The sequence below is a fragment of the Cervus canadensis genome, chromosome 30, assembly GCF_019320065.1.
Source record: "Cervus canadensis isolate Bull #8, Minnesota chromosome 30, ASM1932006v1, whole genome shotgun sequence".
In the NCBI taxonomy this organism is placed as follows: Eukaryota; Metazoa; Chordata; class Mammalia; order Artiodactyla; family Cervidae; genus Cervus; species Cervus canadensis.
In genome coordinates, this window is record NC_057415.1 from 16,951,648 (window position 1) to 17,023,736 (window position 72,089).

At 38.0% G+C, this 72,089-nt stretch overlaps 2 protein-coding genes and 1 pseudogene across 11 annotated transcripts in view; all 3 read right to left on the minus strand.

Annotated features, from left to right (window-relative positions):
• Positions 1–6,104: 6,104 nt before the first annotated feature.
• On the minus strand, positions 6,105–39,694 carry ZNF484 (zinc finger protein 484). Of its 7 annotated transcripts, none has more exons than XM_043453584.1 (6): positions 39,262–39,589; positions 37,704–37,776; positions 28,060–28,104; positions 15,246–15,372; positions 14,893–14,988; positions 6,105–8,904 (listed from the first exon to the last, which is right to left on the minus strand). In XM_043453584.1, the coding sequence occupies exons 1-6, from the start codon at positions 39,462–39,464 to the stop codon at positions 6,590–6,592; spliced, it is 2,859 nt and encodes a 952-aa protein (XP_043309519.1). In that variant the 5' UTR covers positions 39,465–39,589; the 3' UTR covers positions 6,105–6,589. The 7 variants fall into 7 exon arrangements, with proteins under 7 accessions (XP_043309519.1, XP_043309520.1, XP_043309521.1 ...); XM_043453585.1 differs by lacking the exon at positions 39,262–39,589 and adding an exon at positions 36,188–36,314 and having other exon boundaries at positions 37,699–37,710; XM_043453586.1 differs by lacking the exons at positions 37,704–37,776; positions 39,262–39,589 and adding an exon at positions 39,616–39,694.
• LOC122431609 lies at positions 30,755–36,127 on the minus strand (annotated as a pseudogene). Its single transcript, XR_006266580.1, has 3 exons — positions 36,012–36,127; positions 35,785–35,899; positions 30,755–32,650 (listed from the first exon to the last, which is right to left on the minus strand). The product of XR_006266580.1 is annotated as a eukaryotic translation initiation factor 2 subunit 3-like (transcript).
• A 14,819-nt stretch (positions 39,695–54,513) lies between the features above and the next one.
• IARS1 (isoleucyl-tRNA synthetase 1) overlaps positions 54,514–72,089 on the minus strand; it is an 81,094-nt gene continuing 63,518 nt past the window's right edge. For all 3 annotated transcript variants that reach the window (XM_043453105.1, XM_043453104.1, XM_043453106.1), the window contains 7 exons: positions 67,355–67,450; positions 66,491–66,667; positions 65,648–65,753; positions 63,539–63,664; positions 60,902–61,045; positions 60,051–60,203; positions 54,514–55,093 (listed from right to left, as the gene is read on the minus strand). In XM_043453105.1, the coding sequence (XP_043309040.1) occupies positions 55,011–55,093; positions 60,051–60,203; positions 60,902–61,045; positions 63,539–63,664; positions 65,648–65,753; positions 66,491–66,667; positions 67,355–67,450 (885 nt within the window). In that variant the 3' untranslated portion in view covers positions 54,514–55,010. The remainder of the gene's footprint in view (positions 55,094–60,050; positions 60,204–60,901; positions 61,046–63,538; positions 63,665–65,647; positions 65,754–66,490; positions 66,668–67,354; positions 67,451–72,089) is intronic.

The window sequence follows — 72,089 nt, forward strand, 5'->3', positions numbered from 1 at the left end:
AAATATGGAAAATTTCATATTTCAGGCAGGAAAATCTGCATCCCAAGTTTCCAGGCTGAAATATGGAAAATTTCATATTTCAGGCAGAAAACTCTACACTCCAAGTTTCTGGGCTGAAATATGGAGAAATTCACAATGTACCATTCCATGAGAAGAGAGATCGGGGGAGAGTGTTCTGTGAGTGTTGACTGCCATACCTGTTTTTACCCTGATTAGTGAATCTGTCCTGTCAGATGACTTCCCAGCAAGAGGAGGCAAGCAGTCTGTTTCTTTCATTAAACTCAAAAACTTTTCCAAAGCTGTTTGTGAATGAAGAGAAAAATGAACCAGTGAGGTTTTAAGGCAGGTTGAGGCTGCAATTATAGAGCTTCCACAGGGGGAACATATTGCTTTTACCATAAGGGCACAATTCCCAGGCTCACAAAGGCATGTTTTCTGGCTGTTTCAGAGTTGTGTAAAGACACAGGTAGGACACACTGTACCATTCCAGTTGAGATAAGATGTCACGGGGAGAGTGTTCTGTGAGTGTGGATTGCCAAACCTGTTGTTACCCTGATCAGAGAATCTGTCCTGTCAGAAGACTTCCCAGCAAGAAGTGGCAAGCAGTCTGTTTCTTTCAGAAAACTCAAAAACTAGACCAAAGCTGCTGTTGTAATGAAGAGAGACATGAACCAGTGTGTTTTTCTGGCCAAATCGAGGCTGCAACTATTCAGTTTTCACAAGTAGAAAACACTTTTGCCATCAGGCACCAATTCCCAGGTTCACAAAAACATGTTTCCCTGCGTTTTCAGAGTTCTGTAAAGACATTCCTATGAAACGATGTACCATTCCTTGAGAAAAGATGTCAGGGGATAGTGTTCTATGGGTGTTGACTGCCATACCTGTTGTTACTCTGATTAGGTGAAATTTTACTGTCAGATGACTTCCCAGCAAAAAGTTGGAAGCATGCTTTTTATTTCAGAAAACTCAAAATTGTGAACAAAGCAGTTGAAAAGAAAAATGAAGAAGTGTGTTTTTCTTGCAAGTTTAAGGCTGCAACTATGCAGCTTATACTGGGGGAAATACTTCTTTTGCCATAAGTTCCCAATTCCCAGGTTTGCAAAATCATGCTTTCCTGTAGTTTCAGAACTGGGTAAAGACCTCTTAGGATACAATGTACCATTCCATGAGAAAACAGGTCAGAGGAGAGTGTCCTGTGAATGTTGACTGCCATATCTGCTTTTACCCTGATTAGGTGCTGCTGTTACTCTGAAATAGTGCTGTTATGTGACTTCCCAGCAAGAAGTAACAAACAGCCTGTTGTTTTTGTTTTGTTTTGTTTTGTTTTCAGAAAACTCCAAAATTTGACAAAAGCTGTTGTATTGAAGAGAAAAATGAACCAGTGTGTTTTTCTGGCAGGTTTGAGGCTGGAATTACCCAGCTTCCAGAGGTGAAAAATACAACTTTTACCATAAGGGCCCAGTTCCCAGGTTCACAGAAGCATGTTTCCTGGCTGTTTCAGAGTCGTGTAAAGACACACCTATGACACAGTGGACCATTCCATGAAAAAGGTTGTCAGGGCAGTGTTGTGTGAGTGTTGACTGCCATATCTGTTGTTACCCTGATTAGGTGATTCTGTACAGTCAGACAACCTCCCAATGAGAAGTGGCAAGCAGCATGTTTCTTTTGGAAAACTCAAAAACTTAACCACAACTGTTGTTGTCATGAAGAGAAAAATGAACCAGTGTGTTTTTCTGGCAGGTTTGAGGCTGGAATTATCCAGCTCATAAATGTGGAAAATACATGTTTTACCATAAGGGCCCAATTCCCAGTTTCACAAAAGCATGTTTCCTGGCAGCTTCAGAGTTGTGTAAAGATACACCTAGGACACATTGTACCATTCCATGAGAAAAGATGTCAGGGGAGATTTTTCCCTGAGAGTTGATTTCCATACCTGTTGTTATTAGGTGAAACAATACTGTCTCTGCCTGAAGTTGGAAGGAGCCTGTTGCTTTCATAAAACTCCAAAACTTAACCAAAGCTATTGCTTTAATGAGAAAAATGAAACTGTGTTTTTCTGGCAGCTTTGAGGCTGAAACTATCCAGCTTTCACAGTGGGAAAATACTTCTTTTGCCATCAGGCCCCAATTCCCAGGTTCACAAAATCATGTTTCCCTGCAGTTTCAGAACTGTGTAAAGACACTCCTAGGACACACTGTACCTTTCCATGAGAAAACAGGTCAGAGGAAAGTGTTATTTGAGTGTTGACTGCCATACCTGCTGTGACACTGATTAAGTGAAACAGTACTCATGGGACTTCCTGGCAAGAAGTGGCAAACAGTCCGCTTCTTTCAGAAAAATAAAAAACTCAACCAAAGCTGTTGCATTGAAGGGAAAAATGAACCAGTGGGTTTTTCTGGCAGGATGAGGCCGCATATTTCCAGCTTCCTAAGGTGAAAAATATAGGTTTTGGCATCAGGGCCCAATTCCCAGGTTTATAAAAGCATGATTCCTGGACATATTGTACCATTCCATGAGAAAAGATGTCAGGGGAAAGTGTTCTGTGAACAAAGTGACTTACAAACGCATGCTCAGAATGGAACTCATTCATAAGTACGGGATTTATTGTAATATATAAAGCTTAACTAGGACTAGAAATTCAGAAACTATGAAAGAAGAGACGGGCATATTTAAACATGTAAAAAAAATTACTTGTGAATGAGAACTATCATATACAAAGTCAAGAGACAATAAGTTTTTTTTTTAAGTTACTACATTTAGTATATAAAGAGCTGTAACATACTGACAAGACAATCCAAAAAGCAAAATTTATGAACAGTTTATAAAGACAACCTGCAAATTAGCAAAGTGGTAAAGGAACTTTTAAACAGGTATATCAATATGTCCATTAAAATAAAACGTTATCACTTTGAAATCATAAAATTCCTCAAGGTTAAAGAATAATAGCTACTTTTAATAGAGGGGAAGGGCACATTTTTATACTATTAGAAATATGAAATATTAGTAGTATTCAAGAGAAATCTTGCAACCTCTGTAAAAATAGGAAAACAATTCAATCCATCAATCTCATTTTTACAAGGGAAAAGAAGGCTCTGGTAGGTAAGAGCATGATTATGTTGTCCTCTAACCTGTTTTCTGTGCCACCTCTTGAGAATGGTGGATCAGTTTTCCTCGTGGCAAAACTGTCAATAAACAGTGGCAAGTGGTTGGAAAAAATATGGCATGTCCACACCATGGGCTCTTCAGTTGGTTAAAAGTACTATTGAGTGCAAAAGATGCAAAAATGCATGTATAATTCTATATTAAGATAATGAAAACACACATATGTGTGCACAAATAACATATTAATGTGTCCATATGTGATCATGTGTAAAAAGAAAAATATAAGAAGCTCATCAACATTGCTTATCTGTTGACAGACTGTTGATGGCTGGAGTTACTAAGAATGGAGAAAGTATAAAATTCAAGAGACAAAATATGTCACACTTAATAAAGTTTTGCATGTATGCATATGTGTGTGTTTAATTAAATGAGAGGCAATTTTTGGACTGGCCTATTTATCCCCATTTGTTCTACAGACATGAGCATGAAAACAAAGCAATAAACAAGATGAAAAATTGCTTCTAGAGGAAGACTTCTTCCACTGTATCAAATATATAGTTTCCTCCTAGTATTAATTTTGTGGCATTTTAAGAAAATGATATATTCTTAGAAGATTTACTTTTCTTAGTTATTTATCTATTGTCAGTAAGGTGTAACTCATGGACAAAGACATATACAAATTACAATAATCATAGGGCCTCTCTATTGTGTATGCTTAGTCACTCAGTTATGTCCAACTCTTTGCATCCCCATGGAGAGTAGCCCACCAGGCTCCTCTGTCCAGGGGGATTCTCCAGGCAAGCATACTGGAGTGGGTTGCCATGCTCTCCTCCAGGGGGTCTTCCAAACCCAGGTCTCCTGCACTACAGGTGAATTCTTATCTATCTGAGCCACCAGGGAAGCCTTTTTAAAAATATAATTATAAATTATATAAATTATAAATGAATAATTTCTAATTCTGACTTGTGTGAGAAAACGTTCTCACTTTTAAGAAATAGACAATTTTACTTGTGTATAAATACAGAATACTGAAAACTGATTTATGAAAGAAAATATTCCCATATTTAGTGCATTAATCTTCCTCTAACAGAAATTTTCTGATAACTTCCAACTGTGGACTTTTCTAGTTATTGCTTTTATAGGTTTTTCCCTCCAAAATGAGTTTCTCTAATGAAGTATAATTTGTGAATGCACTTCAACTCAAATTTAATCAGACAAAGTACTCCCCCCTATGAATTATCTGATGCATAAATATTGGTTTGAGTGAAAGCTTTCTCATACTTACTGAATTGACAGAACAAGATTCTTTTTTGAAAAATTAACATAAACTGCACTTTAATTTAAAAATTTATATTTTAAGCTGTCTTAAAATAGTTTTGCTGTAAATACAAATAAACTGTATAACAGTACTATCATAAAAAGATGTGGCTAACTCACACTACTTTCCCTAGTCAAGTCTGTACCCTACATCTCCCTCAATCAGTTTATACTGACCTTGGGATTTACCTACTTAAGATTTAGTTCTCATATTCCACTGATAATTTTCCATCATCCATTCCTCAGTTAATTCCTAAGTATCCTTTGAGATACAGGGAGGCCCACAAAACAGTCTTCCTTTGTCCTAGGAATTAACAGTATGTTTACAAAAGGAAAAGTGTCTCTTTTTTGGGGGGGAGGGTCTTAGTAATAAATAACTGTATTTTTTTAAATGTATCTTGGAATAAAAAGGTTGAAAATCATCTTTCTGGGTTGACCAAAAAGTTCATTTGTGTTTTTCCATACTATCGCATGGAAAAACAAACATTTTGGCCAACTCAATATTTTTAAGTCACTGACTTCGACACCAGTTTTCATTAACTTAATCTTCTATTAATCATCCAAAGAAAATAAAAACATACTCTCAAAAAAGAAATCTAAGAGACTCCTTGCCAATCTCCTCCTTTTGCTAAAGTTTGACAGTCACTATAATAAAATTTTATACCACCAGAAGTAATGTTCTCACATTAGTTTATAAAGTGTTTAACACAAGAGTGAATGAAAATTTCTAGCAACAAAAATTGGGAGTAAAAACTATAGTTTTTCCAGTAGTCATGTACAGATACGAGAGCTGAACTATAAAAAAGACTGAGCACCAAAGAATTGATGCTTTTGAACTATGGTGCTGGAGAAGATTCAATCTTGAGAGTCCGTTGGACAGCAAGGAGATCAAACCAGTCAATCCTAAAGAAAACCAACCCTGAAGATTCATTGGAAGGACTGATCTGAAGTTGAAGTTCTAGTACTTTGGTCACTTGATATGAAGAGCTGACTCACTGGAAAAGACCCTGCTGCTGGAAAGATTGAAGGTAAAAGGAGAATGGGTTGACAGAGATGGTTAGCTAGCATCACTAACTCAATAGATATGAATTTTAGCCAATTCTGGGAGATAATGGGAGAGAGTGGAGCCTGGTGTGCTATAGTCCCTGGAGTTGCAGAGAGTGGGACATGAGTGAACAACAACCACAACAAACTTAGTATGTAATAAATAAGTAGAGAATGCATTAACAAAATTGGAAGGAAAGAATTCTAGGTTTTAAAACTCACTTTCTTAATTTGTCTCTAGAAAAAGAAATCATTTAAAAAGTAGAGGTTTCTGTAAAAGACAGTGAGAATCCAGAGTGCCTAATCTGTAACCTGTGGCTAACTTTCATGATCTCAGAACCAGCTATAGTGTAACAGATAATCTTTGGGGCTGCTGCTTACATTATTGATCACTTTTGGGATATAGTCTGGGAGCACTTTATACCTCTTGGGCATGAGTTACCTACTGCCATGGTAGGGAATTAATAAACAAGGAAACATGTTTGTTATCTAAAGATGCCTGTGAATATTCAGGTAAGTCTGTGGTTTTTGCCAACCTGGAAGTCAAATTATAAATTTTAAACTTATTAATCCAAATTTCCATACACTAATAAACATTGTAAGCTATAAATAATAGTGACATCCCAAAGAAAAGAAAAAAGTAGAGTCCATCTTTGTATCTTTAATGTCAATTTTCACAAAAACTTCTAGATTCTTTTTATTATACATCTGAATTGTCTATACTGTTGCCTTGATTTCAGTGTCCATAGAGTGCTTGGACAATGAAAAATTTTCTTGGAAATCTACTCAAGAAATTCCTTTGGTCAACATTGAATATTTTTGCTATATAGGGCATGAACAACTCAACAGCCCTGATTTATAAAGCTGCTTATCCAAAACGTGAAATAAGAACTATTGCCAAGTCATCTCCTTGCACATGTACTATTATTTGCAGGTGCTTAAAAATCCCAGTATCTGTCAAGTAAACAAGCATGCCATTAATCACTGCTTAAACACTTTCTCCAAAGTGTCTGCCCATACGTATAAAACTGGACATAAGCTATGAGATTCCGATATCCATACTTCTGACTAGATAGAGGAAAATTTACTTTGGTTACCTCTTGCTTTTTAGTCAAGCTATATATCCTCACAACTTTGTATCCCTACCCCATGATTGTGGCACCGGGCATTCTACTCCCTCAGTATTAGATTTCTGATGTACACTGAATTGTGTTTTCCAATTAAAGTCTTTCCTAAAGTCACTAGATTTATAAGGTTTCTGTTTAGTATGAATTTTCTGGTGTTTAATAAGATTTGATCTGATGGAGAAGGCCTTTCCACATTCAGTACACATATAAGGTTTCTCTCCTGTGTGAATTCGGTGATGTTCAAGGAGTTGTGACTTCTTAATAAAGCCCTTCCCACAATCACTGCATTTATAGGGTTTCTCTCCAGTATGAATTCTCCTATGTCGATTTAAATGTGACTTCTGGATGAATGACTTCCCACATTCAGTACAAATATAAGGTTTCTCTCCTGTATGAATTCTCTGATGCATAATGAGTGTTGATTTTCGTGCAAAGGCTTTCCCACATTCACTACACTCATAATGTCTTTCTCCAGTATGAGACTGCTGATGTATATGGAGGCCTGACTTTCGAGTGAAGGCTTTTCCACAGTCATCACATTTATAGGGTTTCTCGCCAGTATGAATTTTCTGGTGTGTAAAGAGATTTGATCTGTCCGTGAAAGCCTTTCCACATTCAGCACATCTGTAGGGTTTCTCTCCTGTGTGAATTTGCTGATGTACATGAAGTTGTGACTTCTTTGTGAAAGATTTCCCACAGTCACTGCATTCGTAAGGTTTCTCTCCAGTATGAATTCTCTCATGTGTAATAAAATGTGACTTGTGGAAGAAGGCCTTCCCACATTCAGTGCAAACATAGGGTTTTTCTCCTTTATGAATTCTCTGGTGCATACTCAGTGTTGACTTCTGAATAAATGCTTTCCCACATTCATTGCATTCATAATGTCGCTCTCCAGTGTGACATTTCTGATGTATCCTGAGCCGTGACTTCCAGGTGAATGATTTCCCACAGTCACTGCATTTATAGGGTTTCTCTCCAGTATGAATTTTTTGATGTTTAATGAGATTTGACCTGTCAGTAAAGGCCTTCCCGCATTCAGTACATATATAGGGTCTCTCACCAGTATGAATTTTCTGGTGTATAATGAGATTTGTCCTGTGAGTGAAGATCTTCCCACATTCTGAACATATGAAGGGATTCTCCCCTGTGTGAATTCGCTGATGCACATGGAGTTGTGACTTCTTTATAAAGGACTTCCCACAGTCATTGCATTCATAAGGTTTCTCTCCAGTATGAATTCTCTCATGTGTAATAAAATGTGACTTTCGGATAAAGGCTTTCCCACATTCAGTACATACATATGGTTTTTCTCCTGTGTGAATTTTCTGATGCATACTTAGTGTTGATTTTCTTGTGAAAGATTTTCCACACTCAATACATTCAAAGTGCTTCTTGCCAGTATGAGCTTTTTTGTGTATACTGAGATTTGAATTGTTAGAGACATTTTTTCCACATTCACTGTAATCATAGGGGTTTTTTCCTCCAGTAGGAATTCTCTGGAGTCTGAACAGATCTAACTTCTTGATAAAGGCTTTTCCATGTGCACTGCATTTATAGTCAGTCTCCTCAGTATGAGGAGTTTTCTCATGGCTTGAGTTGGAAAATTTCTTCCCAGATTCAGTGCCTACGTAGGGTTTTTCTCTTGTATAAACATGAGGCACAGCAAATTGGGACTTCTGAGTGAAGATCATCTCACATTTGGTGCACTCATGATGTTTCTCTTCAGTGTAAATCCTTTGATGTGCAAAAAGGTGTGTCTTATGGGTGGAGAGTTTTACACAATCAGAGAATAAATGGAAGTCCTCCCCAGCATGATGTTTTTGATGCTGAATGAGAGCTTGCTTACTCAGAAGTTTCTTACATTGATTATATTCACAAGCATTCATTTCTGTATGAGAATTCATAAGGGTAAAAGTATTAACATATCCAATAATCTTATCAAAATTTTCTGTTGCACTGTTTCCATTACAATTACATAAGCTTACAATAGGCTTCAAACTCTTTTGAAATGAGTTACAGTAATGGAGTCTTTTTCTTGAAGGAACAAGGTTTGTGTTTACATGAAATTTTTTCCCAATGTCTTTATTATAGTCACAGTTCCCCTTATTAGCTAGTATATCCTTGTTGGTGAAGATGATAGGACTTAAATGTTTGTTCTGGTTTTCCTTTTCTCTTCTTGTCTGTTTATCATCTTGCCAAAATTCTTCTAAAATGGAATATAGGTCATCTCTTGGGAAGACATGTATTCCCTCAAACCAGACTGAAACATCTTCAGATAGTCCCTGTTGTGATGTTCCAAAACCAATACCCTGATCTAAAAAATAAAATACACAAAGAACAGTTAGCAAAACACAGAAGGGATGATAGAGTGGATACAAGGTGAACATAGAGAAATGGGAGAGGTTCTATATAAATGTAATAACAAATATAGATAAATATATAAAATGAGAATAAATATGTATAATAATCTTTTTATATGAAATAATATGCAATAATAAAATAAGGCCTTACATTACATTTACTGTCTGATAAACAATAGAATTTAGGTGTCTCAGGCATTGTTCTAACTCATTTAAACATCAACATAACCTTTTGCTATTAATGTTATTATTGTCCTACTTTACAGATGAGGAAACTGAGCCACAGAAGAGTTAAGTAATGTGCCCAAATCAAATGCTTAGTAATTGGGGAAGACAAGATTCAAACTGAAATATGCTGTTCTGAACATGTAGCAGAACTAATAATAGGTGTTAGAAGAACAAAGTGACAAACCATGTGGCTAAAAAATATTTCTGAGTCTAGATTCTTACTCTCCTTCATCTATAAATCCTAATCTCTCTGCTTTCTCTATTCCCTATTAACCACTGTGCCCCAAATACAAATTTACTTATATACAGAAATCTATCATAGCCTCAGTCATCCTGAATTAGCTTTACCATTACAAACAGTAAATATATATCTATGATTCAATTCTTTATGCCTGGTTTTGGGGTGCAGATACACACATTTAATAAGGAAGAATATAACAGCAAAAAGGGCCAACTCTGAAGCAGAGACAGAAGCTGTTCATTAAAATCTGTCCCCTTCCTTCAGCAGTGTTAAGCTTGTAGCCAAGCATGTGTCTGTCTCAAAACAACAGGCATATACAGCCTCATTTGTAGGTAAATCCAGGTAATTCACTTATCACCATTCAAATGAGAGCAGGAATTATATTTGTTGTAATCAGGTCAATGTTTTAAGGAAGTAAGTGTGTCTTCCATAACTCTCTTCCCACTGGCTATATTACAAACTTGATAGCTCAGTTCTCTGTTGCTGGTGATGCCCGAGACAAAAGATTAGAAAACTACAGCCCTCAGGCTAAATCCAGGGCAGGTTAATGTTTATGTTCTCTAAGTCACTGTTTCTTGGGGTCTATCAATGACAGGAGGTGGGTTTTACTCCAATATGCCATTCTTGCCTACAATAAGAATCACTAATATCCCCAACTGTGGAATAGTGTATAACACATAGCAGAGTCAGTTCTGATGAGGTGGATGAACCTATAATCTATTATACAGAGTGAAGTGAGTCAGAAAGAGAAAGATAAATATCGTATTCTAATGCATATATACAGAATCTAGAAAAATGGTTCTGAAGAATTTATTTACAGGGCAGCAATGGAGAAACAGACATAGAGAATAAACTTATGGACACAGGGAGAGGGGAGGAGAGGGTGAGATGCATGGAAAGAGTAACATGGAAACTTACATTACCATGTGTAAAATAGAGAGCCAATGGGAATTTGCTATATGGCTCAGGAAACTCAAACAGGGGTTCTGTATCAATCTAGAGAGGTGGGATGGGGAGGGAGATGGGAGGGAGTTTCAAAAAGGAGGGGATATATGTATACTTATGGCTGATTCATGTTGAGGCTTGACAGAAAACAACAAAATTCTGTAAAGCAATTATCCTTCAATAAAAAAAATTTTTTTAAGACATAGTAAAAAAAAAAAGTAAAAAAAAATTAATAAAGTAAAAATAAATAAAGACAATAGATTCTCAGTAAATACCTATATAAAAATCAGATTACTCTTTAATATAGACACAGTCTAACCTTGTATCCATTTCATTCTATCTCCAGGACCTTATAATGTTTGTAATATCCCCAAACACATTCTTTTAACTTTTATATTTTTGAGCTTCCCATGTGGCTGGCGCTAGTGGTAAAGAACCCACCTACCAATCCAGGAGATTTAAGAGACGTGGGTTCAATCCTTGGATTGGGAAGAAGCCCTGGAGAAGGAAATGGCAACTCATTGCAGTATTCTTGCCTGGAGAATTCCATGGACAGAGCCTGATGGGCTATACAGTCCATGGGGTTGCATAGACTTGGACATGACTGAAGTGACTTAACACACATTACAGTTTTACTCACACATATTAATGTTTTCATTAAGCCTGAGGACCTCTAATATTAGATTCCTAAACATGGCTTTCATCTTTTGCAACTTTTCACTTTCTTTAGTTTATAAACCCACTGCTATGCCTGACAGCATTTACATTATTATTGATGATGTTCAATGTAAAAAATTTGCTCCTGTGGTAAAAAGTTTAATTATTCATAATTCTTCTGTCACAAACTGAATTACCAATTCAATAAAATACAAAGTCATAATTCAGGCCAAAAAAAATGAATGTATGTAAGCTAACTTTCCACCAGTCACTAAAGTCTATTTTATTACTGAATCTAAACATATATTCTTTTCCTTTTCTCCACTAAGCTTCCTTTTCCTGATCCTTTATTCCTTTCCAAATTCATTTCCTTTATGGATCATTTAGGGTTCTATGCTCTGAAAATGAATTTCAAACCTCAGAAAAACTCTAGGAAGGCTCTCTTTTCTCTTAACTTAAAAATAAACACAGATATTCTGAGCCTTACAAAGTCATATTTGATCGGCATAGATGTGCACAATAATAAATGCTTAATGCTCAAAGGCTTAAATTTTAAACATTTCTTTCAGTTGTCTTCCCTTCCCAATTACAATTATTGGTCCTTCAAATTACTCTTAGCAGAAAAAATTTCAAATCCCTCTGAAATAGAGCAAAATAACTGCTTCTGCCTATCACCTAAAGAATTTAATTTCACTAAATATTCTCTAGAGAAACATTTTTGAAATAGGTAAAACACTCTGTTGTCATTCCAATTAATGTCATTTTCTCTCTGTTTTTGTGGGTCAGAGAGTTAGAAAAGGGAAAAAGCAATGTATGCTGTAATAGGTCCAATAAAAGATGTAAGTGAAACATGAGAGCAAAGTATAAGTATGTAGATTATCTGAATAGGCAGACAGATCAGAAAATAAAGGGTCAGATACAGGGAAATAATTAAAGAAAATGTTAAAATGAAGCAAACATGATTATGGAAACTAAACAAAGATAAATGTGAATTGCAAACATGAGGCATGTTCTTCCTTTAGTTTATTAATCTATTGAGAGAAGAATTTCTCATATGTTAGGCAATATTTTGCATCATATAGCTACGACAAGATAAGCACCATATTTTAACCAGTAGCACCTAGGAAAAAAAATTTTTTAAGAAGAACCAGCACATCAAAACGGGTTAGAATAATTCAAGCATAAGTAAATTTAGACATGGTTTTAGGTTTTACTTTTCACTGGAAAGTAAAAGGAGAAGGGCATCTAAATGATAACTTTCTAAAAGAGAAAAACTAGTAGAAAGAGCATAAAGAATTGTTTGAGAAGATGAATCACAGGGAAAAGCAAAAACATGACAACATTAAAAGAATAAACAACAATAAAATATGACAACATTTAGAAAGGTGTGCCACTTGCTTTAGCATGCTGCATTGTAACTGCTCTTCCTTCACACAAGTAGCTGCCTGATGGGCCCTTATATGCATAAGGTATCAATTGTTCCCCTGAGAGCGTTATACAATGAGAGTCAATCTGATCTGTTTCCTTAATTCTGGTGTCAGTCATGGCTTATGCCAGAACTGAGACAAATGATTCAATTTGAGACACATACATAGGTCTTAAGCCACTTTAAGGAGGGCCTAGTCCTTTACATCTGTCCCAGAATACCAACTATAACTTCCAACTTCAATTGGTTAAATATATGACATAGACTTGTGGGAATCAGCAAATGCAGCATAAAGTAGCACAGCTCAAAGTATGTACTCAGCAGCAGGCAGAAAAACCAGAGAACAAGAGAAGAAAGACCCCCTTGGTGGTGGTCATCATCCAAAGATCCTGCTTACTAAACAAACTGTTAAGTCACCTGCAGAGGAGCAATGGACTCCCACACCAAACTTGGTTCAGATGTCAAGAGTGATGATTTGACACATAACCAATAAGATAAGAAAAAGTTCATTACTCATTTAATGAGGCTTTTGAAGGGAAAGCTCCCAAGCAGGTCTAAAAGTGGCTTATGAGAGTGAGAAAAGGAAACTGGCTTGGGTTTTTTATAGTAGTTTGGGGATGGTGCTAAGCTGACTGATACAGAGCAACTTCCCACTAGCACTAATGGAGAGAGCATCTGGGTTGTCTTGTAGTCTGCCCAGATGTGGGGCAGAAGATGAAGAGAGAGTGGTGAAGTTTGGAAGGTGTCAGTAGTCAAATACCAAAAATGAAATCAGAATCTATTACAAGGTACATGATAAGATGTTCAATACATGTTGTTATTAGAAAAACACAAATTAAAACAAATAGAAATTAAAATCCACTAGATTATGAGAAATTATTAGAAATATGGGCAGGCATGTGGAGAAACTGATGCCTTTGTATGTTTAGAGGATTTTAGACCAATACATCCAATCTAGAAAACAATATAGTTATACTTAGTGAAATAAAGCATTAGTATATTCATTAATAAAACACTCCCACTACTCTTCCTCAAGAAATTCTTGTTTCCTATAAGAATAGTTCTTGAAGAAATTTATTATAGTACTAGCTATAGTAGCTAGAAAGCTGGACAAGTAAATGTGGCATATATATATGTATATACTATGGAATGTATGCATCAATTAGAAGCAATGAGCTAGAAAAACAGTGTAACATGAACCAATTTAGTGCTGAGAGGAAAAAATAAACTAAGTAGGATATATAGCACAGTACCATTTTTTTTTTCATTTTTTTTTTTAATGAACAATAACTGCTTTTATTTAAATATGAACTGGAGATTAATACCACAAAAGACATGTTCACTGGATGAGATTTATGGTGTAGTTATTTCTTGGTGTGTATTCAAAATAGTCTTTTTTTTTTTATTTTATTTTTTTTTCATTTATTTTTATTAGTTGGAGGCTAATTACTTTACATTATTGTAGTGTTTTTTGTCATACATTGACATGAATCAGCCATGGATTTACATGTATTCCCCATCCCGATCCCCCCTCCCACCTCCCTCTCTACCCTATCCCTCTGGGTCCATTTTTAGAAATTAAAATGACCAACAATTTAAATTTTACAAATACCCGACAAATTCAAGAATAAATTGCAAGCAAACATATAAAATACAGTAGAGCAACTGCCTCTGGGAAGAATAAAAATGAGTAGGGAGTGAGGATTAAAAGGGATAAATAAAAAAATAAAATAAAACTTAAAAAAAAAAATTGTAAAATAGGGGATTCCCTGGCTATCCACTGGTTAGGACTCAGTTTCCACTGCAGGGCATGACGGTTCGATCCCTGGCCGGAGGAACTAAGATCCCTCATGCTGCAGGGTGTGGACCAAAAAAAAAATTACAAAAGGATTAAAATAAGAAGCTATCCCCAAATGTAAGTAATGGAAATCTCAAAGCCAACAGTTGAGGGAGAGGCATGGGGGATGACATAATATGGCCATCTCTAGATGACAATTCTGAAGCACCTTAAGGGAAAAGAAAGAAAATGAAGGGAAATAAGCAGGTGAGTGACCCAAAATAATTTTTTTAAGGCAATTTTATGAGTACCTGAATGTGTAAGGAAAGGATTTAAGACATTGACAGATTAAAAAAAAATTTTTTTTAATACTATAAAAAGGGAGAAAAAGCAAAACAAAAGAAAAAGGATCCTACAGCCAATGTACCAGTAACTGTAGCATATCCCTCTTAAAGAGTCAAGCAAAGAAGACACTGATATTGGAAGGGGCCTTAAGTGGGAATGGCATTTAGATGTCTTAACAGACCAATACCAGCTCTATCCATGCAGTTTCAAAAGTTCAGAATGTCAGAGAAATATCATATTAAAAGCACTTCAAAGCTGCCAAACTCTGCCAGTAAAACTGTGATTTGGTTATACAATCTCCTATGATTTTGGTTCCTACTCACCTAGACAGCTCTGGCTTGAGGTTTTGTCATTCCACATAAATGGTTCTTCTCCCCACTCCAAGTTGAAAATGACTTCTGGTTTGGGAACTTGACATCCTGATGATAAGAAACAACAAAGCCCTCCATTTACTTTTCAGAAAAGTTCATGGAGAACAGAAGTATATTCTTAATGTCCAAAAGAGATGGTTAAGAACATAGAACAAAATAAGGGCAAAACTATTACATACTTCAGATGTCCTACAGTCTTTAGAAGTCCCACATACCTTAGAAACACCAGATTTCATAAATCCCACTGAAGAAAAAAAAAAATACACTCAATTAGATACAGCCTTACCCAGCAGAGCTGTGCTTACCCACTGAGATCAAGTTGAAATAGTTCTCCAGCATTACATCCCTGTACAGACTTTTCTGAGCAAGGTCCAATTGTTGCCACTCCTCCCTGCTGAAGTCTACAGATATATCTTTGAAAGACACTGATCCCTGGAAAAACACGTGTTTATTCAATGAAAAGCATCAGGATGGTAGGATAAGAGCAAGATATTTATGAACTTATTTTTAACAATTTTTAACCTGATGCAACATATAAGATTCTCACTAAATACCTAAATTTGACATTATTATTTCAAGGAAAAAATAAATATTAAAAGTATCAGGTCATTCTTTCTGTGGCTCTAGTAATATGGGGTTTTGTTTTTATCTGTGTGCTGGTTACAAAAGAATAAACTGAAAACTCATCAAGCTGCAAACCTGATTTCTGCATTCTTTTCCATGTATGCCATATTTCATTAGCACTTCACTTAGAAAAGCAATGATTTTTCAGATATAAAATCAGAAGCACAAGCAACCAAAGAAAAACTAGATAAATTGGACTTTATCAAAATTTAAAACTTTGTGCTAAAAAGAATACCATTAAGAAAGTGAAAAGATAAGGGAATTTGCTGGCAGTCTGGTGTTAGGTCTCTGCACCACCACTTCAGGGGGCACGGTAGGGGAACTAAGATCCCCATGCTATACCCAATGGCCAAAAATGAAAAATAAACAAACAAAAATAACAACAATTTAAAAAAAAACAGAGCTAACAAAAAGTAAATGTTTACTTAGAAAAGAAAGTAAAAACAACTCAAAGACTAGGGGGAAATGTCTGCAATTATACATCTGATAAAGGACTTGTGTAAAGAATATATAAAGAACTCTTACAACTCAATAAAAAGATAGGTGATGCAATTAAAAATGGACCAAGGGGACTTCCCTGATGATCCAGTGGCTAAAACTCCATGCTCCCAATGCAGGGGGCCTGGGTTCAATCCCCAGTCAGGGAGCTAGATTCCACATGCTGTAACAAAAGATCCTGGATTCTGCTACAAAGTTTGAACATCCCTCGGGCCACAGCTAAGACCTGGCACAGTCAAATAAACAAATAAATGGACCAAGAAGAATATATATATCTCCAAAGGAGATACACAAATGGCCAAAAAGCACAAAAGGTTCTCAATACAGGGATATCAAAATTCAAAGAAATACCCCCTTCAAATTCACTAAGATGATTATAAAATAAAAAATGCTCTGCTTGTGTGTATTGGTATTTTTATTATTTTTGTAGCAAAATAATAAATGAAATTAAATCTTGAATTCTGAAATTTAAAAAATGCTCCAATCATTAGTTATTAGTCATCAGGAAAATGCACCTATTAGGATGGCTATAATAATAAAAAACAAAAGGACACATAATATCAAGTACCAGTGGGGAAGTGGAGAAATTGGAACCCTCATATAGTAAAGGTGGGAATATAAAACAGTCTGGCACTTCCTCAAAAGGAGTAATATGAGCTAACGGTTCCACTTCTTGGTATATACCCAAGAGAAATCAAAACATTCATTCACATAAAACTTACATAGAAATGTTCATAGTAGCATTATTCCTAATAGTCAAAAACAGAAACAACCCAGGGTATCAACTAATGATGAATTTCAAAATGTGGTATATTCAAAGAAGAGATTATTCAGCCATAGAGAGGAATGAAATACTGATTTATGCTACACCGTATATGAATTTTGAAAATATTATGCTAAGTGAAATAAGCCAATCACAAAAGACCACATAGTATATGATTCCATTTACATGAGATGTCCAGGACAGGCAAACCTATTAGGACAGAAAGAAGATTGCTGGTTGCCCAGGAATGGGGTAATGAAAGGATGTGGTGGGGAGGGAGGTAGCAACAGCTAAAAGGTATGACTTTGGATAGGGGAGGAAAGAAAGTATTCTAAAACTGGATAAAGATTGCACAACTCCATGAATATACTAAAAATGACTGAATGTACACTTTAAATGGACAGTACATATGATATGTTTAGGTGACCCTTTTGAGGCACTGTCATAATCCAGATGGCATATAAGAGTTTGTGACAGTCCAGGGTTTCTTCCAGCAATAACTATACATGCCAGATGAAATACTGAAACTATCTATTTGAAAATACTGGAAGCAGTTAGGTGCTAAGACTCTACAGACAACATTTAAGGTAACCACTTTTACACTAGGAGTATTTATCAATTCTGGGTGTGGTAAAAGGTGAAAACCCAGGCTTTGAACCAGTAGAAGGCTAAAGTTGGGTGATAGAGAAACCAGAATTCAAACACATGGACAGTTTTTCCCCTAAGACGTCTGCCAAATTCTAGGGCTGTATGAGCAGAAGACTAAACACTTAAGCAGATAGCCTCTGAAAAGCAAGGCAAAATGTTAGTAGTCTGGTAAGAAAACACTGTCGGCACCTATCAAGAGGAGGGTCCACAGAGGGCAAACTGGGCTCTCAGCTAAAAATCCTGGATGGTCAGAGTGAACCAGAGGTAGACTATTATCAGGGCTTCAACTTGGTCCTGATTCAACACAACACTGTGCCTGACTAGACAAAGGTGTTGCTATCTATCTGCTAAGGGAAACAAGAATCCTCTCCCGAGAAAGTTTGTTATTGTTCAGTCACTAAGTCGTGTCTGACCCTTTGTGACCCCATGGACTGCAGCAAACTAGGCTTCCCTGTCCTTTGCTATCTCCTGGAGTAGTGCTCAAACTCATGTTCATTGAGTCAATGATGCCACCCAACCATCTCATCCTCTGTGGTTCCCTTCTCCTCCTGCCCTCAGTCTTTCCCAATGAATATTCAGGATTGATTTCCTTTAAGATTGACTGGTTTGATCTCCTTGCAGTGCAAGGGACTCTCGAGAGTCTTCTCTACCACCACCACCACTCAAAAGCAACATTCTTTGGTGCTCAGCCTTCTTTATGGTCCAACTTTTACATCCATATGTGACTAATGGAAAAATCACCACTTTGACTATTTGGACCTTTGTTGGCAAAATAATGTCTCTGCTTTTTAACACACTGTCTAGGTCTGTCATAGCTTTCCTCCCAAGGAGCAAGTGGCTTTTAATTTCAAGGTTTCAGTCACCATCTGCAGTGATTTTGGAGCCCAAGAAATAAAATCTGTCACTGTATCCATTTTTTCTCATCTATTTGCCACGAAGTGATAGAACCACATGCCATGATCTTAGTTTTTTGAATGTTGAGTTTTAAGCCAGCTTTTTCACTCTCCTCTTTCACCTTCATCAAGAGGCTCTTTAGTTCCTCTTTGCTTTCTGCCAATAGGGTGGTGTCATCTGCATATCTGAGGTTATTGATATTTCTCCCAGTAATCTTGATTCCAGCTTGAGCTTCATCCAGCCCAGCATTTTGTATGATGTACTCAACATATAAGTTAAATAACTGAGAAAGATACCATAATCTAGATCCTTGACAATGCTTTTTATGTGTTTTGATACCATAAAAGAAATGCCTATCAAAAAACAGAACAAACTATCTAAAACCAAAGGGAAAAAAATTCAATAGAAACAGTCTTACAGGATTTTGGAGTTAGATGAAAAGGTGGAGAATTTCATCAGAGAAATGGAACTTATACTAAAAAAAAAAAAAAATGAAAATTGAAAAATTCAGTATCTAAAATTAAGAACTGAGAGGGGTTTAATAGCAGAATAACAGAATTACTGAAATGGAAGACTAGCAAACAGAAGACATCCAAACTGAACCACAGAGGTTTTTTAAATAAAAATAAGCACAAGAGCACGTGATGTATCACATGTACAACACCTTGGAAAGGAAAAACATATTGTTGTCTGAGACAATAAAGAGGAAGAATATGAGGCAGAAGCAAAATTTGAAAAGGAAAGGTGAATGACATCAACTCAAAGACTCAAAAAGTTTCTCAAATCCCACTTTATGAAACTGTAAATACTGACTATGCAAAAACAGTAATAATAATATCTTGTGAAGTTTAAAACATATGTAGAATTCAGATGCATAATAATGTAAAAATGAGAAGCAGTAAATGGAATTAAGATGTTTTAGCATCTATTAAGAAGGGGGTAAGATAATAATGAGTTAAAGATGAATATTATAATATCTAGGGAAACAAATAAAAGAATGCATCACAAACAAGTTAACAGAATAAAAATTAAAACTTTGACTAATCTAAAAGAAAGTCAAGAAAAGAGTTGGAAAATAGTATTAGACAGTTCAAATATGAAACTAATAAAACTGGATATAAATTCAAATGTTCAGTAATTGCATTAAATGTAAATAAACTAAACAATCAAGTTAACACCAAAGACTGAGACTTCCAGCTAAAAAATTTAGTAAGGTGCATTCTACCCTGTTCATCTTGCTAAACACCTAAAAACCTAGAAAAATATTCATATATAAAGCATCTATCCACACCCTTGACTTTCTCTCAAGAACATACTTTCCTACAGTGAAACTAATTATAGCATCTTTTGTAATCTTGATAGCCCCCAAATATCCCAAATCATCGAGTCTAGTTCCTTTTTGCTTAACAGCTCTTCCTTCAATCTATCACTTAATATTCATATTTTATTGTAAGCAGGAAAAAGAAATCATGTCACATCTTCAATCCTTTGCTTGAAATCACCTCAGAGAAAAACACAAGTCCATCCCTGACAAATCTGCTTTCTATATAACTACAGGACAAAATCCAGCTAAGCTTTCTGCTACTATATACCAGAGATGTTCCCTCCCCTACTTTCCAGTAACATATTTCTCAGTTCCTTCTGAGTCTTCACCAGAAGCACCTTTAACACCCGTATTCATGTCTGTTTAAAATAATGAGATATTCTCTAAAACAATATAGTTTTTTTCCTACTGTGCTCCTCACTTTCTTCTGACTTCTCTAGCAAAGTTAACAACAATATTTCTATTACCAGTCTGTTCAAGGAAATCTAGGCTCTTGCTATTATATGCTTCAAATTTTTTTACAGTTTTTATTCATTACCAAATTCCAAAGTCTTTTGACATTTTGGGGTATTTGTTACAACATCATTCCATGTCCAGGTACCAAAATCTGTAATGGTTTCCTATTGCTGCTGCAACAAATTACTGCAAACTTAAAACAACACAAATTATTATCTGGATCTTTCTATCACATCCAGTAAGAAAAGGTGGGATGATTAAAGTAGAAAGAATGTCTTAAAATTTCTGAGTAAAAATGACTTACAATCTAGAATTAGCTATGAAATTACTGAGGGTCAAATAAAAATACTTTTGGACCTGCAAGGTCTCAAAAAACCTAATTCCCACACAATACTTTCTGGATAATATTCTCTAAAAATGAAAGCGTGAATGAAGAAAGAGCCAGAAAATAAGAGATCCAATGCTTGAGAGACATGAAAGGAATTCCTAGCAGCATGCCAAAGGAAGACCCCCCAGGTTAGTGCATGAGAATAAAATACAGAGCAACTTTGGTCATGTCAAGAACTCCAAGGGAAGTTTCTTTCAACTGCAGAAATAAATAGCCTGTATTCTGGAGCCAAATTGCTTGGGTTTTACTTGTGGTTTCACCACTTACTAGCAGTGCAACCCAGAGCAATTTACTTAACTTCTCTGGGGACCTACTTCCTTCTCTGTAAAATGAGGATAATGATTATAGATACCTCAAAGGGGATGTGATTAAATCATTTGAGAGAGAGATAGTGTCTACAATGCCTAGCATACAGTAAGCACTATCTTAATATTTATGATTGGTGTTAACTGTCATTATCTAGTATATTTTAACATATTGTAAAGATATTTACATACCTGGGAAGACTGTGGAGTTGATTTAGTGATCCAGATATGGAAAGTGAAACAAATGATTAAACCAAACAATAATTAATTCCAGGTAAAATAAAAAACAGTGCATAAAAGATAGAAGAAATGGTTCAACTGTGAATATAATTAAAATAAACATACTAATAATACAGTCTATCGATTTACCCCAAATTATGATATTCCTATATTAGAAGGGGGGGAAGAAGAAATGTGCATATAAGTGTTGAAGCCTTAAGTATCTGAGAGTTAAATCTTTATTTTCCATTGTGCTAAGTCAGCAGATACTACCTAAAACTGAAAACCAAGAGGTACCAATGTAAACATGTGATTTAGACATAGGAATGTAAATACCAAAAGAATTAGTTTGAGTTTAGAGTGATTACCTTTGAGAAGTTGGAATTTGAGGGATAAAGAAAAGTGAAAGGCAAGAAAGAAAGGGAGAAATACACCCAACTGAATGCAGAGTGCTAGAGAATAGGAAGGGGAGAGAAGAAGGCCTTCTTAAATGAACAATGCAAAGAAATAGAGGAAAACAATAGAACGGGAAAGACTAGAGACTTCTTCAAGAAAACTGGGAATAACTATCTATAGCTATCAAGGGAATAACTCATGTTAGGATGGGCACAATAAAGGACAGAAAGGAAAAGGACCTAACAGAAGCAGAAGAGATTAAGAAGAGGTGGCAAGAAAACACAGAAAAGCTATACAAGAAAGGTCTTAATGACCCAGATAACCACAAAGATGTGGTCATTCTCCTAGAGCCTAACATCTGGAGTGTGAAGTCAAGTGGGCCTTAGAAGCATTACTAAGAACAGACCTAGTGGAGGTGATGTAATCCCAACTAAGCTATTTCAAATCCTAAAGGATGATGCTGTACTCAATATGACAGCAAATCTGGAAAACTCAGTGGTGACCACAAGACTGGAAAAGGTCAGTTTTCATTCCAATCACAAAGAAGGGCAATGCCAAACCATGTTCAAACTATCATACTATTGCACTCATTTCACATGCTAGCAAGGTTATGCTCAAAATCCTTCAAGCTAGGTTTCAGCAGTTCATGAACCAAGAACTTCCAGATGTACAAGCTGGGCTTAGAACAGGTAGGGGAACCACAGTCCAGATTGCCAGCATTCACTGGATCATGGAGAAAGCAAGGGAATTCCAAGAAATATCTACTTCTGCTTCATGGTCTACACTAAACTGATTGTGTAGATCACAACAAACTGTGGAAAATTCTTAAAGACATGGGAGTACCAGATCACTTGTCTGTCTCCTGAGAAATCTGTATGTAGATCAGGAAGCAATCATTAGAACCAGACATAGAACAACTGATTGGTTCAAAATTGGGAAAGGAATACAACAAGTTTGTTTACCCTGTGTGTATAACTTATATGCAGAGTACATTATGTGAAATGCTGGGCTGGATGAATCACAAGCTGGAATCAACACTGCTGGGAGAATTATCAACAACCCCAGATATGCAGATGATACCACTCTAATGGCGGAAAGTAAAGAGGACTAAAGAACCCCTTGATGAAGGTGAAAGAGATCGAAAAAGCTGGCTTGAAACTCAACATCAAAAAGCTACAATCATGGCATCTGGTCCCATCACTTCACAGCAAATAGAAGGGGAAAAAGTGGAAACAAGGACAGATTTTATTTTCCTGGGCTCCAAAATCACTTTGGACAATGACTACAGCCATGAAATTACAAGACGCTTGCTCCTTGGAAGGAAAGCTATGACCAACCTAAAGAGCATATTAAAAAGCAGAGACATCTGGAGAGGGAGGCAGGAGGGGGGATTGGGATGGGGAACACATGTAAATCTGTGGCTGATTCATGTCAATGTATGGCAAAAACCACTACAATACTGTAAAGTAATTAGCCTCCAACTAATAAAAATAAATGGGAAAAAAAAATAAAAAGCAGAGACATCACTTTACCAACAAAGGTCCTTTAGTCAAAGCTATGATTTTTCCAGTAGTCATAGACAGGTGGGAGAGTTGAACCGTAAAAAAGAGGGAGTGCCGAAGAACTGATGCTTTCAAATTGTAGAGCTGGAGAGACTCTTGAGAGTCCCTTTGACTGCAAGGAGATCAAACCAGTCAATCCTGAAGGAAATCAACCCTTAATATTCATTGGAAGGACTGATGCTGAAGTTCCAATACTATGGCCACCTGATGCAAAGAGATGACTCACTGGAAAAGACCCTGATGCTGGAAAGACTGAGGTCAGGAGGAGAAGCAGTCGACAGAGGATGAGATGATTAGCTAGCATCACCAACTCAATGGACATGAATTTGAGCCAACTCCAGGAAATAGTGAAGGACAGAGGAGACTGGTGTGCTGCAGTCCATGGGGTTACAGAGAGTCGGATATGACTTACTGACTGAAAAACAATAGCAACAAAACACCTAACCTTCTGAAACTGTTCCACAAAATTACAGATGTAGGAAAACTTCCAAACTCGTTCTCTGATGCCACCATCACGCTGTGATCAATACCAGACAAAGATACCACAAAAAAAGAAAATTACAAGCCAATATCAATGAATGTAGAGGCATAAATCCTCAACATAATACTAACAATCCAAGTCTAACAATACATTAAAAAGATCATTCACTATGATCAAGTGGGATTCATGTACAGATGCAAGGATTTTTCAATATCTGCAAATCAATCAATGTGACACACAAACTGAAGGATAAAAACCATATGATTATCTCAATAGATGCAGAAAGACAAAATTCAGCACCTTTTTATGATAAAAACTCTACAGAAAGTGGGCATGGGGGGAACGTTCCTCAACATAATAAAGGCCATATATGACAAATCTACTGTGTAACATCATACTAATGTTGAAATGCTGAAAGCATTTTCTCTAAGATCAGGAATAAGACAAGGGTGTTCGCTCTCACCCCTATTATTCAGCATAGTTCTGGATGTCCTAGTTACAGCAATCGGAGAAGAAAAAGAAGCAAATAGAATCCAAATTGAAAATGAAGAAGTTAAACTGTCACTATTTGCAAATGAGATGATCCTATTCATAGAAGACCCTAAGGACGCTACTACAAAACTATTAAATCTCACCAGTGAATCTAGTAAAGTTGCAAGTTACACAATGAATACACACACACAAACATGCTGCATTTCTATACAATAACATCAAAAGATCAGAAAGAGAAATTCAAGAAACAATTCCATTTACCATCATATCAAAAGGATAAACTACCTATGAATAAACCTACCTAACGAGACTAAAGACCTATACTCTGAAAATTATAAGCTGTCGATGAAGGAAACTGAAGGAGACACAAACAGATGAAAAGATATATCATGTTTGTGGACTGGAAAAATTAACATTGTCAAAATGAATATACTACCCAAAGCAATCTACAGGTTCAATGCAATCCTGATCCAATGACCAATGGCATTTTTCACAGAACTACGGCTTCCTTGGTGGCTCAGATGGTAAAGAATCCACGTGCAATGTGGGATACCTGGGTTCGATCCCTGGGTTGGGAAGATCCCCAGGTGAAAGAAATGCAACCCTTGCCAGTGTTCTTGCCTGGAGAATCCCCAGGGACAGACGAGCCTGGTGGGTACAGTCCATGGGGTCGCAGAGTCAGACACAACTGAGCAACTAAGCAGAGCACAGCACAGAACAAAAAAAAATCTCAAAATCTGTTTAGAGACACAAAAGACCTCAAATAGCCAAAGCAATCTTAAGAAAGGAAAACGAAGCAGAAGGAATCAGACTTCCTGACAAAAGTAGAAATATAGATCAAGAGAACTGAATAGAAAGCCCAGAAGTAAATTCATACACCTTTGGTCAGTTAATCTATGACAAAGGAGGCAAGACAATACAATGTTGGACAGACAGTCTCGTCAGCAAATGGTGCTGGGGGAACTAGACAGCTACCTGTTTTAAAAAAAAAGATCATTCTTTAATACCATACACAAAAATAACCTCAAAATGGATTAAAGACCTAAATGTGAGACCAGACACTATAAAACTCCTAGAGAAAAACATAAGCAGCACAATCTTCAACATAAATGTAGCAATATCCTTTTTATCTGTCTCCCCAAATAATGGAAATAAAAACAAAAATGCACAAAGGGGGCCTACTTAAACTTAAAAACTTTTGCACAGCAAAGAAAACAAAAAACAGAATGAAAAGAAAACCCACAGATTGGGATAAAATGTTTACACTGTTGGTGGGAATGCAAACTAGTACAGCCGCCATGGAGAACAATGTGGAGATTCCTTAAAAAACTGGAAATAGAACTGCCATATGACCTAGCAATCCCACTCCTGGGCATACACAGAGGAAACCAGATCTGAAAGAAACATGTGCACCCCAGTGTTCATCGCAGCACTGTTTATAATAGCCAGGACATGGAAGCAACCTAGATGCCCATCAACAGACGAATGGATAAGAAAACTGTGGTATATATACACAATGGAATATTACTCAGCCATTGAAAAGAATACATTTGAATCAGTTCTAATGAGATGGATAAAACCGGAGCCCATTATACAGAGTGAAGTAAGCCAGAAAGATAAACAGCAATACAGTATACTAACGCATATATATGGAATTTAGAAAGATGGTAATGACAACCCTATAGGCAAGACAGAAAAAGAGACACATGTGTATAGAACAGAATTTTGGACTCTATGGGAGAAGGTGAGGGTGGGATGATCTGAGAGAACAACATCGAAACATGTATTTTATCAGTGCGACACAGACCACCAGCCCAGGTTGGATGCATGAGACAAGTGCTCAGGGCTGGTGCACTGGGAAGACCCAGAGGGATGGGATAGGGAGGGAGGTGGGAGAGGGGTTCAGGATGGAGAACACAGGTAAATCCATGGCTGATTCATGTCAATGTATGGCAAAAACCACTACAATATTGTAAAGTAATTAGCCTCCAACTAATAAAAATAATTGGGAAAAAAAAAAAGATTTGGAAATACAGGAAAAAAAAAAAAACAACCCAGAATGAAAAGAAAACCTACAGGTTGGGATAAAATGTTTGCAAATGATGTGACTGACATGGGATTAGTCTCCAAACTTTGCAAACAGCTCATGAGGTTTAACATAATCAAAACAAACAACCCACTCAAAAAATGGGCAGAAGACCTAAACAGACATTTCTTCAAAGGCATACAGATGACCAAGAGGCACATGAAAAGATGCTCAACATCGCTAATTACTATAGAAATGTAAATCAAAACTACAATGAGATATCATTCACACCAGTCAACATGGCTATCATCAAAAAAATCCACAAAGAATAAATGCTGGAGAGAGTGTAGAGATAAGGGAACCTTCCTACAATGTCGGTGGGAATGCAAATTGGCATAGCCACTATGTAGAACAATATGGTGGCTTCTCTAAAAACCTAAAAATACAGCTACCATATGACCTTGCAATCCCATCCCTGGGCATATTCCTGAAGAAAATCATGGTCCAAAAGGATATATGCACCCCAGAGTTTGTTTCAGTACTGTTTACAATAGCTAAGACATGGAAGCAACCTAAATGTCCATTTACAGAGGAATGGAGAAAGAAAATATGGTACATATATACAATGGAATATTACTCAGCCATTAAAAAAGAATGAAATAATGCCATTTGCAGCAACATGGATGAACCCAGAGATTGTCATACTTACTGAAGTAAGTTAGACAGAGAAAGACAGTGTATGATACCCCTTCTAAGCAGAATCTAAAAAGAATTGGTACACATGAACTTATTTACAAAACAGAAACAGACTCACAGACTTAGAGAACAAACCTAGATGCCAGAGCAGTGCGGGATTGGGGAAAGAATACGGGGAAGGAATAGTTAGCAAGTTTGTGACTGACACATACACACCGCTTATATTTAAAATGGATAACCAACAAGGTCCTACTGTATAGCACAGGGAAGTCTGCTCAATGTTATGTTGCAGCCAGGATAGGAGCAAAGTCTGGGGGAGAATGCATACATGTATATGTACTACTGAGTCCCTTTGGTGTCCACCTGAAACTATCACATCATTGTTAACTGGCTATACTTCAATATAAAATATAAAGTAAAAAAAAAAACTATCAAAAATTTTCTCAAACATCAAGAACCAGGAAGTAGTTGTTATAGATGAAATAAATTACTTTTTAACAATATAAAGCATGTATTTCATTTCCATTATTGCTATGTGTTTCATGAAGATCAGAGACAATTTTGTAGTTCAAAGTTCATAACTGTTAAGTCACACGACTCACATATACCTATAATCCAAGCTTGACTTGGAGTTGATAGTCTCTTTTTACTGTCTTTGATCTTAGTTTTTATTTATTTACACTTGTCCATTTACTATATGTGTTAATCAGTTCAGTTGCTCAGTCGTGTCCGACTCTTTGCGACCCCATGAACAGCAGCACATCAGGCCTCCCTGTCCATCACCAACTCCCGGAGTCCACCCAAACCCATGTCCATCGAGTCAGTGATGCCATCCAACCATCTTATCCTCTGTCATCCCCTTCTCCTCCTGCCCTCAATCTTTCCCAGCATCAGGGTCTGTTCAAATGAGTCAGTTCTTCGCCATCAGGTGGCCAAAGTATTGGAGTTTCAGCTTCAGCATCAGTCCTTCTAATGAACACCTAGGACTGATTTCCTTTAGGATGGACTGATTGGATCCCCTTGTAGTCCAAGGGACTCTCAAGAGTCTTTTCCAACACCACAGTTCAAAAGCATCAATTCTTCGACGCTCAGCTTTCTTTATAGTCCAACTCTCACATCCATACATGACCACTGGGAAAACCATAGCCTTGACTAGATGGACCTTTGTTGGTAAAGTAATGTCTCTGCTTTTTAATATGCTTTCTAGGTTGGTCATAACTTTCCTTCCGAGGAGTAAGCCTCCTTTAATTTCATGGCTGCAATCACCATCTGCAGTGATTTTCCTTCTAAAACTCACTGAAAAGTAAAGAAAGCAGCAAATAAATAAATGAACAAAGAAGAACTTACCAGGGACTTGGTCATTTCTGGCTCTTCTGGGAAAGGGGCAGAGATCTGAGAAAACAGATTGACAGAGGGACACATGAGAGAAGGAAATGTGTCAATGTCATTGACTGTCCATGAACCTGACCCAGAAACTTATTTGTAGAACCATATCGCAAAAAAATCATCCTGTATTGTACAAAGATTTAAATGCCGGAGTTTTACCACAGCATGGCTAATACCAAAAAAAAAGAAAATTAGAAACATCTTGATACCCAATAATTATCAACAGCTTAAATACTTCACAGGGCATCTATAGGATACAATATTATGTAAAATTAAAGTACTATAGAAAAATAAAATGCTAAGTAAAAATAAAAAGATGTACCAAACAGTATGAGTCCATTTTCATTGAATAATATGAGTGTGTGTACACATGAACACATACATGAATGCATTCATGCACACAGAGAAAATCATCTGGAAGGAAATATATTAATATGTTAACAGATATAACATTTGGATGATGGGAAAATTATAGGTAATTTGAATGTTTACATTACTAGTAAAAAACAAGAAACACGCATATACCTTCCATCTAATTTAGTATTTTTCATATACGTTTTATCTTCATATGCACACATATAGTTACATGTAAATGCATATATATTTAGGAAGACATGATTGTATATACACTGTTATTTTTTTTTGCTGAACCATTTGAAAGTTGCAAATGTCATGACACTTCTTGCCTAAATACATCAATCTCCTAAAAGATTATTCAGTTTGGTTCAGTTCAGTCATTCAGTCATGTCTGACTCTTTGTGACCCCATGGACTGCAGTATGCCAGGCTTCCCTGTCCATCACCAACTCCCAGAACTTGCTCAAACGCATGTCCATTGAGTCAGTGATGCTATCCAACCATCTCATCCTCTGTCATCCCCTTCTCCTCCTGCCTTCAATCTTTCCCAACATCAGGGTCTTTTCCCATGAGTCAGTTCTTTGCATCAGGTGGCGAAGTATTGGAGCTTCAGCTTCAGCATCAGTCCTTCCAACAAATATTCATTCAGGACTGATTTCCTTTAGGATTGACCAATTTGATCTCCCTGCTGTCTAAGGGATCCTCAAGTGTCTTCTCCAACAGCACAGTTCAAAAGCATCAATTCTTTGGGGCTCAGCTTTCTTTATGTAATAAGTAAATATTATTTCATTTAATAAAATAAACAATATTTTGTTAAATAATAATAAAAAGATTATCATCATACCTGAGGAAATTATTAGCAATTCTATAACACTTCAATATCCAGCTCATATTCAAAATTCCCAATTATCCCAGAAACACCTTTTCTTGCTCTTTTATTGGAGGCACATTCCAGTCAAGGCTTACACACTCGGGACTGTGTCCCTTTCACCCTAGACCCATCCTCCCTAATATCTTTTTATGATAGACTTTTAAAACTTTTGCTTCTTTTATATTAGAAGTATTTCTATTAAATACACTTTTCTAATACAAATGACATTTAGTTAAACTTCCTTGTTAATTTTTTGTGTGTGTGGTATAACTTATATAAAGTACATGAATAAAGATATATAGCATTTTCCCCTATTTTTCACATCTGTGATTCTGCCATCCCAATTGAGAGAGAACATTTCCAGCACCATTGGCTTAATAAGGGAATCAAGTCATTGTTTTTGAAACTTGTAAAAGGAGAAGAGTCAAGCATAACCAAACACTTCATGAAGAAATTTCTGTTTTTATACAATTATTCCAGCTACAAGTTACCAACTAAAAATAGACATTTGCCATCTGCCTCTACAACAATTAAGTCACTAGCCACAGTGGCCACTGACCTTCAGCACACCCTGAAAGATGTTCAGGGTGGAGATCAGGAATTAGGCACTCTGCGCTCTGGCAAAAACTGGTAGAACAGGCCTTTAGATGTATTTTCAGGAGATTTTACCAGTTTCGATTCTTGCATCTTCTCATATATAGAAAGGCATTAAAATCATTAACAGAAACATCTCCTTGTGGCTAGCAGCAACCTTCTCATGACTAGCAGCAAGCCTCCGCCAAAATGTGTGCTTGACTTAAATCTTATATAATATTGACCTTCCCTCCTTACCCCTCAGAGCAGTTCCTCAGAGCTATATGAGACACTGTCCCCTGAGCTATACTCCTTATCTTGCCCCCAAATGAAACTTAACTCTCAGCTCTCAGATTATGCATTTTTTAAGTCAACAAAGTGAAGGAACAGTAGAAAGGGAAATGTCCACTTTGCACACATAATGAAATATGGACTAAGAAACAATCATCAACGGCTCCTCACATCACAGAAACAAATAAGCAGACGTTATGTGCCTCCTGATCAAGTACACAAAATCACCTGGGAAGTAATCTTGCTCCCCAAAAACCAAAACAGGAATCTGAATCTGACCAAGCCTCAAAATCTTACCAATCCAATCCACATAAAATGATCCTTTAAAACATACTGTCATTTTTAAAAGTGTGATAATAGCACTGTGGTTATTTTTATCAAAATATTTTATGTATTGAGATACTTTGAGGTAAAATGACACAGTCTTTGAGATTTGCCTCAAAATAATCCAGTCAAAGAGAAAAAGTGTTGGAGGAAGGGATAGATGAGAAATGACTAAGCATGAGCTAATAACTGTAGAAACTGATGGGTAAATGAAGCTTCTTTTTTGTTGTTGTTGTTAATAAGAACAAAGACTTTATTTCAAACAGGTTCAGTGGTATGTCTACTACAGCAAATTCTGGTTGTAGCAGTTTCCTTTCAAATCTGCACTGATGTATAAATTAGACATTATTTGGGAATGATTAATTTCTGGTAAAATGTAGATTCAATCCAACATGATGCTAATTTCTACATTTATTGTAGGCTCTATTTCAGTACTAAAGGTTAAATTTTCATCACCAAAAAATGACAATAACCTTACAGCTACTACTAAGGTAATGAGCTGTGAAATTACTTTCCCAGTATTGTTCTGAAAATATACCCCTAGGTTGTTAAGAGAAATTCCAACTTCATCCAAATCTGTTATTTAATTCTTCAGTCATCATCTACTGTTGGCTTGATTGTCACTCCTCTTCTTATTTGACCCCAACCAATTAAACGCCAGTGTTTCTCAACTCTTCGGCTAAGTGCAATTTTTTCTCCTACTTCTGTGCACACAGGATTAGTCAAGACGATTTTGCCCAAATCAGCCTTGACTGCACTAACTCTTCCTCATGTTGACAGGGATCCTATATTCACTGTGAGCACTTCATTCTTAAGACAGCTTTTGTACTTTCGCTGCTTTCTTGTCTCCTTCAGTGCGAACACCTAGAAGCCGTCTAAGCAGGAAATAGGAAATTTCCAATTCTGTGAAGATCTCAGGTAAAGCTCCAACTGCACCAAGTACTTGCCCCACCATTCTGTCAGCCCGGCACAAACTGGGGTCAATTTTTGTTCCAACTCCAATAAGACCTCCTGGGGCAGCATACTGAAGATTATTATGCTCTGCGAAAAGCAATACAATTTTGGAAAAGATAGGTTTACACATGAGTTTTCTTTCACTGTCTTTGGAAACAATACCAGGTCTGACTTCTATCTCCTGGCCCACCTTTAACACTCCTTTTAGAATACCACCACCAGCTACACCCCCCTTAAGGTCATCAACTTCACAGCCAGGTTTGTTGACATCAAAGAATCTAATAACAATAAGTCTGGGTTCTAAAGTAAAGTCTCTTGGGGGTACTGGAATTTTCTTTACTATATACTCACAGACAACTTCAATATTGTATTTTAGCTGAGCAGAAATTGGGATAATAGGAGCGCCTTCTGCTACTGTACCTTGAACAAATGCAAGGATCTGTTCATACTGTTCTTTAGCCTGGCTTTCTTTTACCAAATCAATTTTATTTTGTAGAATCAAAATATGCTTTAGTTTCATGATTTCTATAGCAGCCAAGTGTTCAGATGTCTGAGGCTGAGGACAAAACTCGTTACCAGCTATCAACAGAAGAGCGGCATCCATCACTGCGGCACCATTCAGCATAGTAGCCATCAGAATACTGTGGCCAGGACAGTCAACAAAGGAAACATGCCTGACTAATTTGAAGTTCCCTTTGGTCCCTGGAATGTCTGTAGGAAACTCACTGGGTGTGCTACTTCCACAGGATCTATAACATTCTGGCCGAGGACAACTTGGGTCGTCAAGTTTATAAATCTTAGCATTAGCATAGCCAAGTTTGATTGTAATATTTCTTTCCAGTTCGTTTTTGAAACGGACAGTGTGGACTCCAGAAATAGCTTTTACAACTGTAGATTTCCCATGAGCTACGTGACCAATTGTACCTATATTAATTGTGGCTTGTCTGCTGATAACTTCATGTGAAAGTGGCATCAACATGGAAACATTCAAAGTAGCGAGATCTTGCCGAGAAAGGTGCGGCTGCCCTAAAGTCACACCAGCCTCGCCCCCGCCATCTTGCCCAGAGAGCTGAAGCTTCTTTATACTTTTTTCTCTACATTCGTATTTCTTAAAATTTTCACAGGAAATGTTTAAAAAGTCATCTTTTAGATAGCACAAACTGAAAAAAAAAAAAAGCACAACCTAATTGTGAGAATTATGCACAAGACCGGGAGCTGACTGTGGCTCAGATCATGAAATCCTTATTGCCAAATTCAGATTTAAATTGAAGAAAGTGGGGAAAACCACTAAACCATTCAGGTGTGACCTAAATCAAATCCCTTATGATTATACAGTGGATGTGACAAATAGATTTAAGGGACTAGATCTGATAGACAGAGTGCCTGATGAACTATGGACGGAGGTTCGTGGCACTGTACAGGAGACAGGGATCAAGACCATCCCCAGGAAAAAAAAATGCAAAAAAGCAAACGGCTGTCTGAGGAGGCCTTACAAGTAGCTGTGAAAAGAAGAGAAGCCAAAAGCAAAGAAGAAAAGGAAAGATATACCCATTTGAATGCCAAGTTCCAAAGAATAGCAAGGAGAGATAAGAAAGCCTTTTTCAGCAATCAATGCAAAGAAATAGAGGAAAATGATAGAATGGGAAAGACTAGAAATCTCTTCAAGAAAATTATAGATACCAAGGGAACATTTCATGCAAAGATGGGCACAATAAAAGACCTAACAGAAATGATATGGACCTAACAGAAGCAGAAGATATTAAAAAGTGGTGGCAAGAATACACAAAAGAACTATACAAAAAAGATCTTCACGACCCAGTTAATCACTATGGTGTGATCACTCACCTAGAGCCAGACATTCTGGAATGTGAAGTCAAGTGGGCCTTAGGAAGCATCACTATGAACAAAGCTAGTGGATGTGATGGAATTCCAGTTGAGCTATTTCAAATCCTGAAAGATGATGCTGTGAATGTGCTGCACTCAATATGCCAGCAAATTTGGAAAATTCAGCAGTGGCCACAGGACTGGAAAAGGTGAGTTTTCATTTCAATCCCAAAGAAAGGCAATGCCAAAGAATGCTCAAACTGCCGCACAATTGCACTCATCTCACACACTAGTAAAGTAATGCTCAAAATTCTCCAAGCCAGGCTTCAGCAATACATGAACTGTGAACCTCCAGATGTTCAAGCTGGATTTAGAAAAGGCAGAGGAACCAGAGATCAAATTGCCAACATCAGCTGGATCATCGAAAAAGCAAGGTAGTTTCCAGAAAAACATCTATTTCTGCTTTATTGACTATGCCAAAGCCTTCGACTGTGTGGATCACAATAAACTATGGAAAATTCTGAAAGAGATGGGAATACCAGACCACCTGACCTGCCTCTTGAGAAACCTGTATGCCGGTCAGGAAGCAACAGTTAGAACTGGACATGGAACAATAGACTGGTTCCAAATAGGAAAAGGAGTATGTCAAGGCTGTATATTGTCACCCTCCTTATTTAACTTATATGCAGAGTACATCATGAGAAACTCTGAGCTGGAAGAAGCACAAGCTGGAATCAAGATTGCCGGGAGAAATATCAATAACCTCAGATATGCAGATGACACCACCCTTATGGCAGAAAGTGAAGAGGAACTAAAAAGCCTCTTGATGAAAGTGAAAGAGGAGAGTGAAAAAGTTGGCTTAAAGTTTAACATTCAGAAAACTAATATCATGGCATCTGGTCCTATCACTTCGTGGGAAATATATGAGGAGACAGTGGAAACAGTGTCAGATTTTTTTTGGGGGGGTTCCAAAATCACTGCAGATGGTGATTGCAGCCATGAAATTAAAAGACGCTTACTCCTTGGAAGGAAAGTTATGACCAACCTAGAAAGCATATTAAAAAGCAGAGACATTACTTTGCCAACAAAGGTCCGTCTAATCAAGGCTATGGTTTTTCCAGTGGTCATGTATGGATGTCAGGGTTGGAGTATAAAGAAAGCTGAGTGCAGAACAATTTATGCTTTTCAACTGGGGTGTTGGAGAAGACTCTTGAGAAGTCCCTTGGACTGTAAGGAGATCCAACCAGTCCATCCTAAAGGAGATCAGTCCTGGGTGTTCACTGGAAGGACTGATGCTGAAGCTGAAACTCCAATACTTTGGCCACCTAATGCGAAGAGTTGACTCATTGGAAAAGACCCTGATGCTGGGAGGGATTGGGGGCAGGAGGAGAAGGGGACGACAGAGAATGAGATGGTTGGATGGCATCACCAACTCGATGGACATGGGTTTGAGTAAACTCCAGGAGTTGGTGATGGACTGGGAGGCCTGGCATGCTGCGATTCATGGGGTCGCAAAGAGTCGGACACGACTGAGTGACTGAACTGAACTGAACTGAACTGATGGTCCTGACTCTATATCAATCAATCCCGTGCGCGGAAAAGGAAAAACTCCTCCTGTGTGTTTTTCTTCTATTCTCATACCATCTACTTAGAGTGTTAGCATTATTCACACAGGTTAGGGACTCAGTACTATAAGCCTGTCCCCACCCCAATTTCAGATGCCAACCACAAATTCAGGCTCTTACTTGTGTTTCTGACAAACTGGCTACAATTAGAGGTTCCCAGGAGGTTCCCTCATATTACACTAATTTTCTAGAGTAGCTCATAGAACTCAAGAAAATATTTTATTTATTAGGTTACCAATTTATTATAAGAGAATATAATTCAGAAACAGCCATGTAGAAGAGATGGATATGCAAGATATGTCAGAAGGAGTTCATTGCTCTCCCAGATTCTCCACATGTTCAGTCTAGAAACTCTCCAAACTCCATTCTTTTGAGTTTTTATGAAGGCTTCACTATGTACAGATGACTGATTAAATAACTAGCCATTGGTGATTCAACTTCCTACTCAACTTCAAGCTCTAAAACTTTAAGAACTTGCTTGGTTCCCCTGACAAACAGCCCCCATTGAGTGATTCACTAGGGGCTTTCCAAACATCACTTCATTAAAATAAACAGAGGGGTGTTTCAAAGGAACTTATTATTTATAACAACAACAACAAAACCCCCACTAATTTCACCTTTATCCCTCTGGTGCTATGTCAAGAGACAGAAATAAAAGAGGCCCCTATACCTCTTATCACTTAGGAAATTAGAAAGGTGTTAGAAGCTTTGTGCTGGGAACTGTGGATGAAAACCAAAATACATATTTCTTATTATATCACAATCCCACATGCACCAATAACTGGCATCCATACCTTTATTACTACTGTTGACTGAAAAAAAATTCTCACCCTAAAAGGTGAGGATTATTTTTATTAAGTAGACTTACTGAGGACTTAAGTCCAGGATACAGCCCCTCAGACAGCTCAAAGGGACTGTTCTGAAGAGATAAGGGAGGAGCCAGAGTAAACGGGAGCTTTTGCAACAAAACAAAAACCAAGTATCTGGAATATCAAAAGATGACTGTCTGTCAATTAAAGAAAATCCAGGGATCTCAAGCTAATGAATTTAGCATTTTTCTATATATGGGACAATGCAAGAGTCTGCATTCATTACAAATCATTCCTTTGACAAGCACTGTAATGATCTGGGACCAATACTTTATTTTTCTCCATTATGAATTCCCCTAAAGGTGAACAATTGGGGGTAGCAGCAGTGGCTGATGGCTTCATGGTCACAACCTCTTTTGTTTACTGAAATGGCAGGCCACATTCTTTGTCCACACTACTCACCACACATCTCCATTGGTAATCCCAAGACTCCAGTTCCAGACAGGCCTGCACCTTCAATGGGCCATGAAAAATCACCCAAGGACTCCTCTCACTATCCACACACAGTAGACCTATTCCATTAGTTTTCCTAACAAATTTACATACACACACAAACAATTCAGAACTCAATCAGTGAACAAATCTATGAGTATTCCTGAATTTTAAAAATAAATTTTAAAATCTAAAACACATCCAAAGTGCACATCTAAAGTGCAAGTGAATGAACAGATTATTTACAGAGAAAGAATTAAAAAAATCAAGATGCCTCATCTGCAGTAATAAAAGCTAAGTGACATCAGAAGTAGCATCTAAAGGACCACTTGTCTGTTAGGGCTAAGGACATTTTCAAAAATGAAAGCACTTACAACGTATCTCTTATCATTATCTGAGAAAAAAAAAAAACCCACAAAAGTATTCCAAATAAATGTAAAATAAATCAGGTGAGAAATAGCTAATAGAAATATATCTTTCAGCAATAACTTTTGCAAGATACATAATTATTAAAAAGGACAATGATGATGATATGATAAGAATGTAATCAAAGGGAAAAATAATAACATTATCATATGACAAAACATTTCAGGAAAAAAACAGAAGTTATCTGGGGTGTAGAATGGAAACAATGAACAAAAATTTCATCAATCCAATGAAAAAGGAAAAGAAAAGCAGAAAAGTGAGTTAAAATAAATAGTAAACATTAAAATGAAAGGTATAAAATTGGGTAAATCATTATTACACTAACCTGAAAAGGCAAAATTATCTATTGACAAAGACAAGGTTATAGGTTAGATTTGAAAAAACCAAATTGTATCTATTGCAAGCAGTAGATCTAAACAGTGAGAGCAATAGAAAAACAAAATAAAGCCCTGGGCAAAGATAAATCATCCAAATGAAAGTGAAAGCTGGGATAGCAATATAAATATCAAAATGAAATTCAAGGTTGAAATTCCTTTTCACTGAAAAGAGAGATCCTATAATAATAGCATCCAATAAATTTTAAAAAATACAAATGCATTAATCATTAGATTTATGCATGCCTTTCCCAATACATGCAAACAAAACTAGTAAAAAGGCACATAGAACTACAAATTATTAGTAAAAAATTATTACCACAACTCTTTAGAAATATGATGAATCAAGTAGACCAAAAATAAGAAAAAGAAAGACTTGAAAAATACCAACAAGCTATATTTAATTTACATTAGGAGAGGTTTATACCACACAAATGGAAAATATGCTTTCTCTTACATCCACTGAACAAAGTTCACTGCAGCTTGTGTAGCTAGCCTTCAAGTCACAAAGAGAAAGAGAAATATCGTATTCTAACACACATATATGGAATATAGAAAAATGGTTCTGAAGAATTTATTTACAGGGTAGCAATGGAGAAACAGACATAGAGAATAAACTTATGGACATGGGGAGAGAGGGGAGAAGATGAGATGTATGGAAAGAGTAACATGGAAACTTACATTACTGTGTTTAAAATAGAGAGCCAACGGGAATTTGCTGTATGTCTCAGGAAACTCAAACAGGGGCTCTGGATCAACCTAGAGGGTGGGATGGGGAGGGAGATGGGAGGGAGGTTCAGAAGGGAGGGGATATATGTATACCTATGGCTGATTCATGTTGAGGTGTGGCAGAAAACAACAAAATTCTGTAAAGCAATTATCCTTCAATTAAAAAAAAAATTTTAGAAAAAGAAAAAGCTTGATAAATTGTTAAAAACAGACTTTGCAGTCTACAGTCTATGAAAATACAATAAAATTAAAAATAAAACATATCAATAACTCAGGAATAAAGAAAGTCAACTCAGGATCAAAGTGGAACATCAAACTGAAATTATACATTTCAAAAATAAAGATGTATATAAAAGAAATATCATACCCTTAAATATATCCAGTAAAATTAGGAAAATAAGGAAAAGAATGACAATTACAAAAAAAAAAAAAAGAATGACAATTACATAAAATGGGGGGAAATGGGGGAGCAGGGAGAAAACATCTTTAAAAAAGATAAAATTAATATAAAAATAGTAGAGAGTATAAACATAAAGAATACTTCAAAATGACCAATAAAATAAATCTTGAGAATCCTGATAATAAAAAAAAAAAGGAAGAAAAATGATACATAAATAACTAGGAATGACAATGTAGCTCCTAACCGGGATCAAAGCACATGACATATTTTTAAATCTCTAGCAAAGTGTACCATGATGAAGAAAACTTTCACATAATGAGGCATGAAGAAGTCGTTTTGGCTTACACATGGTTCAGACTGAACTTTGTGTGAACACACACAGCACATCTGCTTTAACCATTAAGGTGTTTGGAAGATAAGAATAAGTAACTCCCTTCTTATAACATCCCCTTAACAGGAATCATGGTTCTGCAGTCTCCCTGTGTATGTATTAAATCTGACTGCTTTAAAACGTTGAAGGAATGTATCCCTGTCGTGTTTGATATATGATCTTTGTTCTGATAAGTTTATAAGGCTATGCTGAAAACATACTTCAACCTAGCAATTCCACAGAGCCTCCTAGCTGTCTCCTGGGCTACAGTCCTCAGTTTGGTTCAAATAATACTAACAAAACTCTTTTCTACTCCTATTATGATTATTTATTGATTATTATTCCATCAATAATTTTTTAAAAATCAGAAATAGAAACAACCTAGTAAGCAGAAAAAAAGAGAAGATATTAATGACCATCTACCATCTTCAGATCCTTCATTTCTCAGGCCCCACAGTTACCCTCCCCCTACAGAATCCAGGAATCTGCCCACCGATCCAACAACAAATATCCCACAGATCCCATCACTCCACCTGGAGTTCCACCATCCACTATCACTCCCACCCCATGTCTCCAGGGATCCACCGTTACAGACCCCACCAATCCAGCCGGAAGCCACCATCAAGACCACACCGACCCCTACTATTCCATCCACTGACCGCCTCCATCTCTGACCCCATTGTTCATCACGGACATCAGCGACACCTCCCCACTCAACCCCCACCCCAATGCTCCCTGCACTCACCAGCCCCTCACCCATGCGCTTTTAAGACAGTGGTCACTCAGGTGGCGCAGTGGTAAAGAATCTGCCTGCCAGTGCAGTAGGTGCAAGAAGCACTGGTTGGATCCTTGGGTGGCAAAGATCCCCAACAGAAGGAAATGGCAACCCGCTCCAATATTCTTGCGGAAAATTCCATGGACAGAGGAGCCTGGAGGACTACAATCCATGGGGTCGCCAAGAATCGGACACAACCGAGATACTGAGCGAGCGCGCACCCCTGCGGGCGCGCGCGCGCGCACACAGACACAGACACACACTCACACACACACACACACACACACACACACACAGAGTCACAGGAAATACAACTCCACCTACTTCCTTTTTCTGGATTCCCTCCCTGCCCTTGTGGAATTTCTTAGGCTCCGCCTCCATATGCCCATGCTCAACAGTGGCTTCTCTGCGAAAACTTGCCAGTATTCAACATGGCGCTCTGCTGAACTCTGCCCCTCTCTAAATGATTTAAATTTGATGCAATATGGCGGCGCCCATGTAGTCACTCAGGCCTGTGGGCGGCCATGTTGAAGTGAGGTAGATTTGTGTAGTTAAGAGCTCTCAGGAGCAAAGGAGGAACCGAGGGATGTATACTGGAGTTAAGCCAGGAACAACCAGAGCTGATCACCCAAAGCAGCCCCAGGCATCTTCCCTATTCTTGTGGATTTGAAGCACCTCAAACAATAATATCTAATCAGCAATTATTAGGCACTCCATCCCCAAGTAGCAGAATAAACACTCTATCCAAGCATCTAGGGAGCATTTACCAAGGGATACCATAATCTGGGGGATTCCCCGATGGCGTCAGTGGTAAAGAACCCGCCTGCCAATGCAGGAGACACAATGAGATGTGAGTTTGAAAAGAAGATGAGAGACCTGTAACCATTTGGACTTGAACAGCAATTTGGCTTTGGACTTGAACAGCAATAATGGAACCTAGGAGATAAAAGAGCAATACATTCAAAAAGTTATGGAAAAATTGTTTCCAACTTGGAACTTTTATACTATACAAAATTATTAATTATGTTCTAGTATAGAATACCAACATTTTCAGACGTGCGTGGTCTCAAAGTAATTGCTCTCCTATTCATACTTTTATTAGGAAACTACTGGAGAAAGAAACATGAAATCAAAATAGCAGGATCCAGCAAAAAACATAAGTGAGGAAATTCATAGGATAAAGGAGGTGGTAGATTCCATGGCCACAGCTGGGAAGGAGTTCTAGAGAGCATTCATTGCACATCTGAGCAGCTCAGAATAAATATCTTCAAGAATATGAAACTGTCAAAATCAGTGTTACTGTGACTGCATTAGGAATTCATGGGGGAAAAAAAGACCTTTGAAGGTAGTATGAAGAGGTTGGAAAAAAGTATTATTTCAGAGCATGTTACACTAGTTTCTCCCAGATACACATCCTCACACACATACATTTTCAATAAGTAGGCAAGCGAAAAAAAGCAATACAAGCAGAGGGGCATGAATATATACAAAAACTAGCAATAAACATGTCTTTGTACAGAATTGCCGGAGTCCAGCCTCAGCAGGATCCAGGGGTACCCTCAGGATGAACGGCGTCAGCGAGAGAGAGACGTGAGACCAGCCTTGATAGGGCCAAGTCTGCGAGGGAGAGAGAGAGAAAGAGAGAGAGAGAATGACCAGACGGGGGTGTTTACAGGGTCTGGCAGAGTCTGGCAAATCTTTATTTTTTACTGTAGCTTTTATATTCTAAGTTAGTACATTTTTTAGGGGAAGAAAGTTTAACATTACATCATCTTGTCCCTCAGGAAACCAGGGTGTTTCCAGTAACTTCTTTGTGAGTGTCTTATACATTATCTTCTGGCCTCGGGGCCTATTGACATTTTATGACCTAGGTGAATGCAAAGCTGTTTTCCTGTAATCTATTCTTTAATGAACACAAAGGTTAGTCCTTTTGCAGAAGTTATTAGTTGAATTTATCTAAAAGGTTTACAACACAAAGACTCTGCAGCTCCGGTGAGGCAGCCCCTGTTTAGCATTCCTGGTTAAGATGAACAATTCTAACCACTTTAAAAATAATATTTTTGTGTTACATTAATACGCATTTGCCAAGCAGGCTAGAATGCCAGCAAAGGGGTCTAAATTGAAACACTCCTTTTATCCTGGATAATCTTATAGGATGCCGCCATCCAGGGGACATGTTGATTAAAGTTCTAAGTTGATTCTGTTTGGAGAGAAATCGGGGAAGGCCTTCTACCTGTGTCACAGAAATTAGGGAGTAGTCTAATATAGCAAGCATCAGAAAGACAGAGATCATCTTTAAGGTGAGCACCGGGGCAGCTTTTCGAAATTCCTGAAGTCCCTTTCTGCCTTGCTTGTCAGGCCTTCTCCTCATGACCTTGTCATGGGTGGGATCTTGTGTGCTGGCTCCTGGCACAGAATGATTAGCATTCTGATCCTACTGGGTTTGATTCAGGTCATACCTGAATGGTCTAGTGGTTTCCCCCACTTTCTTCAATTTAAGTCTGAATTTGGCAATAAGGATTTCATGATCTGAGCCACTGTCAGCTCATGGTCTTGTTTTTGCTGACTGTATAGAGTTTCTCCATCTTTGGCTACAAAGAATATAATCAGTCTGATTTCAGTGTTGTCCATCTGGTGATGTCCATGTGTAGAGTCTTCTCTTGTGCTATTGGAAGAGGGTGTTTGCTAAGATCAGTGTGTTCTCTTGGCAAAACTCTGTAGCCTTTGCCCTGCTTCATTCTGTACTCCAAGGACAAATTTGCCTGTTACTCCAGGTATTTCTTGACTTCCTACTTTTGCATTCCAGTCCCCTATGATGAAAAGGGCATCTTTTTTGGGTGTCAGTTCTAAAAGGTCTTGTAGGTCTTCATAGAACCATTCAACTTCAGCTTCTTCAGTATTACTGGTCAGGGCATAGACTTGGATTACGGTGATATTGAATGGGTTGCCTTGGAAACAAACAGAGATCATTCTGTCGTTTTCTGAGACTGCATCCAAGTACTGCATTTCGAACTCTTTTGTTGACTATGATGGCTACTCCATTTCTTCTAAGGGATTCCTGCCCACAGTAGTAGATATAATGGTCACCTGAGTTAAATTCACCCATTTCAGCCCATTTTAGTTCGCTGATTCCTAGAATGTCGACGTTCACTCTTGCCATCTCCTGTTTGACCACTTCCAATTTGCCTTGATTCATGGACCTAACATTCCAGGTTCCTATGCAATACTGCTCTTTACAGCATTAGACCTTGCTTCTATCACCAGTCACATCCACAACTGGGTGTTGTTTTTGCCTTGGCTCCGTCCCTTCATTCTTTCTAGAGTTATTTCTCCACTGATCTCCAGTAGCATACTGGGCACCTACTGATCTGGGGAGTTCATCTTTCAGTGTCCTATCTTTTTGCCTTTTCATACTGTTCATGGGGTTCTCAAGGCAAGAATACTGAAGTGGTTTGCCATTCCCTTCTCCAGTGAGCCACATTTTGTCACTGGAAAACCACTAGACCATACAAGTATGATCTAAATCAAATCCCTTATGATTACACAGTGCAAGTGACAAATAGATTTAAGGGACTATATCTGATAGAGTGTCTGATGAACTATGGACGGAGGATCATGATATTGTACAGGAGACAGGGATCAAGACCATCCCCAAGAAAAAGAAATGCAAAAAAGCAAAATGGCTGTCTGAGGAGGCCTTAAAGATAGCTGTGAAGAGAAGCCAAAAGCAAAGGCGGAGAGGAAAGATATACCCATTTGAATGCAGAGTTCCAAAGAATAGCAAGGAGAGATAAGGACTTCCTCAGTGATCAGTGCAAAGAAATAGAAGAAAACAATAGAATGGGAAAGGCATGGGAACATTTCATGCAAGATGGGCTGAATAAAGGACAGAAATGGTATGGACCAAACAGAAGCAGAAGATATTAAGAAGAGGTGACAAGAATACAGAGAAGAACTGTAGAAAAAATCTTCATGACCCAGATAATCACGATGGTGTGATCACTGACCTAGACCCAGGCATCCTGGAATGTGAAGTTAAGTGGGCCTTAGGAAGCATCACTATGAACCAAGCTAGTGGAGGTGATGGAATTCCAGTTGAACTATTTCGTATCTTAAAAGATGATGCTGTGAAAGTGCTTCACTCAATATGCCAGCAAATTTGGAAAACTCAGCAGTGGCCGCACGACTGGAAAAGGTGAGTTTTCATTCCAATCCCAAAGAAAGGCAATGACAAAGAATGTTCAACTACTGCACAATTGCACTCATCTCACATGTTAGTAAAGTAATGCTTAAAATTCTCCAAGCCAGGTTTCAGCAATACATGAACCATGAACTTCCAGATGTTCAAGCTGGTTTTAGAAAATGTAGAGGAACCTGAGATCAAATTGTCAACATCCGCTGGATCATCGATAAAGCAAGAGAGTTCCAGAAAAACATCTATTTCTGCTTTATTGACTCTGTGAAAGGCTTTGACTGTGTGGCTCACAATAAACTGTGGAAAATTCTGAAAGAGATGGGAATATCAGACCACCTGACCTGCCTCTTGAGAAATCTGTATGCATGTCAAGAAGCAACAGTTAAAACTGGACATGAAACAAGAGACCAGTTCCAAATCGGGAAAGGAGTACATCAAGGCTGTATATCATCACCCTGCTTATTTAACTTATATGCAGAGTACATCATGAGAAATGCTGGGCTGGAGGAAGCACAAGCTGGAATCAAGATTGCTGGGAGAAATATCAATAACCTCAGATATGCAGATAACACCACCCTTACTGCAGAAAGTGAAGAAGAACTAAAGTGCCTCTTGATGAAAATGAAAAAGGAGAGTGAAAAAGTTGGCTTAAAGCTCAACATTCAGAAAACTAAGATCATGGCATCCGGTCCCATCACTTCATGGCAAATAGATGGGGAAACAGTAGAAACACTGGGTGACTTCATTTTTTGGGGCTCCAAAAATTACTGCAGATGGTGACTGCAGCCATGAAATTAAAAGACGCTTGTTCCTTGGAAGGAAAGTTAGGACCAACCTAGACAGCATATTAAAAAGCAGAGACATTACATTGCCAACAAAGATCCCTCTAGTCAAGGCTGTAGTTTTTCCAGTGGTCGTGTATGGATGTGAGAGTTGGACTATAAAGAAAGTTGAGTGCCGAAGAATTGATGCTTTTGAACTGTGGTGTTGGAGAAGACTCTTGAGAGTCCGTTGGACTGCAAGGAGATCCAAGCAGTCCATCCTAAAGGAAATCAGTCCTGGGTGTTCATTGGAAGGACTGATGCTGAAGCTGAAAATCCAGTACTTTGGCCACCTGATGCGAAGAGCTGACTCATTTGAAAAGACCCTGATACTGGGAAAGATTGAGGGCAGGATGAGAAGGGGACGACAGAGGATGAGATGGTTGGATGACCTCACCAACTCATTGGACATGAGTTTGAGTAAACTCCGGGAGTTTGTGATGGATAGGGAGGCCTGGCGTGCTGCAGTCCCTGGGGTTGCAAAGAGTTGGACACAACTGAGCGACTGAACTGAACTGATCCTACTGGAACAGAATATATTTGTGGGTACTAGTGAAATACTGTAGATAATTGGGTCTGTTGGCCTAAGAGTGTTACATGTGTGCTTTGAGCACAGGAATTGCATGTATAATTTGAACATTATCACAGCACTGTATATAAGGTTACATTGGTTGATTTGTTTGTTTTGGGAGAATGAGAATAAAATTTGAGAAAAGCTTAAGTTTATAATGTCATAGTAAATGTAAGACTTAAGTAGTAAGATTTAACATTAAAGGGAAGTGTAGCTTCAGTGGCAAAACAAGAAGTACCTAGGGATGAGCTCAATAGGGGAAGGAAATAATGACCAATACAGATTCAACTAATAGGAGCTTAATAGGATAAGATGCTGATGTTCTTCACAGTTGCTTATTAAGCACCAACTATGTGCCCAGCTCTAGACAAGCAATCAGAAGAGTAGAACATCTCATTGTGGGCTATAGAGTTTGGTTTCTGTCTGATTTTATATGTCGTGTTGAATCAATTTAATCTCCCTTCTCCTTTCAGATGAAGAATTTAGACTTGAAACCACAAAAATGGGAGTTTCTGAAGAATATTTCTTCCTTTTTAAGATGTTAGATCAGTGGGTACATGTCCATTCCAAACTCCCTAAATATCCTTCCTCCCATCCTTCTCCCAGGCAACTATAAGTTCATATTCTTAAGTCTGTGGTTCTGATTCTGTTTTGTAAGTTCATTTGTATCATTTCTTTTTAGGTTCCACATGTAAGGGTTATCACATATTTCTTTTTAATTTTTATTAAGTTATTTTAATTGGAGGAATCATATGACATTTCTACTTTTCTGTCTGACCTACCTCACCTGATACCTGCATTTAGAACATAGGAATATAAGTGAGCATTCAAGATTGCACTCAGGACTATGGAAAAAAGAAGAGAAGGGAATAGAAGGGACAGAGCAAGAGTGAGCATTTGCTTTACAGAGAGTGGCCATGAAGGCCCAGATGTGCGGGTACCATCTGGGCAGAGGCTGGAAGAAACCAGCAAGCAGAGGTGCCAGAAATAGGAACAAAGACTAAATATATGTTGATTATAAATCACAATATCACGGGACCCCAGTGACAAAATGGTGGTCAGTTCTTCGGGTTTTCTTTTTGTCTTGTACATCCTGCACTTAGAACTGAAGAGGCCAATGACCCAGGGATGCCAGGGAGTGCAGACCAAACAAACAAACACACAAAAGCTCTAGCCAAAGGGCCAGAAAAGAGAAAGCCGAGCAAGACAGAGAACTTTTAGAGAATAACCTCTCTATTCCAGCAAAATACCATAAAATACCATTACTAGGGGCTTCCCTGGTGTTTCAGATGGTAAAAGAATCTGCCTGCAGTGCAGGAGACCCCGGTTCGATCCCTGGGTCAGGAAGATCCCCTGGAGAAGGAAATGGCTACCCACTCCAGTACTCTTGTCTGGAAAAGTCCACGGATGGAGGAGCCTGATGGGCTATATATAGTTCATGGGGTCACAAAGAGTCGGACTCAACTGAGCGACTTCACTTTCACATTACTATGGCTGCATCCCACCACACCAGCAAAGTCCAGACTTCTTCCCTCAAATGACTGTGTTATGACAACGTATTCCCAACCATCCCCTTTCCTTACTTAAACGAGGATGGTGTCAGAGAAGGCTGAGTAGGGTTAGGGTTTATTTCTTTCAACCCTTTGGTAAAATTTATTCTTTTATTTATTCTTCATTTTTATTGGAATATAGTTGTTTGACAATGTTGTGTTAGTCTCTACTATGTAGTAAAGCGAATCAGCTATACATATATATATATTTCCTCTTTTTTGGATTTCCTTCCCTTCTAATTTACCATAGAGCATTGTGCAGAGTTCCCTGTGCTATATAGGTTTTCACTAGTCATCTATTTTATACAAAAATTTATTCTTAAATATTTTATTGGTTTTGATAGTATTATAAATATGGTCATTTTCTTTATTTCTTTTTCATATAATTCATCATCAGCTTATAGAAATGCTAGCAATTTGTGTATGTTAATGTTGTATCCTGTAACTTCACTGAAGTCATTGATTGGATCTACTAGTGTCTGGGTGGAGTCCTTAGGATTTTCTTGTCAGATAATTCCAACACTTGTTTAAACTTGGTGTTGGTTTCAGTGATTCTTTTGTCATGAGTTGTGATTTTCTTAGTTCTTAGAACAAAGATTTTCTATTGTTAGGAGGCTTAGGTTCCTATTTAAATCTTTTACTTTAGCAGGCAGGTATCCTGTTCTGTTTAGTGTGCAGGTCTTAACCTCCTTTTGTAGATAGTGGTTCCACTGACAGTTTAAATTTTAACAGCTGTGTGGTGTCATTTTGGCCTGCTTTTGAAAAAGGAAATGGCAACCCACACCAGTACCCTTGCCTAGAAAATTCCATGGATGAAGGAGACTGGTGGGCTACAGTCCATGGGGTCACAAAGAGTCGGACACAACTGAGCGACTTCATTTTCTGTCTTCTTTAACTGGTGCCACTGGGGCTCTCTGCCAGTGCTGCCTGAGGGGATAGAAGGAGTCTTCCCAGGTTGGGATGCTGGGTCTGTCTCTGGGATGAGAGGTTTTTGGCCTCAAGGAACTAAGAAGCTTCTCTATTCTAGAGCTGCCTTATCTTTGCGCTACAGGCCACATGCTTATTACTGTGAGACATTCCTCTCTCCCCAAACCCTGGCCCTCTGTCCCTTCCCACACACACTAGTTACCCTAGTCACCCTGGTGTCTCTGGCAAGAGATAGGTTACTCAGGCCAATCAAGACAAAAGGCTGCCTTGTCTGGGTGCTCATGGCAGGATGCCCTCTACTGGTTACCCCTTGAAATGCCAGGTCTCTGGGAGGAAGTGGGGCTTGTTGTTTACTGCTTAATGTTCCAGAACTCCCTTGTTGATGGTGCTGGGTTTGTCTCATACACAGTAAGTCCCCTACATACAAATGTTCAGAGAGCTTGTTCATACGTCCAATTTGTTTTTAAGTGCAACGAAGTTAGGCTGGGTACCTAACTAACACAGTAGGCTATATAGTACTATACCATAATAAGTTTATAATACTTTTCAAACAAATAATTTGGCTGGCATTCAGGACCTGTCAACTCATGAAGGATTACTGACTGGAAGGAAAGGAGGTGGGAAATGGTAGAGCTGAAGGATTGTCAACAACAGGAGACGGAGGGCAAGCTACAGTTTCACTCACAGCTGATGTTGCTGGCACAGATTCTGGTTCCTTGCAGGATTCAATTTTATCTACCCTCTTGAAAAAATTATGCAGTGATGTCTGGGTGGTAGCTCTTTTTTCCTCATCATAGATGGCAGCGTAGCATGGGTTGCATTCTGAATGGCTGCTGCAAATTTCATATTCCATCCTATGTTCCTGTGTCTCAAAAACTAACTGCCTCCTCAAGGAATTAGTAAGCTCCTCACATTGCACAACAGTACTGTGAAGTACAGAAATGCACAACCACTCGTTGAGTATGCGTGCAAGGGACAATGCACGCCAGACATGGGAACTAGCATGGTTGGACGTGCAAATATGTGTCACATCTCTGAAAGTTTACAACTTGAAGGTTTGTATGTAGGGGACTTAGTGTAGTTTGAGGGACTTCTGTTTGATCTGTGAGACTTGACTACTCTTGACTCTCTTCTATGGCTAGGGTGGATCACCATCTTCTGTTCAGTGGGGAAATTAAATCCTACCACTTAGGTTGTCCTTCCAGCCATGAGGTTCCAAATCAATTCACCTTTTCTTAACACTTTTGAGAGTTTTCCTTTGTTCCTTTGGTTGCCTCCTTATAGTTATTTCCATGGTTTACAGTTAGAGGAGCAAAAAAAACAAACAAAAACAAACAGGTCTATGCACTCTTGTATGGACCTGAAGTCTATGTTTAACTTTTAAGAAACTGATATTTTCCAAATTAATGGTATCTTTTTATATTCCCAACAACAGTGTATGAGGTCCAGTTTCTTTCACATCCTTGCCAACACATGATATTATCAGACTTGTAACTTTTAATCATTCTAGTGGGTATGTAATGATTCCCATTATAGCTTCAATTTCCAATTACCTGACGACTAATGATGCTGAACAATATTCATGTGCTTATTTGCCATTTGTATCCCTTCTACAGTGAAATGCCTATTCATCTTTAGCCAAATTAAAAAAAAAAACGGGCAGTTTGTCTCACCATTGTTTAAGAGATCCTTACATATTCCAGGTTCAAGTCCTTTTCAGATATATTTTACAAATATTCTCTCAGTCTGTGGTTTGCTTTTTATTATCTATAAAATATCTTTTGGAGAAGTGACGTCTTTAGTTTTCTAAGTCCTACTTACTCATATTTTCCTTTATAGTTTTTGCTTTTTGTAACCTATTTAAGAAAACTTTTGCCTTGCTCTAATAAATTATCACAAACTTAGGTTAAAACAACACAAATTTATTATTTCATATAAGTTGGTAGGTCAGAAGTCTGGTGGACTTTGATGACTTCTTTGCCTTGAGCCTCACAAAGCCAAAGTGAAGGTGTTGACTGTCTAGGCTCTTATCAGGGCCTTCTGGGAAGAATCTATTTCTAAGGTCAGTCAGGCTACCGGCAGATTCTAGTTCCTTTCTGCTGCAGGACTGAGGTCTCTGATTCCTTGCTATCATCTGGGCTGACCTTAGCTCCCAGAGGCCCTTCTTCTCCAGTTCTTGCACATGGACCCCGACATCATTGAGCCAGCAACAGCATAGCAAATTACCATATTTGGATTTTTTTTTTATTGGAGAATAATCGCTTTACAATGTTGTGTTGGTTTCTGCTGTATAACATGAATCAGCCATAAGCATGCATACATTCCCTCCCTTTTGAGCTTCCCTCCCACCCATCCCCATCCCAGCTCGGCATCAGGCCAAGCTCCCTGTTATATAGCAGCTTCCCACTAGCTATCTATTTTAAACATGGTAATGTATGTATTTCAATGCTACTTTCTCAATTTGTCCCATATTCTCCTCCCTGCTATGTCCACAAGTCAGTTCTTTACGTCTGTGTCTCTATTCCTGCCCTGGAAATAGGTTCATCAGTACCATTTTTCTAGATTCCATATATATGCCTTGTTAGTTGCTCAGTTGGGTCCGACTCTTTGTGACTCCGTAGACTCTAGCCCGCCAGGAATTCTCCAGGCAAGTAGAGTGGGTAGCTATTCCTTTCTTCAGGGGATCTTCCCGACCTAGGAATCAAACCTGGGTCTCCTGCATAGCAGACAGATTCTTTACCATCTGACCCACCAGGGAAGCCCCCAATATGCTTAAATATATATTTGTTTTTCTCTTTCTTCACTTGTCATGTTTGGAATTTATTACCTCCCCTTCTGTCAATTTCTCTTGCCTCCAGTGAAAGTTCTATGCTTTTAAAAGCTGTGATTAGACTGGGCCCACTCAGATAAACCAGGATAATCTCTTTAAAGTCTATAACCTTAATCACACCTGCAAAGATGTGACCCTGGGCATGTAATATACTTACAGGTTCCAGAGATTAAGGTGAGGACATCTTTGGGGGACCATTTTACTTACCCATACAGTCATTAAGGTTTTCTTCTAGTTTTATAATTTTAGCTTTTACTTCTGTTATACATTGTGGTAAAATATATTTTGTCATATTTTATATTTGTTGTATTTACATGTTTTGACTCATGGTCCTTTTGTAAACGGAGAGGTATAGAGCAAGGTTCTGTGTATGTGTCTATTACAATCCACTTGTTACAGCACCATTTTGGAGAAAACATTATCCCTTTCCCATTGATGTCCTTGGCATCATTTAAAAAAATTAATTGAAAATACATAGATCTATTTCTGGATTCTCTATTCTGCCCTAATGCTCTATTTCTTATCTTTCTGCCAATTCCAGTCTTACTTGTATAGTTTCATAAATCCTATAATCAGATTATTTAAATCCTCCAAGTTTGTACTTCTGTTTGAAAATTTGGGTCTTAAATCCTCTGCATTTCCATATAAAATTTAAAACCAGCTAGTTAATGTTATAAAATCCAGCTGGGATTTTTTTTTTTTTTTTTTTTTTACCTATTTGACATTAGAAACCTTTTATTGAGACAAGGCCAACAGAGGGCTGGACATATTACAGGGTCAAGGAAGACTGAGGAAACTAATCTGACTTCTTTCTCCTCTGTGGAAGAGTGGGCAGCCCAAATAATGAACAGAAGCCACTCCGAGATTACTACTTATACGTAAGGCAATTTAAAAAATGAGATCTTAGCCAAAAAGTCTATACCTGGCATTAAAAAAAAAATTTACATCTTTTGGATGGATGGACTAAAAAGGCTAAACTGTCTACTCAAAATCTGTACAGCAGGAACCTGTTTTCAGCAGGTAAGCCTATTTACAAGTAAGATCCTCTTACTCTTGTAACATTGTCCTGTTTTAAGAAAATATATAATACCCATCCTCTGCAGAGTTAGTCCATAAGGCCTCTGTGACTCCACAGAAGTATAAAACTGTCTCTACTATAGAACTATTTATGTAGCAATGTAAATACATATAAACACACTTGCCCCTCGCCCCATCCTACAAACAGGTTATAAATATCTTGAATGAGAAGTTATGGCTCATTCATTTTTATATCTTCAGTGACAATTAAGAGGCAGTCTCTCTAACTCTTTCTCTATACATATGTATATAATTATTTTCTTGCATGTATACTAAATGAAAATGAGTTTATACCATGACCATTTACATTTCAAACATTCCCACCATTACCCATCTCTAAAATAAGAACACCAGCTGGGATTTTGATTGGTATTACATCGAATCTTTAGATTAACTTCGGATAATTGTCAGCTTAATATTATCTTTGGATCTATGAACATTATTATAAACTGAGTTGTTTTCTTGAAATTCTAATGTTGAAGTTCTAATACCCATGTGATTGCATCTGGAGATAGAGCTATTATAAAGCTAATTAAGGTCACAGGTGCCAAGTAGCTTCAGTCGTGTCTGACTCTGCAACCCTATGGATTGTAGCCCACCAGGCTCCTCTGTCCATGGAATTCTCCAGGCAAGAACACGGAGTAGGTTGCCATTTCCCACTCCAGCGGATCTTTTTGACCCAGGGGTAGAACTTCGTCTCTTACTTCTGTCTCCTGAATTGGCAGTCTGGCTGTTTACCACTAGCAACAACTAGGAAGCCGGGGTCATGGGGCTGGGTCCCTAAATCCCGTAGGACTAGTGTCCTAACAAGAGACACTGGGAGTTCACACACACAAAGAGGCCAGGTGAGGACGAAGTGAAAAGGTAAGAGCCCTCAGGACAGACTAAACCTGCAGACTTGGTGATACTGGACTTCTAAACTCCAGAACTGTGAGAAAATCAACTTCTGCTGTTTAAGTCACCTGGTCTGTGGTATTTTGTTACGGCAGCGCTACCTGACCAATGTGAACATGACATATCTCTTTCAATCATACAGGCTTTATTATCTCTAAGCAATATTTTATAATTTTCAGGATACAGGTACTACACATCTTTGGTCAAATTTGTCCCTGAAGTATTTCACAGTTTTTGATGCTATTACAAACAATTTTAAATTTCATTTTCTTCCACTTATTAACAGAGTTTCCATACACTCTACATCCAGCTTACCCTATTGCTAACTTACATCTTACATTTATCATGGTACATTTTCACACTTGATCTTAGCCAAAAGGCCGAGAAGCGATTATCATGGTACATTTTCACAATTATTGAACCAACAATGATACAATACTGTTAACTAAACTCCATACTTTATTTGGATCTCATGAGTTTTCCCCTTCAGATTTTTTTGTTCCTGGATCACATCCAGGATGTCACATCATATTTAGCCTTTGTCTGCTTTGTCCCCTTTGATCTGTGAATATCTCAGATATTCCTTGTTTTTGATGACCTGACAGAGCCAGGTACTGTCAGAATGTCTCTCAGTTTGAGTTTATGGTTTTCTCATGGTTAGTCTGGGGTTCTAAGAGCTTGGGAAGACAACAGAAGTAAAGTAACAATCTCATCAAGTCCTATTAAGAGTGTATGCTATCATAACTGATGATGCTGACCTGTCCAAGACATGTGTGCCAGTTTTCTAACTGTGAAGTTGCTGTCTGTCCCCTTTCCACACTTTATACTCTTTTGATGTAAATCACGAAGTACAGCCCACTCTCAGGGTATGGGGAGTTAAGGTGTACCACCTTGAGAGGGAACATCTATATAAATTATGTGGAATTTTACCAAGATCTGTCTTATCTCTCTCATTTATTTACTCAATCATTTATATCAGCATGTACTCATTGATGTTTATTTTATACTTTGGATTTTAATTCAATACTAAATTAGATTTTTGTTCAAACTGTTCCAGCTTTGGCCACTGGAGGCTCTTTCAGGTTGGCTTCTGACTCTCTGACATTCAAAAAACAACTTAGCTATTTTTTTAAGATCAAGTTTAGTATGTCAATTATATTCACACAGTGCAAAAGACCTCTAGAACTTTTCAAAACTTGCAAAATTAAAATGATTCCCATTTCTCCCTCTCTGTAGCACCTGGCAACCATCACTGTGTTAAGTTTCAATGAATTTGACTACTCTAGATAATCTCATACGAGTGGAATCACACAGCATTTCTCTTTTTCTGACTGGCTTATTTCACTTTGCTTACCGTCCTCAAGGCTCATCCTTCTTTTCCAAGACTGCATAATGTTCAGTTGTACGCTGACATTATATCTCCTTGTCCCATTCATCCCTGAGTGGACATCTGAGTTGCTCCCTCTTGGCTACTGTGAATATGTTGCAATGAACCTGGGTATGCAAATATTTCTTCAAGACCTTGTTTTTAATTCTTTTGGATATATACCCAGAAGTGGATTGCTGGATCATAGAAATCATACCTGTTCTACTTTTAATTTTCGAGGAACCTCTATACTCTTTTCCATAGTGACTGCAACATTTTACATTCCCACCAACAGTGCACAAGGGTTCTCGTTTCTCCAATCCTTGCCAACATTTGTTATCTTGTGTGGTTTCCTCCAACTTTGTGGGTTTGGATTTGAATGCATTTATTCTAGTGGCTAGAGCCACACGATTCACAGCTCCTTTCAGGAGAATCTGATGTAGGGAGTATAGTTGGCTGACAAGTCTCTAGCAACTGGATTTTCAGATCAATGGATACATTTGTGCTGAGGCCACAGTCCCCTTCAGCCACTGACTAAGCAAGACATGGTCCAAAGTCAGGTCATTTCTGCCTAACTCTGGACTCTTTCTGAAGGCTCTACCTTTGTCTTAAACCCTCCCCTTTATCTTTCGTGTATGAGAAAGATAGCCTTCTCCCAATAGATTCTTACACATCTAATTTTGTCTTGGCATCTACTTCTTTGACACAGCATTTTGGGAAGAAGTGAAATTAGATATTTAGTTTACTACCATAATTTAACTATTAGGACAATTGCTTCAAATCACCCTCTTTAGTTTGCTGACGTTAACATGATCATAGCCCTGGAAATAAATTGGTGCCAAATGTGTTTCAAAAGTAATCTGAAGAGTTTTAGAAATAAATTTCTTTCAATGAAAAGGAAAAAAAAAGATATTTAGTCTAGTGTCTTAATACAGAAGTATTAAGTTCTTTGAGTTCTTTAAAGATGGGAGAATGAATTACTTCTAACATATTTATTATCTGAGAGAAAATTTATTGTTCTGATTTACTGAAACTTAAAATATTCCATCAGATTACCCACGAAAATCCAGGTAGCAAAAAATATACAACACTGTCCATTCCTTTAAGAGATTTCACACAAGTTTTAAAAGGCCACAGAACTATATATAAATATATGAGTGTGTGTGTAGACACACACACTATACCATTTAAACTACTTCTATATTCTATACGTAAAATTTCAAGTATAGAAGCATACTTTTTAGAGCTGAGGTAACACCAACTTTCTCTCAACATAAATGCATAGGTGTTTAAGGTTAAGTGTGAATACTGTTAAGTCTCAAGTCACCTGATCAATTCCATTTTGATTTTAGATAAAAAGCAGTATATTATACATGCATCTGAACAAAACATCTTCAATATGTCTGTGTCCATGTGTGTGTTTCAGTGGAGGGGGGAAGAACAGGTATATGCCAGGGACATGTTGACTGGACCACAGATAACTGAATGTTAGAAGTCTGCTGTAGTTGGTAACACAGAAACATATACAGTCTTCGTATTCAAAGTCTTCATAGGGATTTCTTCTGTAATTTCTAGAATGGAAAGAAGAAGTTTTAAGGAAATAATTTTTCTATCTATTTTGGATGAATATTAAAAAAAAAATGTTAACTACCTGGATAGCAAGATATTTGGCCTTACCTTAAGGGAAGCCTAAACTTTGTCTCAGCTACTGGGGGGTACTTTTTCCTGAGTGACAGGAGTGTCTTTTGTTATATATTTTGTTATATATTGTGAACACACCTGGTAGTTTATGTTAATGAGATGACGATGAGATGACTCAGGGTGGAGTCGGCCACACCAGAAAAAACAATCATATGAGCAATTATACCTATGTACTGAAGTCTTAATATAAACTCTGGACACCAAGGCTCAGTTGAGCTTCTCTGGTTGGTAATACACTGTACATACTACTGTCATGCTCTGGGGCTAGGAGGAGGTAACACTGTCCATGACATCGTCCCTGGGGAGAGACGGTCTGAAGTTACATACTTGGACTCCCTCCCAGATTTGGCCCTGTGCATCTCTTCCCTTTGCCTGATTCTAGTTTCTTTTCCCTCCTTTCCCTATAATAAATGTAGTTATGAGTACAACAGCTTCCATAAGTTCTGTGAATCCTGCTTGTAAATTATCAAACCTGAGGGTGATTTTGGGAAACTCTCTGAAATGTGCAGTTGGTGCCAGAGTGACCAGAGACTTGTCTGAAGTCTTTTGTCTGCCTAACTCCTAATACTTGGGGTTAGAAATTTTAGGCAGATTTCTGGAGGACGGTGCCCTTAACTTAACTAATCTTAACTAATCTGAGTACTGACCAAGATGTACCTACACCCTCACTCAAACAGTATTTTCTTTCTTTTTTGAATGCATGAACTCCTTTATTGAAAATATTGAGCTAGCACTGCGTTACATACACTCAATATCCATAAATGAAGGGTCACACATGTCTGATTGGGCAATATTGCCAAACAGTATTTTCTATGTCTACAGAAAAGGCCTAGACTCAATTCTAAGCAAGTAGCTCAGAGTCGTGGTTTCTAAATACTCACACCTTACAACAGGAAGAACAGTCAGTTCCAAGTTTAGGGAAGAAAGGGTACATGATAAACGAAGGACACTTACAATGTCAGAAAGCAAAAAGTTATCAAAGACTGAAGGCTCAGGTCAAAAGATACAGGAGAATTTTTATCTTTAGTCGTAAAGATAAAAAATTTGAGCATCCAAAAGTATAACACAAATGTTATATATCAAAACACACTGAATACGTAAAAGCTCAAAGAAAACGGGGAGAGAAAGGGGAGAGAGAAAGAGAAAGAGAGAGAGAAAACAAGAAAGCCACAACTACTGAGCCCGTGAGCTCTGGAGCCCACAGGCCACAGTGAAAGGGCCCACGCGCGGCAGCTACCGAGCCTGGGTACCACAACCAGAAAGTCCGCGTGCCGCAACTAAAACCCACCACAGTCAATCAAAACAAAAACAGTGTCCCTGTATACTGGATAATTTAGAAAGCCACATGCATGCCCAGAGCAGTATGCATACATAGACACCTGAGAAGACCCTAGGCGTTCGAATCCGATAAAGATAAAAGGCTTTTGTGGCCAAAGGTGGCTGACTTTCAGGACTCAGTGCAAAAAGAAAGAGAAGCCTAAGGCAGGGCCTGGCAGAGCTGAAGGAGTGGCCCAGAACACAGCCAATCTTTAAAGACCAGGAGAAGTGGGTATTTTGTTTTTAAACTTTTAGTTCCTGGAGGTCAAAAAAATCTGTCAAAATATTAATAAAGAACCTATTTTTTAAAATAGTTTGGAAAAGTCATAAACAGACAGTTCTAGCCTTCAACCATCAAAAACAGCAAACCCTGGGGAGGAGAACCTGATTTCCAGAGTCACCACATTCAAATATCCAATTCTCAACAACCAAAAAATTACAAGGCATACAAAATATAGGAAAGTATGGCCCATTCACAGGAAAACATAATTAACGGAATCTGTCCCTGAGATACCTGAACTTAACAGATAGACGGTCTCAATCAACTGTCTTAAATGGAAAACAACAGACTAATGGAAAGGCCAATGGAAACCACAGACAAAGAACTAAAAAACCAGGAAAACTATCAACAAAATGAGACTATCAATAGAGAAATTATAAAAAGGAATTAAACAGAAATAGTGGAAATGAAAAGTACAATAACTAAAATTAAAAGTCACCTGAGGGACTTCCCTAGCAGGACCCTGGTCCCTTCTGATGTAGTGGGTGAGGGTTCAATCCCTAGTCAGGGAGCTAAGGTCCCACATGCCTCATGGCCAAAAAAACCCAGAAAACATAAGACAGAAGCGATACTGTAACAAATCCAATAAAGATTTATAGATGGTTCACATCAAAAAAATCTTTTAAAAAAGTCACTAGAGAAGTTTAACGGCATATTTTAGCAGACAGAAGAATCAGTGAACTTGAAGATAGGACATGTGAAATCATCCAGTCTGAAGGAGAAGAAAAGAGAATGAAGAAAGTGGACAGAACCTGAGAAGCCTGTGAGACACAGGCTGGGTGACCTACATACACATTATGGGAGGTTCAGGAAGAAAAGAATATAAAGAATATTTGAAAAAATAAAACCAAATCATGAAAGCAGCAAAAGAGAGGCAAAATACCAGGGATCTTCAATAACATTACAAGATTAATTTCTCATCAGAAACCATGGGAGCAACAAGGCAAAGGGGTAACATATTTAAAATGCTAAAAGAAAAAACTATCAACAAAGAATTCTCCATTTAACAAAACAGATTTTTTCTTCTTAATTTTTTCTTCAAAAATTAAGGAACAATTAAGACATTTTTCAAGTAAATAAAAATTGAGGGAGGAGTTCATTACTACCAGATCTGACCACAAAGAAATGCTAAATGTATCTTTCAGGTTGAAATGAAAGGATTCTAGACCGTAAATCAAAGTCATATTGCTGTTGCTTTTAATTTTTAACTCCACTTTTAGTTTTCTACATGATTTAAAAGTAAATACATAAAACACAATTAAGAATTTATGTTTTGGGGCACATAATTATAAAGATATAACTCCTGACAAGAATACAAATGGGGACAGAGCTGTATAGAAGCAGAGTTTTTGTATGTTATTAAAGTCAAACTGGCATCAATTCAAACTAGACTGTTACAAATTTAAGATGTTAATTGTAATCCCCATGGTAAACACTAGCATCTTAACAGAAAAAAAACACGAAGTGAGAAAATAGTACAATACAAAAAATCAACTAAACACAAAAGGTGCAATAATGGAGGAAATGAAGATAAAAAAGGTACACGGTTCCTGGAAAAAATTTCCCAGTAAAATGGAAAAAATTATCAGTAACTATTATTTTTCTTTTTAACCAGAGCCTAACTGACCTGGAGAAAGAGAAACACCCATCTCTAGGCCCTTTCAGCCTTCCCATCTCACCTAAAGAGGAAAAATTAAGCTGAGTAAACATCTGCAAAGGTCACAGCTCAGAGGCATAGGCTCACTGAAGACTGAAAACTAACTATAAAATTATAGAACACTTCTGCCCCTTTTCCTCCCCACATACTCTACTACAACATCGTATGGGCTCCTGTATTACAGCTAAAGGATGTGCAAAGCTCTGACCATATTTAAAAAGGAATCTCTAGGGAAACCATAAAACAAAAGAAGGAAATTGGAGCCTCTGGAGCCTCCAGCAACAATAAACAATTATAGCCTAATTCCTAGAAGATAAACATAAAACTTTACAAGGAAGGCCCACCTTACTTCAGCTCCCTTTCCCCCAAACATCATGTAATGCTATCAACCAAATATTACAAGTTATTCTAAAAGGGAACACAGTAGGAAGAGATGAAGCAAGCATCACCACTAGACTCAGCTGTGGCAGAGATTTTGAAATTATCAGATTGGGAATTGAAAATAACTAGGATTAATGTTAAGGATGTGAATAGAAAGGGTGGACAACATTGAAGAACAGATGGGTATGTAAGCACAGAGATGGAAATTCTAAGAAAGAATTAAAAGGAAAAGTTAGAAATCAAAACACTGTAACAGAAATGAAGAATGCATTATACCAAAAAGTTTATACTCAAGGACAGCATATTCAAACTGCAGAAAATCAAAGATATGACTGCTTTGAGAAAGACAATGTCTAGCAACTTTCTACCAGTGCTGGGAGACACAAATCTTGATTTAGAAACTCCCAGGCTATAAGGCTGCAAAAATAAAAGGAAGAAATGACAAAAGGTTTTGGGATGACAGGAAGGATGGCTACTAATCAGAGAAAAACAGATCCCATTAAGGGAAGCTATTTGAGGAAATGATTCCAGTAGCATCAGCATTATAATCCCCTCTTTCACATGGGATTATAGAACAGAACACAAGGGGAGGGCGAAAACGTCAAGAGAGAAACTAGGAACACCCACAGAAGCTGAAATCACAGAAGTGGATGATATAAGTGGGAGTAAGAGAGAAAGAGAAAACCTATCTTTAAAGACACTAGCCTGTGTCTTGTCCTGACTCTCTGTCTTCTGAATTATGGAATGGAGAATGTCAACTAATGACCTAACTCTTCCCATTTTTATGCAGCTCACTGAGAAAAGGCATGCTTTATAAGTTGTAAAGGAGGAGGCACAGAGTCAGTTATGTTTCCTTCTAGCTGTTATTTTAAGATACAGTGATCATTTTGATTCTCAGGGAAGAGGACAATTTTGGGATCAGCAAACAAGCTAACTTACCTAGAAGCATATGTTTTTAATAATATACCATTATATATTTTTAGATTATTTCCAAAACAAAAAGTAATCATCCTTTAAATTATTATTAACATTCACAGTATGGAAAATTTCTGGAGATAGCAAAAAAGTAAAAGTAAACAATAGCATTATCTCTTACACATATAATCTATAAATGATTGATGGCATCAAAATCTATTTTCAAGAAAGTAAAAACAAAAATGAAAGAAATTAGCATGTTCTAAAATCTCCTCACCTTCTGTTTGAGTCTCATTCAGAAACAGCTTTAGCTTCCTGCTCCGGAGGCCAAACATCTTGGCTGCTTCATACAGAAGACCTTGGTGGGTGAGCCCATTCTGCCCAAGTGGATTTTCAAGCAGAAGAGTGCCTACTGTTCCCATTAAACACTCTACAGAAAAATAAAAAAAGATTTAAATCCTGAGAATTCACCCTCTCGCTGGTGGATCCCTACTGGAGGTGGTGACCAGACAGCTCTACTGGGCAGAGCTAAAGGCTTGAAAGCCAGAAGTGGGTACAAGAGTGGGATTAATTGTAGAAACAGAAACAATCTTAAATATTTCACTGGGGGAGAGAAAGGGAAGAAAAAACAATTAGTATAAGAGCCCAGGAGTTTGGGGAAGAGATATTCAGTAAACAGTCAAACGAAGCACGTGAAGACAGTAATAAATGTGCACAATGAGGACCTTAAAATATCAAGGAATAACAATTATCGATCTAGTCTGCTGATTAAGGTGTGGATACTTACAACAGTCCTCAGAACATATTTCAAGAGAAAAGGGGGGAAAATTAAAAATTACAGTGGGCTAGCATTTAAACAATTCAGCTTCATTTAGCTATAATTTTTACCTAACCAATTTATCTCATTTCCTAACCATGTTAGATGGATGGGTGTTCTACATAAACACACCGAAGAAACAAGCCATGAGTGTCCCCCAAAGAACTGTGGGAGTCTACATTTAAAATTACTAAGTTGAAACTGACTTGAAAAATCCATATAAATCAGAAAGATTGAACATTAAAGGAATCTTAACACCTAGCATTCCATTACCTGCCCGCTGAGTGTTCACAACTGGGGGAGGTACGCACCTTGTGGATCTGCATTCAAGAGCTGTAGGTTGATATACTGACAGAGAAGAGTGCTAGGACTGTCAATCACAGACAGCGCTGATCCTGCAGTCACACGAAGTGTTTTTCCACTAAGATTCAGTAAGTTGGTTTGGTTTTTTATTTCTAAAAATAACAGCAGAGGTAACAAAAAAAAAATCATTCTTTTAGGGAGAACAGTTCAGAGTTGAAGTCATTCACTTTTTCTAACTTAATTATTAAACTATCATGTACCTTTACAGTGATGCTTTCCATTAAAGAACACTGCCCTTTCTATAAAATTAGACATCAATGATATGCACATAGTTAGGAAATCTTAATGTTGCAAAATAGCATAATATTCATAACTTATAAATAAAGCAAACTAATTCCCCCCTTTAGTATGTTTTTTCTCCATACTATGCACGTTCTCAGTCGCTCAGTTGTGTCTAACTGTGACCCCATGGGGTGTAGCCTGCCAGGCTCCTCTGTCTCCCATCCAAGTACTAACCAGGCCCGACCCTGCTTAGCTTCCGAGATCAGACGAGATCGGGCGCGTTCAGGGTGGTATGGCCGTAGACCAGGCTCCTCTGTCCATGGACTTTTCCAGGCAAGAATACTGGAGTGGCTGCCATTTCCTACTCCAGAGGATTTTCCCAATCCAGGGATCAAACCCGCTATTCTTGTGTCTCCTGCATTGGTAGGTGGATTTTTTATCACTGTGCCACCTGGGAAGCTCCATACTATATGTTCCTTTTAAAATTTGTTCCTATATAAACTTACCATGAAAAGAAACCTTATGTCAAAAAAAATTATGGTCAGAAGGTAAACTGACTAATGAGTATAGTCAACTATAGCAAGATACACAGAACAGACATAGTGTAATTTCATTTATATACAATTAAATATGGTTTCAATGGTAAAGAACCCGCCTGCCAATGCGGGAGACACAGGAGACGTGGGTTCAATCCCTGGGTTGGGAAGATCCCTAGAGAAAGAAAGGGGAGTTGGACACAAGAAACTGGACACAACTGGGCCCACCCCTGCTAAACACTGCTTAAGGTAGATTAGTTACAGTTACTATGTTCCTAAAGGTCAGTGTGGGGCCCAGGCACTCCTCAGCTTTCACAGGCTGCCACTTGCTGGGTCAGAGGGGACAGCAAGCAGCCCACACTAACCCCTCCGGTAACCTTTCAACTTTCGAGTCAGGTACAAGAGCAACTCTCTGGCAAAGCTCTTCTGCAAGTCCACTGACTGTCAGTGTTAGATGTGGCTAGACAGAAGTGTGTTCCAGTCTTTTTCTTTCTTATTCTACAACGACTTGAGACAGAGATCCAAGCTGTCCACTGACTGACTTACCAGCTTCCCTTGGTGGATCTGGGTCAGAGATTTTTTTCCCCAGATCCTCCAATGAACCATCTGTCTTTCAGACCTTAATTTTCCAAGTTTCTCCCATATCAAGTTTGTGTCCCTTACTCAGCCCTTAAACGATACAACAGCAAATGGTTTTCATGTTGCTTCTATCAATTTATACTCCAACAGTAAATGACAGTTCCTATTACATAATATCCCCGACAACATCTGATATTATGAAATTTTTCTAGTTTTTTGCCAATCTGGTTACATGTAATAGTACCTCATTGTGGTTTCTACTATTGAGGTATAGCAGTGTTTTCTTTATTGGCCACTTAGATTTCTTCTTTTAAGCTATTTAGACATTTCAGAAAATGAACATTCAAATTTGTTAATTGAGTGTATTAGTTTCCTATAGCTGTTGTAAGAATCACAAACCGGGCAGGGGAGTGGTGGAGGGTGAGGTAAGCAAGACAGCTTAAAACAACAAAAATGTATTGTCTCACAGTTTCCTGAAGGTGACACGTTCAAAATCTGTCTATAAGGCCATGCTCCCTCTGAAGCCTGTAAAGGAATTCCTCCTTTTCTCTTCCTAACTTCTAGGGGTTCCCAGCCATCTTTGGTGCTTCTTGGCTCACAGGTTTGCCTAATTCCAATTTCTGCCTCTGTCACCACATAGCCTTCTCCCTGTTTCTGTCTTCACATGGCCCTTTTCTTGTAAGGACACATACTGCGGTAGTGCCCCCCCTTACTCTAGTATTATGTTAACTAATCATAATACATATGCAATGAACCTACTTTTCAAAGGTCACATGTGAGTGCACTGGGGGTAGAGAGGAGGACTTCAACATGTGTTTTTTGGGCAGAGACGGTGGGGTGGTAGTATCACAGGTAAACCCACGAAAGGAGGAGGAAATGTACTTATAATTCTTTAAAGTTTTATGCAGGCTTGTCTTATTGAGAACTTGGACTTAAGATGCAGATACTGTGTTTAATAAAGTTAAAACTCAAGAGGGAAGTCTCCGAAGCCTAGAATACATCGCATGGCTAACAGGAAAAGACAGCAGGATTAGAATCTTCATCTGTTAAGTTCAGTGTCCCATCAGCCACATCACACAAAGGAGGCCCAAAGAGACACGGCAGGCAGGAACTACCGTAGAGGCTAGCCCTGACTCAGAGTTAGGAAAAAGGGGAAGATTATGTACCATAACTGTTACCAAATTAAGATCTTCACTGATTCACCGCACGTCAAAGGACACAGATGAATACCTTTGACTTTCCACATACCTGTTTCACCATGGAAGACAGCCAGCTCTGTATTTTTTACACCAAAAATGCTAGTAACAACATTCTTCAGTTTTACAAGGTCCAACCTATTATCTCCTTTTGGATTTTCCAGAAGTAATACTCCACCTAAAAAGCCACAAATATAAGTGAAACTGGAAAAAAAAAAGTTAAATTTGAATGAAAAGTCAAGGGGAACACCATCTATATATTTTCTTTGGTCAATGTCTATTCATGTCTTCCCATTTTCTAATTAAATTTTTAAAAACTGCTGAGTTTTGAGAGTTCTTTACATATTCTAAATGCATACATCCTTTGTTGTATATCTGGTTTGCAAAGATCTTCTACTAGTCTGTAGCTTTTTTCTTTTTTTTTTTTATCATTTTCACAGGATCTTTCACAAAGCAGGGTTTAAAATTCTGAAGAAGTTCGACTTCCCAGTTTTTCTTTTTATGAATGGGACTTTTGTTACTAAGTCTTAAAAACTCTGCCTAGTCCTGAATCCTAAAATTTTGTTTTCTCCTAAATGTTTCATAGTACTATACTTACGTCTGTAATCCCTTTTAATTTAGTCTCTGGATAGGGTGTAACACTTAGGTCTAGGACAATTTTTGCATATGGATGTCTAACTGCCTGGTACCATATAATGAAAAAACTAGTCAATTAAATCACTTTTGCTGGTCTATTGAGTGCAGCATTATAACAGCATCATCTTTTTGAATTTGAAACACCTCAGCTGGAATTCCATCACCTCCACTAGCTTTGTTTGTAGTAATGATTCCTTAGGCCCACTTGACTTCACACTCCAGGATGTCTGGCTCTAGGTGAGTGATCACACTGTTGTGGTTATCTGGGTCATTAAGACATGTTTTTTACAGTTCTTCTGTGTATTCTTGGATGTCTTCTTAATATCTTCTGCATTGTTAGGTCCACACAGTTTCTGTCCTTTATTATGCCGATCTTTGCATGAAATATTCCATTGGTATCTGTTCACTTAAGAAGGCTTTCTTATTTCTCCTTGCTATTCTTTGGAACTCTGCATTCAAATGGGTATATCTCTCCTTTTCTCCTTTGCCTTTTGCTTCTCTTCTCTTAGATAATTGTAAGGCCTCCTCAGACAAGGATTTTGACTCTTTGCATTTTTCTTGGGGCTAGTTTTGATCAGCACCTATGTACAATGTTACGATCTTCTGTCCACAGTTCCTCAGGCAGTCTAACGGATCTAATCCCTTGAATCTATTTGTCACTTCCACTGTATAGTCATAAGGGATTTAATTTAGGTCATACCTGAATGGTTTAGTAGTTTTCCCTACTTCAATTTGAGTCTGAATTTTGCAATAAGGAGTGTGTGGTAGTGGAGCCTAGTTTATTCTGTTTAATTGGCTGGAGTAGAGCAGTTATGGTCTAGAAGTTTTTTTGTCTTGCTAGGTTGCCACTCTCCTGGTCCCCCACTGCAGAGAGAGCATGATTTTCTGTGTGCGTGCGTGCTTAGTTGTTTCAGTCATGTTTGACTCGTTGTGACCTCACGGACTGTATCAGAGAGGCTCCTCTGTCCATGGGATTCTCTAGGTAAGAACTGGAGTGGGTTGCCACGCCCTCCTCTAGGGGATCTTCCTGACTCATCGATCGAACCTGCATCTCTTATGTTCCCTGCATTGGCCACAGGGTTCTTTACCACTAGTGCCACCTGTGAACATTTTGTTGGGGTGTTTGTATTCATGCCCATTGGTCTTTCATGGTTGCCAGCTTCTTCAGCTCTGAGTCTGGGATACATGAAGCAAAAAGAAAACCAGGGAATTCTCCATCTTCTTACTTGATCCAAAGATCCTTAGTTGGTCTGCCTTCTTCCCTCCACCATTAAGAGTCTTCTTATGCTTGTTTTTATATATCATGTCTAGGGTGTTTTGCTGTACTTTGTGGGAAGAACAGGGAAAAAGTATGTCTACTTCATCTTCCTAGAAGTGGAAGTTCAATCATTTACTTTTGTGGATTCATTACATGACAATTAGAAAAAGTTACTCAATTTTACCAATTCTCTTATAATAGCCTTAAAAACATTCATAGGTTTAACTAAAAGATAAAATACAAGCTGTGGAATTCATTTACTCTTACCTTGCTCACTGCCATTTGTACAAATGTTAAGATTGACATATGCACAAGCAGGGCCAGGTGTGGAAGATCCTTTGGTGAGTGTAATTTCCAGGTCAGACCCTTTTAACTAAGCATATGAAAAAATGTGACTGGGTAACTATAGCATCTGATCACAGTGTCACCAACTAAGATAGCAACTATTCAGCAAGAATAAGAGCTCTACACAATTCTGAGAGCATATTTAACCTAATTACTACAACAGCCAAGAGCTACACTTCCCCCCGCTTTTACCTTGTTCTTTCCCATTGAAAACAGTCACATTCAGGGCCTGATTGTCTGTTCCAATTGTCCCATACAAAATAGGATCAACACAGGAACATATGACTGAATAAATGACTAACTGATATAGAAAAGAATTTTTTACTTTGAGACATACTTCTCAACTACTGGCCAATATCTTTCATATCTTGGTCAGATTTTCACAGTTACATCTAAAATGTACCAACAAGAAATGAAATTGTAATTCTATGTATAACTTAATACCACAAAAGTAAACTGCTTTTCAAGTCAATTGCTATTTACACAACACTAATCTTTGTAGTTTTAGATAAGACAGCATCATAAAGTCATCCAGCAATTCTTATGTATGTCCTGGTTACCTTTTCCAAGAGCATAGCTCTAATTTTCTTTCTTCTCTTTTAGACCTCACTCTCTAATCCTATTCACTATTCTCCAGAGCAATACTTCAAGAATGGTACTATACTAATTGCTACCAGGGGAGAGAACATTAAGATACGACTACAAAAACTTAATATAAAATTTAATCCTAAATCACTTACTAGTTCAACAGAATTCAGAACTTACCTCCATTTTTTCTTGAATAAGTATTTCATCTGATATAGGAACTGGATATGGCTTCAAAGGAGACTTTATGGTGGCAAATATGAAGTCTGTGTGGCTTTCAATAACATTATTCAGATACTTTCCCTCAGAAGTTGCTTTATAATAAACTGTTATTTCATCAGTTGGAACCAGACTGCACTGAAAGCATATAAAGAAAATGTAAAAGGGAAGCACACTTGTCAATTAAAACACAAAACACTGTTAAACAGAGCTGATGATCCCACACTGAATCATCATGGAAGGGTATGATATCCTGACAAACTCTCTGGAAAAAAAAGCAAGAATTCACAAAGCTTTTAATTGAGACACAGTTCCTCAGCAAACCATCACCTGCTGGAGTGGCTACTCAGTCTCAAAAGCCTGACCAGAGGAGGACGACCTGTGGCGGGCCCTCCCTGAGACAGAAACTCTCTGGCTCTCTCACCCAGCAAGGGAAGGCCATGGGTTTTGCGCACCTGCTCTGGCTCTCAGCTTTTTGAATGAGGAAGAACCACCTCATTCCATCCAGGTCCAACAATCTCTCTCTCCCCTGAGCTAAGAACCCTTCCACACTGAGTGCACCTCTACCGTTCTTCAGAGGTGTTTGCTGTCATCTCTGATAACCTTATGTGCCAGTCAGGAGGACTGTCTATCCAGAAGATGGTTTTGTGGAAGCCCTAAGGAATTGAGCCTAAGAAGTATAATCTGAATGGATCATAGATCAATGACAATCAGTAATAAATTACTGTGGTTTATATTACCTGTGTCTCCTCTCTTTCCCAACAATCAAAACAAAAACCAAAACAAAATTCTAGACAGTAGCTTATTTTAATCTCACAAACTGACCTTTTTGCGAAGTTTCTGAATACGATTGATGACTTCCCGAGCCATTCCTTCATCCACCATTGACTGGTCAGGGGTGACATCTAAAAGAACCAAAACCTGTAGGAATGAACAGTGTACACCATGACAATCAAATATAGAAAAAACAGCTCTTTCAAACTCAGAAAAATGGTGTTTAAATTCTTAGAAGTATATAATGCAGCACCATTCAATCACAAAACTGAGCCAAAGACATGAAATTAGTCTCTTTATAGTTTGAGTCCTCCGTTGTAAACAGTTATTTCCTCATCTGCAGAAAAAGGTGCAACTTTTCATTTTTCTCCTGAAGGAGATGTCCTGAGACCAACTTAAACCACTTCAGCATTCTTGCCTTGAGAACCCCATGGACAGTATGAAAAGGCAAAAAGATGTAACACCGGAAGATGAGCCCCCCAGGTCAGTAGGTGTCCAACATAGTAATGGGGAAGAACAGAGAAATAGCTCTAGAAAGAATGAAGCGGCTGTGCCAAAGAAGAAACAGTGCTCAGCTGTGAATGTGTCTGATGGTGAAAATAAAGGCTGATGCTGCAAAGAGCATATTGCATAGGAATCCGGAAAGTTTGGTCCATAGGCCAAGGTAAATTGGACATGGTAAAACAGTAGATGGCAAAAGTGAACGTTGACATCTTAGGAATCAGTGAAGTAAAATGGATGGGAATGGGAGAATTTAATTCAGATGATCATTATGTCTATACTGTGGGCAAGAATCCCTCGGAAGAAATGGAGTAGACCTCATGGTCAATAGGAGTTCAAAATGCAGTACTTGGGTGCAATCTCAAAAATGACAGAATGATCTTGGTTCCCTTCTAAGGCAAACCATTCAACATTACAGTAATCCAAGTCTATGCCCCAACCACTAATGTCAAAGAAGCTGAAGTTGACCGCTTCTATGAAGATCTATAAAACTTCTAGAACAAACACCAAAAAAAGAGGTCCTTTTCATCACAGGGGACTGGAAAGCAAAAGTAGGAAGTCAAGAGATACCTGGAGTAACAGGCAAGTTAGGCCTTAGAGTACAAAATGAAGGAGGGCAAAGGCTAACAGAATTTTGTCAAGAGAACACACTGGTCATAGAAAACACCCTCTTCTGACAACACAAGAGACAACTCTACACGTGGATATCAACAAATGGTCAACACTGAAATCAGATTAATCATATTCTTTGTTGCCGAGGATGGAGAAATTCTATATAGTTAGCAAAAACAAAACCTGAAGTTGACTGTGGTTCAGATCACGAGCTTGTTATTGCCAAATTCAGACTTAAATTGAAGAAAGTAGGAAAAACCACAAGACCATTCAGGTATGACTTAATCAAATCCCTTATGATTATACAGTGGCACTGACAAGTAGACTGAAGGGACTAGATCTGGTAGACAGAGTCTCAAGTACTATGGATGAAGGTTTCTAACACTGTACAGGAGGTGGTAACCAAAACCATCCCCAAGAAAAAGAAACGCAAGAAGGCAAGTGGTCGTCTGAGGAGGCCTTACAAATAGCTGAGAAAAAGAGAAGCAAAAGGCAAAGGAGAAAGGGAAAGATATACCCAACTGAATGCAGAATTCCAAAGAATAGCAAGGAGTGATAAGAAAGCCTTTAAAAATGAACAATACCATGAAACAGAGGAAAATAATAGAATGGGAAAGACTAGAGAACTCTTTAAAAAATTAGGTACCAAAGGAACATTTCATGTAAACATGGGTACAATAAAGGACAGAAATGGTAAGGACCTAACTGAAACAGAAGAGATTAGGAAGAGGTGGCAAGAATACACAGAAGAACTATAGAAAAAATATACTAATGACCTGGATAACCACGATGGTGTGATCACTCACCTAGAGCCAGAAATCCTGGAGTGTGAAGTCAAGTGGGTCTTAGGAAGTATCATTATGAACAAAGCTAGTGGAGGTGATGGAATTCCAGTTGAGCTATTTCAAATCCTAAAAGATGATGCTATGAAAGTGCTGCACGCAGTATGCCCACAAATTTGGAAAACTCAGCAGTGGTCACAGAACTGGAAAAGGTCGGTTTTCATTCCAATTCCAAAGAAGGGCAATGCCAAAGAATGTTCAAACTACCATACAATTGTGCTCATTTCACATGCTAGCAAGGTAAATACTCAAAATCCTGCAAGACAGGCTTCATCGGTTCATAGTGCATGAACCGAGAAATTTCAGATGTACAACCTGGATTTAGAAAAGGCAGAGGAAGCAGAGATCAAATTGCCTACATATGCTAGATCATAAAGAAAGCAAGGGAATTCCAGGAAACCATCTACTTCTGTTTCATTAACTATGCTAAAGCCTTTGACTGTGTGGATCACAACAAACTGTGAGAAATCTTAAAAGAAATGGGAATACCAGACCATCTTGACTGTCTCCTGAAAAACCTGTATGCAGGTCAAAAAGCAGCAGTTAGAACAGGACATGGAACAATGGATTGGTTCCAAATTGGGAAAGGAGTATGTCAAGGCTATATATTGTCAAACTGCTTATTTAACTTATAAGCAGAGTACATCATGTGAAATGTTGGGCCAGATGACTCAAGCTGGAATCAAGATAGCCAGGAAAAATATCAACAACTGCAGATGATGCCACTGTAAAGGCTGAAAAAGAGGAAGTAAAGAACCTCTTGATGGAGAAAGAAGAGGGTGAGAAAAAGCTGGCTTAAAACTCAACATTCAAAAAACAAAGACCATGGCATCTGGTCCCATCACTTCCTGGCAAACATATGAGGAAGAAGTGGAAAGCGTGGCAGATTTTATTTTGAGCTCCAAAATCACTGTGCACGGTGACAGCAGCCACGAAATTAAGAGACACTTGCTCTTTGGAAGAAAAGCTATGACAAACTGAGACAGCATATTAAAAAGAAGAGACATCACTTGGCTGACAAAGTTCTGTACACGCAAAGCTATGGTTTTTCCAGCAGTCACGTACAGATGTGAGAGCTGGACCATAAAGAAGGCTGAGTGCCAAAGAGTTGATGGCTTTTGAATTATGGTGCTGGAGAAGACTCCTCAGAGTCCTTTGGACAGCAAGGAGATCAAACCAGTCAATCCAAAAGGAAATCAACCCTGAATATTCAATGAATGTACTGATACTGAAGCTCTAGTACTTTGGTCACCTGATAAAGAGCCTACTCATTGGAAAACACCCTGAATCTGAGAAAGATAGAGGGCAGGAGGAGAAATGGGCAACAGAGGATGAGATGGTTGGATGGCATCATTGACTCAATGGAGATGACTTTGGTCAAATTTCGGGAGATAGTGAAGGACAGGGAAAGCTGGTATGCTGCAGTTCATGGGTTGCAAACAATCAGACATGATTTAGCAACTAAGCAACAATAACAACAACATGTAACTCTGCTTTCTGTCTAATAAGTAATATCAACTCTGCTAATAAATAAAATCACCAGTCATGAAGCTATTACAGCAGCATAACTTTTCATAATAGATTCACCACAAACAAGTGAACTGAAGACTTCAAAGCAGCCATCTCTTGTTTTCTTTAACCATAACCTATTCTATCCACTGGTTTGTGCGATTCAAAACACAATTTCTATAAATGGCCACAACACTTTTTAAAATTGCCACCTTCCTGTCAATTTTATCCACTATTTCATCTTCTCTGTCATAAAGGTTGTCAATGTTGATGTTGTAATAATGACAGTATCACTTCTATTATAGAGGGGAATATATATATATATATACAAATTAGGCACCATCCCCATTTACATTTTTGAGGACACTCAAAGATAACAAACTTGCTCCATTTTATGAAGACACACAGGAGGTAAACTGAAAACGGATGAGTCATGGCAGGGTAACCATGCCCACAATACACAAATCACACTAAGAAACTCAGAAGCATCACAAGACAACACGTCCACAAGTATAATCAAGCTCCTCAGGCCTCTCTTATTTGGTTGTGACCAGAGAAGACGACACCTTCTTGCTGGTTACAAACCTTCTTCCCTGGGCCCAATTCCTTCTTTTGTAGTTTTCTCACCGTCAGCTCCTTACACTGTCTGCCCACGTGGAGTTCTGTCTACATCATATTTAAGACTCTGTGTACGACAATTCCCCAGCAGTTCAGTGGTTAGAGCTCAGTGCTTTCACTGCTAGGGGCCCAGGTTCAATCCCTCGTTGAGGAATTAAGATCCCATAATCTGCACGGTGCGGCCGAAAAAAAAGACCTCATGTCAAGGTTGACTAGACTCACACGAGGTATTCTCCATCACCCCCCATATGTGGAATATTAAGCACAGAGGAACTCGAGCAGGTCCCTTACTCTCACATTGGAGAGCTTACAATCTATCTGTCTGGAGAAGTCTGGTCAAGAGTGAAGAGAGATGCTGTGATCCATCACAACAAAAAAACCCAGACCCCAGAATCCACAACTGTCTGTATATCCTCTTCAAGGGATGCTCTCTAACCATTCCCACTTCTACCCAGACTTAGCCCTTCTCTGTACTTATTTCTACCAGATAACTTACCAAGTAGAATAATAAGAACAGATTTACTTTTCTATCTCCATGACTGACCCATTCCTTGAAGGGTAGGATTACATCTTCCACATTTTTGTATGACCTGGCACTTACTGGCATGCATAAAGTCACAAAATATCTATTTATATATCCATTAAAGAAATGCACATGTCAAGAAGCTACAATAGAGAAGTTTAATAAGGCCAATCTAAAATAA

What these genes read in the sequence shown, in the direction of transcription:
- ZNF484 (XM_043453584.1), bottom strand. Translation starts at nt 39,464, where the DNA reads ATGGATTGTAGTCCTCCAGGCTCCTCTGTCCATGGAATTTTCCGCAAG. An exon ending in TTTCAACTTGATCTCAGTGG is followed by an intron (nt 14,989 to 15,245) that starts GTAAGCACAGCT and finishes TCTTATCATCAG; the next exon opens with GATGTCAAGTTCCCAAACCA. An exon ending in CTCAAGCCAGAGCTGTCTAG is followed by an intron (nt 8,905 to 14,892) that starts GTGAGTAGGAAC and finishes TTTATTTTTTAG; the next exon opens with ATCAGGGTATTGGTTTTGGA.